This window comes from Equus caballus, chromosome 10 (assembly GCF_041296265.1).
Source record: "Equus caballus isolate H_3958 breed thoroughbred chromosome 10, TB-T2T, whole genome shotgun sequence".
Classification (NCBI taxonomy): Eukaryota; Metazoa; Chordata; class Mammalia; order Perissodactyla; family Equidae; genus Equus; species Equus caballus.
The window spans coordinates 14777843-14849931 of NC_091693.1; the positions used below are offsets into that span (position 1 = coordinate 14777843).

Consider the following 72089-nt stretch of genomic DNA (forward strand, 5'->3'; position numbering starts at 1 on the left):
TTCTCTTCCAGGGATTGAATGTTCTTGATACTCCTCAGAGAGTCCTAGACATCTCCCCATGATATAACCTATACAATTATTAGCCACCTGTGTCAACTTAACGAATTTTCACAATACTACTTTTCCATTGAACTAAGAGAATGAGGGTACACCTCCTCCTCTGATTACCACAAAGCTGACATCCTACAGCCCCTGCATATTCACTCTGCTCTTGAGTGCCATACCCAGGTGGCCCTGAGGGGTGTCCGATGTCCTCCTCCCCCAGGCTATGAATAGATGAGACTTCTATACTGATGTCAATCTCATCTGTGCAGGTGTTATGTCTTTGGTCATCTTATCACATTTAAGGCGGGGTATCCCTCCCTAACCAATGGAGTGAATAGGAGGTGATCAGAAGAAAACAGCCATTTCCCTCATGATCCTGCCAGTACCATCAAAGTGTAAGGAGTGGAATCAATGTTTCACTTCTCTGGTAATTTGCAGACCTACATCCTCCTCCTAGTATGGGGAATCTCCCATGACTTTCACTGTTTCTGTTCTCATACCCCACACTGAAAAAGAAAAAAGAGAGACTGATCTGGTGGTGCAGTGGTTAAGTTTGCATGTTTCACTTCGCTGGCCCAGGGTTCTCTGGGTGCTGATGTCCACACTGCTTGGCAAGCCATGTTGTGGCAGCTTCCCACATATAAAGTAGAGGAAGATGGGCACGAATGTTAGTTCAGGGCCAGTCTTCCTCAGAAAACAGGAGGATTGGCAGCAGATGTTAGCTCAGGGCTAATCTTCCTCAAAGAAAAAAAAGGAAAAAGAAAAAAACTGCTTTCTCTCTCTTTCCTCTCTGTCCTCCCCCGCAACTCCATCTCTCTGTCTCTATTCACCAATTTCTCTCTCTCAGACCTAACTCAAATTTCTCAGTGAGTTCGTGATTCCACAAAATACAGGAGATTATTTGTGACACTCAAAGATGCGAGGAAAAGATTCACCAGGAATCTTGGCTTAACGGATTTTCTACCTATTCGATTTTTTTAGGAGGGAAATATAGTAGGAAATTTTTAGTGGGACATAAAAATATACGGGTTGCATGGGAGTTTCAAAACTGAATTATCAAAGTTCACTCCATTTATTGTGGACTGTCCACGATAGTCACTCTTATTATAGGTGGAATAAACTACTCCTAGAGAAAGAGTGATAAAGATAGAAGAGGAAAGAAGACTGCTCTTCCCATTTCCCATTTGCCATTCTCCCTTGTGGCCCTGACACATTCCTGTCTTCAAGGAGAAGCGATGTTTATTACTTATCACCCCGCCCTAACACAAGAAATGAGCTATCCTTATTCCTCACCATGCCTTGACCAATTATGTCACTGATACTTTCAATGGATATGATATCTGTTTCAGCCGATCATGGTCTCTGCTTGCACCACCTTTACTCCATTCTACTCAATGTCAACCACACTTACTTCTCCCAGGAACACACCTCTTGGCTATTTTCCCTAGTCTAGGAAACTAGTGGCTTCATAAAATAAAAGAGATGACCTAGAGGTTAGTGCTGGGGAATGAGAGAAGAGGAGGTGATGAGGAGGATGTTTGGAAGGATGGAGAGGAGAGGATAGGGAAAGGAAAGAGGAGGTGAGAGCAAGGAAGGTTGGGAGATGGAGAACAGTGGGGAGAGGAGGAGAGGGAGGCTAAGGGAAGAGTGGGGGAACAGGGGACAGAAACAGAAAAGCTGTAATATGAACTATGTGCCCAACACTGTGGTAAGAACTGTATCTCATATAGTCAGTCTCACCTCAGTCTTCGAGGAAGGACTGAAAATGTCACCATTTAACATTTAAGATAGAAGAACTTCAGAAAAAGTTAAACAATTTGCCCAGGATGCAACAGCTTACAAAAGGTGGGGCTGAAAATCAGACCCAGGAGTATCAGACTCCAAATTCTAAATCCATATACACTGTGGAAACTTCACGATGGATTGAAGACATGTAGATGCTGAAAACTTAAGAATTAATGCTGTGTAGTCATAGGAATATTTGCTCCATACTCTATCTTGCCAATGAAATTATCTGTATGAGTTTCAGTTTTCCCTTCTATATATGGTAATGGATAACTTCTCTTACAAGATTTTGGTGGCAATTCTGTAAGTTCATGTTCCAGAAGATAGCACATAATATGATGCTCAATGAATAAACCTTTTCTTCTCCAATGGTGTAGATTTGGGTACACCTGAAGTCAAGCAGGCTTGGGATGAGTGGCAGAGAGCAAGTTATGGATCTGCAAGTCAGACAACAGGGGCCTGAAGTAAGGAAAAGAAGAGACATTTCCAAGACGATTTCCTCTGGTTCCGAGAATTCTAACCAGATCTAAGATAAAGTCATGCTTTTGAAATCAAGAAATATCAGCTAATAAAAGAACAAAGAGGCACAAAGGAGAATATACAGAGAAGGAAGCAATGAGCATTTCAAGATATCTAATTCTACTAAGTTAGTGAAAAGCCTTTGATGTAGAGAAAGACAATGAACCAACAAGGAAATGCATAGAAATACCCAGATTCAGATATGAGAACTGGACAAAGAACACTGCCTTTGTTTCCAGAACACAGAAAAGCCACCCACACAAATTCTCTCACTTTACTTTCTTTTTTGAAAAAAAAATAACACTATTGGATTTTCTGCAAAAAAGTATATCTCATCACCAAAAAGATAATGGCACAACATATTAAAAGATCGATATACCATAACCAAGTTGAATTTTTTGAGGTACAGCAATGCAGGCTCAGAATTAGAAAACCTAAAAATTATAGCAACAGATTAAATACAAATATCACACAAAAATCAATACCACAGGAGAACATGATTCAATTGCCCCTTCCACCAGCCTGGGGAACTTTAAATTTGGAATTGCTGACTCAAGGACTGGGAAGTGATGTGGATAGTAGCTAACACTTATGGAACACTTCCCATGAGGTAAGCCTATGCTAAGAGCTTTGGAGGCATTTTCCACTTAAAACTCACAACCTTTAATTGCCCTGCTGTCCTTGAGCGAGATAATGTTTATTAATTTTTTTACGCAGAAGGAAATGAAGTTTCAGTGAGTTCATGTAACTTGGCCAAGGTCACACAGTGAAGAAGTAGAAGAACTAGGAATGAAACCCAAGCTTTCATTTTTGTTTTGGTTTTTTAGCAGTAGAACCTTCATAAAAAACTAGAATCTATGTCAAAACCCTCTATATAAAATAAAGCAGCACTGTGTGTCATGGCGCTTAAGACAGTGAGAAAACACTGATAAATATAATTAAGAAAAATATCTTGACTTCCTTTACTAATTGTACGTCTATCAAACAGTTAAGCTGTACCCCAGGGCTCAGAACAACACTTGGCTCTAGAAAGCATCAATCAATATTGCTGACTGAAGAACTATATATATCATAAAGAATCCTATCAATGGTTTTTGAAATATATTTGATAAATTTTTTCTTCTATCACTGCTTTGTGATAAATTTTAAATAACTCTTCATTATTAAGAAAGACCCTTAAAGCAGAAACAAAATATTTTTTAACTTGCTATGCAACTTTTATCTTTCTTATGTTCTTTTCCAAATGAAAAGTCAACATCATAATTAATGGGGAAACAAAAGAGATATTATTGTTAAAGCAAAAATCAACAAAAGGGTAAGTTCCTAAAACAAGGGCACCACCTTTAGGAAATTCGCCAGATCACAAGAAAGAAGCATAACACATAAACATTCAAAAGGAAGGTAAAATATTCAGGATACATTTTGTTAGTTGAGTATTTAGCTTTTAACATTATGTTAACTTTGACATAATGTTCTTTTCAGAGGGGAGTGATTTTATCATCACTCTACCTCTTTTTCCTTCTAACTTCTATTTTTAATCTATTTTAAGGCTATCCTATCACACTTACCTATATTGTGTTTTCTAGTTGGCGATGAGCTCCTGGGGAGCAAAGAATGCTGGATTACTATCTGACTATTCAGGGTTCAGTAGCAGGTGTCTGAGCCCTGGTAAAACAGCCAGTTGTTTCACCAGGAGCAAGTTCATTTGGGAAAAGCCAAAAAATTGCAATTTGGGTTGTGCATGTTATGGCAGATCACAGGCAAATCTAACAATCAAAAGAGTGGAATCTTATTATATAGGGAAAGAGGGGGAAAGTTTGAGGGGTTGTTTTGAACAAGAGTCCATTGGAGAAAAGCAAGAGTTCCAGGGTCTGATGGTTTCTCCTTGGCTGAGTTGCCGAGAGAGTGGATTTCTGTTTGGGACGCAAGGTCCATTTCTTCCTGCAATTGTCATTCTTTCCTGCTGATGACTTCTTTTTGTTGGGGTCTGTAACTGACAATCCTCGTGTAATTGACCTCCAGTAGTCCTGCATGGGAGCTCCCCTTTCTGGCCTCCTGACTCAACTTTAAGTGATGTTACCTTTTATTAATTTTCACACCGGGAAATTTATGCCTAATAAACAAAAGGATGAGTGCTATATTTGGGGGTTCTGGGGAGGCAACAAACACCATTCTTAAAGGTAAGAGATATTTTGAAAAACTCTAAAATCACAAACCTTTAAATTCTCAAGGTTTTTTCTCAATAGCTAAACAATGTGTGAGGGATAGTTCTCACCTAAACCCCATCCCCGGGCTTGGGAGGCATCAGCCACCATTACATCCAATCATGGGGTGTGTGTTTCCCACATAAGCTCATCTCAGAAATGGTGATCACTCCCATCAAAACTCTGCTCAGAGGCCGACCCTTTGGCCTAGTGGTTAATTTCACGCACTCTGATTTGGTGGCCCAGCATTTCACAGGTTCGGATCCCACACATGGACCTGGCACTGCTCATCAGGCCATGTTGAGGAGGCATCCACATAGCACAATCAGAGGCACTCACAACTGGAAGATAAAACTATGGACTTGGGGTCTTCAGGGAGAAGAAGAAGAAGAAGAAGAAAAAGAAGATTGGCAACAGATGGTAGCTCAGGTGCCGATCTTTAAAAAACAAACTCTGCTTGCTCTCTGAGAATTCATCAAGTCTTCATGGGTTCTAAGTCATTTGCTATTTTCCCCCTAAATTTTTTAAGAGACCTTCTTTTTGAGAGAAGTGTCAGGGTCACAACAAAATTAAGGGGAGAAAAATTTCCCATCTATCCCCTACCCCCAAACACATAACCTCCCCCATTAACAACTTCCTGCACCAGAGTGGAACACATATTACTACTGATGAACCTACATTCACATATCATTATCACCCGGAGTCCACAGTTTACATTAGGGTTCACTCCTGGTGTTGTATATTTTATGAGTTTGGACAAATGCATAATGACATATATCCATCCACTTAAATTTTAGTGGCCTGTCTCCTTTATATTCCTCTCTTCCAAAATTTGTATTATAAAATTTTCAAGCACACAGAAAAGTTTTGTTACTGTGCAAAGAGCTTGATCTACTCATTGCCTCAAGTCCAAGCCAATTAGTTGAGAGGCAAGATGGTGGTAGAGAAAGGACTTTATTAGATGATGAGCTAGCTGATGGAAAGATGGTGGACTAGTGTCCCCAAAAAAACCATCTTAAGAAGGTACAGAATCTTGAAGCAGTTTTATAAGGCCAGCGGGCTATAAAGGAGGAGGTCATGAATGTTAGCCAACTGGCAACGCAGTCTGGGAGTCACGACACCAGACCTTCCACCTATCATTGATGATGGATACCAGTATAGAATATTTGTCCAAAGGTTGTTACATTCCTAAGGAACTCAGAAGGACAAAGTTATCTCCTTTCTGCACCTGGGAGGCATATAGGTAAACTGGGGTCATAAAAACTACAGAGCACGTGTGTTTTCCAGACAGTGGCCATTAATCAGCTGGACTATGTGCAGCCTTAAATGTGCTCTAGGGTGGATGGGTTGTGAAACCAAGTTTACAGAGAGTTACAAGATGGCTGCCCTCAGGCCGAGTCTGGATTTGCCTATAACAATTCCCCACTGTCAGTTGTCTATTCCATAGTCTTGGGGAATTGGGGCAACATATCACATCTGGCTACTCACTGCTGTATCGGCAGTGAAGAGGCATCATCATGTGGAATAACTTGATGTGTTAGTGAAAAAAGTCTTTTCCTTCCCTTTTATTTAAGTGAGGTTGGCACATCAGCAATTGTGGTTTTTTTGTAGTTTGGGTTATGTGAGAGCAACCTTTGTTGATACAGCAAAGTATTAACTTTAGGAGAAGATACGTCCCTGGAAGAGTAGAAGCCTGGTTAACCCCAGCCTGAATAGACTGCCTAAGAAGGACCAGATGCCTGAAGGTATCCAGAAAAAGAGACCAGAAAACTAATCTGTGTCAAGGCTGAAAAGGGAGCTATCATGTTCTACAGTTCATTGGAGTCACAGAGCCTGTTCCCTGATTTTGTTAATGCTAGTTTCTACTTGTGAGGAGGTATTGATGTAAGAACAACAGGAGGTGTTGGCCACTACACAGACCCTTCCCTGTTCTATTAGTATATAATCTAGGGCAATTCTATTGTCTATAACTACTTTAGCTAAAGAGTTAAGGGACTTCTGTAAATTTGTGAGGGATTTGGCAGTCTCATTGGTATAGTCATAAGAGTATGGGATAAATTTCACAGCACATGCTCATGGGCCACTACTCCCCACCATAGAAGCAGGGCATAACCAAAGAAATCAGTAGCTCCATCAGATATCAGTTCTCGGTTTACCCAGGAAAATAATTTAAGGGAATTTGGCCATTGTTTGTCTTCGTTTGAGTCATGTACAGAGAAAGGAGTGATTAAATATCCTAATAGACGGGCACCTTCTATGTGCCAGCTATCAAGGCAATTATAGGTCCAGGGTTAGTGATTAGATCCACAGACAAAGACATACCTTAAGAGGACACATAGAATATCAGTCATGTTGCTAAAATGTAGGCCTTCATTTTTAGGAATTTTATCTAGGATCCAGTCAAGCAAGGAGTCAGGGTAAGGCAGTGTCCAGGAGGAAAAATTTAATCTGCAAATTAGCAGAGAGCTGGGTGATCTTTGAAGGTACACTTGGTACTTTTCATTAAAATCTTGACATAATTTGGTGGACCTGTAGTTTGAAGACATTTTCATTCACCTTTCCCTGACCAGAGAGTAAGAGACAGGAGGTGAGAAGTAAATGCCATTGAGCAAACAGGTAAGTTTAGTTGTCCATCAGCAAATGTCTGGTTCTTATGGTCATATGACCATTTATCTTTACATTTTTCCCTGAAAACCATTATAGGTTCCTTTGTGGGGGGGGTGTATAAAGAAACAGGGGACAGGAGATCCCCTGACAATTAATCTGACCCTATAGGTTATATCTGAAGGTTTTATATCATAGGTCACAGTAAAATTAGGTATACTTGAGAAAGTGGCTACTGGCATTACTATGGGGTCACCAGGATCATACACTGAGTAAGGCCTTGGATGATAGAACCAGCAGTCTCTTACCTTGGTAGAAGAAGCTATATCTTGGGAAATGCATACCAAAGAGTTATCTCCCCATCCCATAGTGCCAGGTACAAAGACCAGTATGTATAGATTAAGTAGACTTATGAAATACATGTCTTAGATCCTTTATGGGCTCACATGCCCACGTTGGGGTTTGGGGCAGATCTGGCACTTCTATCAGTGGGTCTTGATTTTTTGGGGTATAATGTATCCACAGCTTAAACCCCGTGAGTTTGCAGATGAGTGGGTGGTCAGTAGCACATCAAAAGGATCCATCCACTTGGTTGCCAGTTGATTTTCAGGTCCTTGTTCTCTCCAGGTCTTTAGTAGGACTCTCACTGGGATGGAAAGGGTTCAGGGACACATCAGACAGATAAGTTGACCTGCAGGAAGCAAACTCATGAATATAGGTTAGCATAGACCTCAAAGATTTATCATAAGTTGTGATCATAACGTCTTTTAGGGTCTCAAGGGATCCTCCTGCAAAAGAAGTCTGAAATGGCCTGCTGTATAGAATTTCAAAGGGGCTTAACTTAAGCCTACTTCAGGTAGCCACTTTAATCCACAGCAGGGCAATGAATAGTGCCTTATCCCACATTAATTGTACTTCCTTACATGTCTTTGCAGTGCTTCCCTTTAAAGCATGGTTCAGAGCCAGCCCCAGTGGCCCAGTGGTTAAGTTCAGTGCACTCCACTTTTGCAGCCCGGGTTCAGTTCCCAGGTGCAGAACTATACTACTTGTCTATTAGTGGCCATGCTGTGACAGTGACTCACATACAAAAAGAGGAAGATTGGGGGCCAGCTCAGTGGCGTAGTGGTTAAGTTCACACACTCTGCTTCAGCAGTCTGGGGTTTGTGGGCTCAGATCCCAGGCATGGACCTACACACTGCTCATCAAGCCATGCTGTGGTGGTGTCCCATATACAAAATAAAGGGAGATTGGCACAGATGTTAGCTCAGCGACAATCTTCCTCACCAAAAAAACAAGAAGAGGAACATTGGCAGCAACAAATGTTAGTTCAGGGTGAATCTTCCTCAGCAAAAACAAAAAAAAATAAAAAGTAAAGTGTGGTTCATCTTTTCCATTTTCCAGCTGACTGAGGTCTCCTCATTGAATGTAACATCCATTTGATGTTCAGTGCCTTAGATACTGTCATGGGACTTGAGAAATAAAGGCAGGTCCATTGTCACTCTATACAGTGTTAGGCATGCCAAATCTAGGAACAATTTATTTTAATAAAACACAAACTACTTCTGATGCTTTTTCAGTTCGCATGGCGATGGCGTCTACCCACCCAGAGAAAGTGTCCACAAACACCAGCAAGTAATGGAAGTTTCCAATTATTCACGGCATTTGAGCAAAGTCCATTTGCCACTCTTCAGTAGGTCAGTCCCGTTTATGGTGGATTCCCATGCAAGGGGGTCCCGGAGCTGCCGTAGGCTTGTTTCTTGCACAAGTGGTGCAATTTTTAGTTACTTGCTGTATGGTCTTCTGTAAATTAAGTCCCATGATGTGCTTCTGGACCCATTGTAAGGTAGCATCTCTTCCACAATGGGTGCTTTCATGTATGCATTTTAAAATTGGGTACAGAAGAGCCTCAGGAATTAAAACTGTTGCCCGAGCATTACTTTTCCAGACTGTCAAATGCTTCGAGACGAAACCCCATTCTTTTGCCCAATTTAGGTCTTTTTCTGAGTATGCTGGCTGGTATCCAGGTAAATATACCTGGGGAAGCAAAGAGCCCATCATAGCAAGGGTCTTTGTTTTTGCTGCCCTTTTTGCTGCTTCATGAGCCAATCAATTTCCCTTAGTTATAGGCATTTCACCCTTTTGGTGGCCAGGGCAATGCATTACGGCCACCTGAGAGGGCTCATAGATTGCCTTCAATAATTGTAATATATCTGGAGCATGTTTAATTTCTTTATTGTTGATGGCTAGAAGCCCTCTTTCCCTCCAGGCAGCTCTGTGGGTATGGACCACTGAAAATGCATACCAGAAATCTGTATCAATATTCACCCTCTTCCCTCTTGATAAGAGGAAAACTCTGGTCAGGGCAATGATCTCAGCCTTCTGGGATGAAGTCCCTAGGGATAATCCGTTGGCTTCTGTGGGTTAGTTTTTTTGTAAGGTTACAACTGCTTCCCCAGCTTGCCTCTTACCTTGGTCCATGAAGCTACTACCAACTGTGAAAAGCTCCAGTTCAGGTTCTTCTAATGACTGGTCCTTTAGAGCCGGCCAGTTAGAATAAACCATTCCTACCATCTGTAAGCAATCATGTTCTAAAGCTTGTGAGGTCTCACTGAGGAGCAAGGTGGCCAGGCTTACAGTTGAGATGACTTGTAAGCTGACATTTGGATTGTCCAAAACGATGGCTTGATATTTGCCCATCCTTCCTGAGGTGAGCCAGTATCCCCCTTTCTGTTCCAGTAATGTGAGGACATGGTGGGGCACGTATACCATGGTAGTCTGACCTAGATTAAATTTTTCAGCCTTTTGAAGAATGTCAGGTGTGGCTGCTACTGCCTGGAGGCAAGGGGGCCATCCTTTCACCATTTGATCCAATTGTTAAAGAAATAGGCCACAGGCCTAAAGGTTGTTCCCAATTATTGAGTTAATACTCCTAGATTTATTCCATGTCTCATGCACATAGAGACTGAAGGGTTTGTCCAGGTTTGCCAATCCTAAGCCTGGAGCTGCGGTCAGCCTGGCCTTAATAGTATCAAATACTGGCTGGCATTCTTTAATCCAGTCCAAAGGTTCTGACTCTAGACCCTTCAGAACCTCATACAGGGGCTATGAGCCCATAAATAGGAATCAAGATTTGACAGAAAATTGCCATTCCTAAGAAATCTCGCAGCTGTTGTTGAGTTTGGGGAGGACTTAAGCAGGCTATTGCCTTCTTTCGATCAGGCGATAATTCTCTTTGTCCCTTGGATATGCAACCCCCAACCATGTGACCTTTTCTTTACAAATCTGAGCCTTCTTTTGAGAGACCCTGTATCCGCATTCTGCCAAATAATTAAAAGTCTCACTTGTGTTGGTCAGACATTGTTTATCAGTGGGGCTTGCTATTAGCAAGCCATCCAAGCATAGTAATAACAGTTCTTCCTGTAGTTTTAGATGACTTAAATCTCTAACCAATGCTTACCCAAATAAAGTGAGACAGTTCCTAAGCCCCTAGAGGACAGTCCAACAACACTGTTGTGTCATCTGAGTGTCTGGGTCACACCATTCAAAGGCAAACAACTGTTGGGCCTCCTCAGCCAATAGTATGCAGAAAAATGCATCCTTTAGGTTCAATACTGAGAATCAACCATATTCTCCCGGTATATTTGTTAATATGGTGTAGGGGTTGGGCACCCACAGGGTGCAGTTCTTGAACCAACTCATTTATAAAGGCACACAGATCTTGAACAAAGTGATATTCATTAGAATTTGGCTTCTTTACCAGGAGAATAGGGGTGTTGTATGGAGACTGACAAGGTCTAATTAATCCTGCCTCTAAGAATTTTTTGAAAATAAGCTGTATTTCTCTCTGAGCTTCTTTTTTTTCCAGCAGACATTGTTTTAGATTGGGCTTTATTTTTTTCCTCTTTTAAGAGTGTTTGTGCTAGTTGGGCATTCTTTGCCTTCCCTGGGGTCCCATTTGCCCATACATTGGGCCTTACCTCCTCATAGATTTCAGGTGGTAACAGTTCCAGTTCTGACTCTAGGATCCCCAGCAAGGCCATCTGCAAACTTAGGGACTGTTCTGGAGGAATGCATATTTTGGGTTGTCCTGGTGCAAAAGTGACTTGTATATTTAATTTACAGAGAAGTTTTCCACCCAGAAGTGGGATGGGGCATTCTGGCATGTATAGGAAACTGTGTTTCAGGGTCAGGTCCCCCACCTGACACTCTAAGGGCTGTAGAAATGAATAATCTTGGATTTCACCAAGGACTCCCATAACTGGGGTCGATTTTGACCCTTTTTTGTTAACTTAGCGTTTAGGACCAAATAGGTGGCACTGGTATCAACTAAAAATTCAGTTTGTTCCCCACTGTCAGTTGTACCCAGAGCTCCTGTGGGGAAATCTGGATGGGATGATGTCTTAAGTTCAAAGGAACCTCTGGGCCCTTTCAGTCCTCATCAGAACATTCCCCTCTCTCCACCATCGGGGCAGTTTCCTTCCTCTTTCCATCTACAATTTCTTTTTCTTTGTTAGGGCATTCCTTTTTCCAATGTCCTCTTTCCTTGCGATAAACACACTGGCTTTTTCCCAAAGGATGCCTACCTCCCATCAGTTGGCCTGGCTTTCCTCTCAGATGGCTCAGGTTCTGCCTGCCCAGAGTACCAGCCAGGAAAGCAGCATCCCTCTTGATGTCTTCCTACTTTGATCCACACTCCCTGTTGTTTTACACCTTAAAGGCAATATCGACAAGCTGAGAGAGATTCATTCTTTTTGAGTGTGTGTGTGAGAGAGGAAGATTGGCCCTGAGCTAACATCTGTTGCCAATCTTCCTCTTTTTGCTTGAGGAAGACTGTCACTGAGCTAACGTCTGCACCAGTCTTCCTCTATTTTGTGTGGGATGCCTCCACAGCATGGTTTAATGAGTGGTGCTAGGTCTGCGCCCAGGATCCGAACCTGCAAACCCTGGGCCGCCAAAATGGAGCATGCAAACTCAACTACTATACCACCAGGCTAGCTCCTGAGAGGGATTCATTCTTAATGCCCCATCTAGTTTTTGTAATTTCTTCCTAATATCTGGAGCACTTTGTCCTATAAAAGTCATGTTAACCATTCTAAGGTTTTCAGGGACCTCTGGATCCGTATCCATATAGCGTGCATAGGCTTGGTAAATCCTTTCTAGGAATTCATAGGGGTCTTCATCTGATTTTTGTTGAATCTCCTGGACCTTGTTTAGGCTCTTTTTCTTAGGGAGCCTGGTTCTCAGGCCTGTTAAGATACATCTCTTGTGATGTTCCAGTCTGATTCTCCCTGTGGCATCATTAGGGTCCCAGGCTTCCAGTTATTGGGACTGCTGTGTTAGCCTCAAGTGTACTAGCAGGGTCTGCTAGATGGAGCTGGTGAGATTCCTCTCTGGTTTTGTTTATTATCAATCTTTTTTCATCTCCCATTAGGAGCATATTCATTAAAATATGCATATCTGTCCACGATAAATGATAGGTGGCAAAGATAGAAGAGAACAATTCTGTCGTCCACAGGGGATCCTCCCAGTAGGGCGGATTATTATTTTTCCAGTTAAATAGATCAGAGATGGAGGAAGGGTTATGCATCCAGAAGAATCCAGCAGGCTGTCCTTGCGCATTGAACCCTATGGGGTATTGCCATAATGAGAACTGCCCTGTTCCAGGGGAGCACCCTGACCAAATTGGGTTCCCTGTCTAGCAGGGGAGGGTGAAATTCAGTCCACTGTTCATGGGTCCATTTCAGCCTTCCTCTCATAAGAGAGCAGAGCACCCACCTTAGTTACCAAGGACACCTTTGGAGGTGGTGACACTGAGTGGGCAGCTTCAAAGGCTGGTGCCTATGCAACTGGGGGAGAATTAAGTGTCTGTGATACCATTGCATCATCATCCTCTTTAACATCCTGTATAACAGATCCATTCTCTTCCTTCTCTTCTCTCTGTACCATGAGAAAATACTTCCCTTCTTTTTTCTCATCTTGGTACAGCAACATAGAAGCTTCTACATATGGGACTTCATCATTCTTTCCAGCTCTTTTACCAAACAATTCTAACTGTAAGATAGTATGATAATTCAGAGAGCCATTGAATGACCAGTGCTCGGTGGATCCCAAAGAATATTGTGGTCATGCAGTATTACAGTAGAAAACCATCACTGTCTTAAGCACAGGCTCATAACTATAATCAGACCATCTATTCTGAATCAGCTCCTATAGGCTCCGCTTTGGGACAGATGGCTTGTTCCCCATTCTGACACACAGAGATAGACAAACACACACACAGACACAGAAAGACCGGACACCAGTGAACCAGTTCCCGGATTCTGGGTAAAAGTCCTACAACTATTGCCTCTCTGGCAGGGCACCCTATCAACCAGATGGTCCTGCCTCTCAAAGAAGGAAGACCCCAAATGGAGGGGAAGGGACTTCTCAGTTATGCACACAGAGGTGACTTACCCTACTCCAGATCTGAGTCTGTCGACTCACCGGAAGCAGTCATTTCTCTTTCCATCATAGAGAGCATTGGAGGCAGCCAACAGCAGAGGGAAACTGACAGGGACCATCCCTGAGGAAAAGAGACCTCAGCACTACTAGGAACAATTCCCCCAAGGTCAGGTAGCCATGGGCAGACTCATGGGTCCCTACGTGGTTGCCAATTTTGTTACCACACAAAGGGCTCCACCTACTCACCACGAGATGAAGCTGATTTGTCAGGAAGTAAGATGGTGGTAGAGAAAGGACTTTATTAGATGATGAGCTAGCTGATGGGAAGATGGCAGACTAGCATCCTAAGAAAACCATCTTAAGTGGATACAGAATCTTGAAGCAGTTATATGGGGCCAGTGGGTTATAGAGGAGGGGATCAGCAATGTTGACCATCTGGCAAGGCAGACTGGGAGTGGCAACAGCATGCCTTTCACCTATCCTTGATGCTGCAGAACAGTATAGAATATTTGTCCAAAGCATTCACAAGGAATGCAGAAGAACAAAGTTATCTCCTTTCTGCAGCTGGGAGGCATATAGGTAAGCAAGGGTCATAAAACCTACAGAACAGCATATCTCCCAGAGAGTGGTCATTAATCAGCTGGACTACCGTGCAGCCTTAAATGTCCTCTGGGGGTGGCATGTGAAACAAAGTTTACAGAGTTACAAAATGTCTTCCCTCAGGCCAAATCTGGTTTGGCTTGTAACAGTTTAATAAATAGAACAACATATACTCTCCACTCAGATACAACAATTGTTCATTTTTTGCCATTATTTTCTTCCTCTCTCCTTTTCCCCACCACTTGTGCTGTTGTTGAACCTTTTGAAAGTGAGTTTCAGACATCGTGACTTTTTGCATCTAAACATTTCAACATGCATCTTCCAAAAATAAGTACAATCTTCTAGGCAGCCACAGTACAATTATCACATATAAGAAAATTGAAAGTTTCTTGAAATTCAAGTGTCTATATACGTTTCATTAAAACAAGTGTCTAACTTTTGTTACTTTAGAAACAGTGTGGTTGTTACTTGCAATTAGTTTTCTACCCTTGATAAGAGGAATTATTTTCAATAAACATTGTAAAAATAAAATGACAAGAGAGTGCAAAATTATAGGAATCATAAAATTAAAATAAAAAGTTAACAATATCTCCTAAAATCACTGAATATCTATTCTTATTCAAACATCCCCAATTATTGAAGATTGTCATTTGCAGCTTTTTTGTTTTATAACTAAAAGGTAATCTAGGTCCATGCAATGCATTTGGTTATTATCTCTCTTTAGCTTCTTTTGTTTAGAATAACAATCACAACTTTCTAGGGCAAGACTTAGACAAGAGGCCACATTTTAGAGTGTCCACACATCACATACACTCACACACACAATTATTAGAAAGCACACTGGTGCCTATATCACTCATGATTTGGCACTCAGTAATGGCATTGTGCAACCATAACCCTAAACATCCACTCTTGAGTCTAACACCAGTCACGCTTCAGGCAAACGCTTCTCAACAGCCCTGCCCTATGTCTTTGAAACAAGAATCATAAAGTCCTGAAAGTCACACCATTACCAAAGTCAGACATGAACACTCTGTCAAGCTTTGGAGAATGGGGAGGTTTTGAGTGGGGGTTTCTCACTTAGGTAAGAGAAATTTTCCTCTCAGACAAAAGACCACCAAAGGTTATTGCATAATGGAATATTATTTCCCAGCTGTGAAAGCCATTCTCTCTTTTTTAATAGTCCAAACTGTGGTTCTTGAGAGATCAATGAATGAGTCCAATATTTGCAACAGTTGCTCAAGGTAGCTTCAGATAAGGTCATATTGGATTACGGTGGGCCTTAAATCCAATGACTACTGTCTTTATAAGGAGAGGACACACAGAGACACACTCACAGAAGAAAGCCATGTGAAGATGGAGGCAGAGATTGGAGTGATGAAGCTACAAGCCAAGGAATGCCAGGAGTGTCCTTTAATTTCTTTCCACAATGTTCTGTAGTTTTCACGTACAAATCTTTCACCTCCTTGGTTAAATTAATTCCTAAGTGTTTTATTCTTTTTGAAGCCGTTGTAAAGAGAACTGTTTTCGTAACTTCCTTTTCAGACTTTTAGTTGTTCATATATAGAAATGCAACTGATTTTTGTGTGTTGACTTTGTATCCTGCTATTTCGATAAATTCATTTATTAGTTCTAACAGAGTTTTTGTGGAATCTTAAGGGTTTTCTGCATATAAGATCATATTATCTGCAAACAGAGATGATTTTCATTCTTCCTTTCCAATTTGGATGACTTTTATTTCTTTTCATTGCCTAATTTCTCTGACTACAGCTTCCCTAGTGCTGTATTGAATAGACGCAGTGAGACCCAATAGCCTCGCCTTGTCCCTGATCTTAGAGAAAAAGTTTTTGGTCTCTCACCATTGAGTATGATGTTTACCATGGATTTTTCATGTATGGCTTGTGTTATGTTTAAGTAGTTTCCTTCTATTTCTAGTTTGTTGAGTGTTTTTTATCATGAAAGGAGTTGAATTTTGTCAAATGATTTTCCTGTATCTATTGAGATGATCATATGGGTTATTTTCTTTCATTCTGTTGATGTGGTTTATTACATTGATGAGTTTCCCTATGTTGAACCATCTTCACATTCCAGGAATAAATCCCACTTGGTCATAGGGTATAATCCTTTTAATACGCTGATGAATTCTGTTTGGTAACATTTTGTTGAAGGTTTTTGCATCAATGTTCATAAGGGATATAGATCTGTAGTTTTCTTTACTTGTAGTGTCTTTGTCCAACTGGTATTGGGGTAATGGAACCTCATAGCATGTGTTAAAAAGTATATCCACTCTTCAATTTTTGGAAAAGTTTGAGAAAGGTTGGTATTAGTTCTTCTTTAAACACATGTTAGAATTCACCAGTGAAGCCATCAGGTCCAGGGTTTTCTTTATCAGGAGATTTAACAGCTTCAATCTCCTTACTAGCTGTAGGTCTATTCAGATTTGCTATTTCTTCATGATTTAGTCTAGGTGGGTTTTATGTTTCTAGGAATTTGTCCATTTCATCTAGGTTATCCAAGTTGTTGGCATCCAATTGCCCATAGTACTCTCTCATAATTCTTTTTATTTCTGTAGAATCAATAGTAATGCCCGCACTTTCATTCCTGATTTTAGTAATTTGAGTCTTGTCTGTTTTTTTTCTTAGTCCGCCTAGCTAGAGGTTTCTCAATTTTGTTGATCTCTTCAAAGAAACACCTTCTGGTTTCATTGATTTTCTCTATTGTTTTTCTATTCTCTATTTCATTTATCTCTGGCCTAATCTTTATTATTTCTTTCCTTCTGTTATCTTTTGGTTTACTCTGTTATTCTTTCTCTGGTTCCTTGAATTTCAAAGTTAGATTGCTGATTGGAGATCTTCTTTGTTTTTGATGTCAGTGTTTACACCCATAAATTTCCCCATTACCACTCCTGGTGCTGTGTTCCATAAATTTTGGTATGTTGTGTTTTTGCTTTCATTCATCTCTAAGTATTTTCTAACTTTCCTTGCAATTTCTTCTTTGATCTATTGCTTGTTTAAAAGTCTGTTATTTACTTTCCATAATTTTGTGAAGTTTCCAATTTTCCTTTTGTTATTGGTTTCTAACTTCGTCCTGTTGTTGTCAGACAAGATACTTTGTTTGATATCTACCTTTTTAAATGTATTAAGACTTCATTTGTGACCCAATATATGGTGTGTCCTGGAAAATGTCCCATGTGCACTTGAAAAGAATGTGTATTCTTTTCTTGTTGTTGAATAGAGCATTCTAGATCTGTTATAAATTTGTTAGACATGTCTGGTGTTAAGTACTCTGTTTTGTTACTTATCTTCTGGTTTGTTCTATCCATTATCATGAATGGGGTTTTGAAGTCTCCAGCTATTACTGTCTCTCTCTCCCTTCAATTCTGTCAGATTTTGTTTCATACATTTTGATGATCTGCCATTAGGTCCACAAATGTTTATAATTGTTATATCTCGTGGCTGTATTGAAATTTTATTAATAAATAATGTCCTTTTTGTCTCTTGCAAATGTTTTTTATTTAAAGTCTATTTTATCTTATATCAGCCACCCCTGCTCCCTTTTCAGTACTATTTGAATATCTTTTCCCATCCTTTCTTTTCAACCTGTTTATCTTTGGATCTCAGGTGGGTCTCTTGTAGACAGCATATAGTTGAAGCCTGTGTTTTTATCTATGCTACCTTGCTCTGTCTTTCAGTTGGACAGTTTAAGCCATTTACATCTAAAGTAATTACTGATAAGGAGGGACTTACTTCTGTTATTATGGTATTTGTTTTCTATATGCCTTATATTATTTTGTCCCTCATTTCCTGCATTACTATCCTCTCTTGTGTTTAGTTGATTTTTTGTAGTGAAATGTTTTGATTCCTTTTTCATTTCCTTTTGTATATATTCTATGGCTATTTGCCTTGTGGTTACCATAGGGGTTACATTTAACATCCTAAAGGTATAAGACTGTAATTTGAATTTATACCAGGTTAATTTCAATAACATACCAAAATTCTGTCCTTTACAGCTCCATCCTCATGCCTTTAGATTGTTGATGTCACAAAATTACATCTTTATACATTGTGTGCCCAAAAAACTAATAATTATTTTAAGTGGACTAGTATCTTAAATTTGGTAGGAAACAGGATTTGGGTTACAACCCAAAGTTACAGGAATACTAGCTTTTATGCTAAAACATTGTTTCACTTTTCTTTAAATGTATTAAACTTTTAAATCATGTAGGAAAGAAAGAGTGCAGTTACGAATCCTTGTTACAATAATACTACCTTTTATAATTGCCTGTATATTTACCTATATGGAAATCTTTATTTCTCCATATGGCTTTGAGTTACTGTCTAGTGTCTCTTTGTTTCACATTGAAGGACTCCTGAGCATTTCTAGTATAGGGGTTTACCTTCATTGTTTTGGATGTGGACAGCCAAGTGCTCCCAACACCATTTGTTGGCAAGTCTATGCTTTTGCCCATTGAATAGCCTTGGCCCACTTGTCAAAAGTCATTTGGCCATAAATATGAAGGTTTACTTATAGTATTTCAGTTCTGTTCCATGGACTTATGTCTCCCAAAGGTCAGAATCACATTGTCTTCATTACTCTGGCTTTGAATAAAACTTTGAAGTTGGGAAGTGTGAGTCCTCCAATTTAGTTCTTTCATTTCAAGACTGTTTAGGCTACTCTGGGTCCCTTGAATTTCCATACAAATTTTAGGATCAGCTCGTCAATTTCCACATGGAAGACAGCTGGAGTTTTGATAAGTATTGAATTGCATCTGGTGATCAATTTAGGAATACGGCCATCTTGACAATGTTAAGTCTTCCAATCAAGGAACATGGAATCTGTCCATTATTTAGGCCTTCCTTAATTTCTTTCAATAATATTTTGTCATTTTCATGAGTAAAACTTTTATGCTTCTTCGGTTAAATTTTTCCTAAGTATTTTAGATATTATTGTAAATGGAATAGTTTTCTTCATATTGTTTTTGGATTCTTCACTGCCAATGTATAGAAATACAGTTGATTTTTAAATTGATTTTCTACCTTGCAACTTTGTATATGAATCACACTTTCTTATATCATTATATGCCACAATTCTTTTCATTGAAACCTGGACTTTTATATAATACATTGTACCAACCCTAGACACTAATTACTACCTGCCCAGGGCTTACTGTAGTTGTTGTTTCTTTGTTTGTTTAGTGAATCGGCTGGACTATGTCAGTGATGTCTATTTTCTCTGCAGGGCACCTCTGTGGGCATACATAGTCACATTAGAAAACAATTGTTCTAGCAGCACTGTCTGAGTGTCTTTTTCCCTGATCTCTCTGTTAAGCTGTCTGCCTCTATTGTTATCACATCCAGCTGTTAGGTTCCACTGATTTTCTGGCTGATTATCCTATTGTTGTGAACAGTGCCCTGGGATGTAAATTGCTTCACAATCAGATCCTATTAAATTCAGGCAAGGGATGCTTCTGAGGCCAGGCTTTGAGGTTTCTTCTGACCCCAGGAGGACTCCTCTTAGTTGCCTCTTTCCCTAGTTCTCTCTAGTTAAATCACTAGCCTAGGGTTTAGCTTGTTGGTGGCATGGACCTACTAATCTCCTTTTCATTGCTTGCCCCCCAAATCTCCATCACTTATAAGAGTGCCCTTAGTCATGAACTTCCCCTCCCCATTCTGTGCCAAATGAAGTCACATTCTGTGGGAAGAACTTTGAAGCTCTCTGTGCTTACCAGTATCTCTGAGCCACAGCTTGGGAGCTGGAGCCAAGGACAGAGGAGGGCTTCTCTCAGAATCTCACTCCTGCCTTACAAACAGGGTATTGGACAGGGGTGGTAGCCTCTGGCCTTTCTGTCTGCTTCTCCCAACATGGGAAATCTTCATGGCAAGCAAGCTGGAGCAGGGGTGATGGTGATCCCAGTATTCTCAGCCTGCTCTCACTGGGCAGATCCTGGTTTTTATGACTCTGCATCACATGGAACTAAAATTACCCTCTGCAACATGGAGCTGAGGGGCATGAGTTAGGCTGACAGCCTGCCCCAGTGGTGGTGATGCTATAATCCTTGAGGGGAGATGAAGGAAGAGGGAATCTGTCTTTTTGGCTGCACCTACTCAAAATGTTACTGCACAAAGATGGTGTTCTCCTACCTGGTACGCATAAGAAAGCCAATATCACAGCATCAGCTTTTGGGGAAAAAAAAAAACAGCTTTATTGCAACATCAATCTGCAAGGAGACAGGAGGCATATGCTCTCAGATCTGTCTCCCCAATCCTGGACTTGGGGGAAAATTTATGGGATGATGGGCAGGGCAGTCTGAAGTGTACAGATAGATGATTGGAGGTGAGGAGAAGTGAGATAATTGATGATCTGTGCCAGCATAGTCAAGTTTCATGGCTCTTCATAGGATGCATGTTCACAAAATAGTGGTGTTAGTGTGATCTGTGGGTGGAGTTTTCAGCCCTTTGACATAAAGAGGGTCATATTTTGGTCATTTGCACAGGCCCAATTGATGGGTTAGTAGTCTCTACTGGCCTGAACTGGACAAGGGAGGACTCTCAGATCCTGAAAACAACTCTTAATTACTCTAATGATAATACGGGGTCAGTCAAACTCGTCCTAGAGGATCTTTGGTTACAAAATGCTGCTTCTGTCACACAGAGCTGGGGGTGGGTGGTGGGCTGGGTAGGGATCATAGGGTAGTTCAGATCCCTCAGACTCTTGTTCTGACTGATACTTAGTATATTTTCTTGAATAAATGTGTCTCGATAATCCGTATTCAGAGTGACAAAAGATAGAAATTTTTCTTGCTTCTCTGGGACCATAACAGAAGATTTTCTAGGCCCCTTAAGGGATAGCCGTTATATTGACTTAGTTTTAAGTTCTAGTCTCAATTACTAACTCCAACATCACAGAGGCCATGAATGGTGACCTCCCTGAATGGTGACTAAAAGATCATCCCCGTGTCCCACAGACACTATTCTATATCTCTCTGGGCTGCTCATGTACCCGAAGAAAGCTTAGACTCTGGCTTTGAGGCTCTTGTTTATTTCTGGCACCTGTGAATTTTACTCTATCTCATTCAAGCCCAGCTATTGACTGAAATATTAATTTTCTAGAATACCTTTTTTTAAAAAAAAAAAAAAGGCAGTAGGCCTTTTGAAAATTGTCTGGGGGTTAAGGAGCTGCCAGGTTCTACACTTATTTGTTGATGCCAGGGCAAACAACACACTCCATCTGGCCCTCACAAAGATTCAAGTCCCCCAGGGAAGACAGATAGTTTAATTCCAAGTAGAGAGTGAATGAACTGGAAGAACATGATCAGGACTCCTAATATTGGGGAGTCTGAGACTATCTCTGGGAAGAAATAACATTTCACCTAAGGCAGGAAAGACAAATTGTTTATGGCGGGGACCAGCCCTCCATACCTTCTGGGACCCTCCTCCAACCTTCACCTCAATGGCCTCACCACCACACGTTCACCATTCAATCAAGTCCACAGGAAAGACAGTTCTGATGTGTGTCGATGTTCCATCAGAGTCTGGAGGAGGAGAGGGCCAGGACATGAAGATCCTGTGTGATCAACTTGGGCACGTTGAGACTCTCCCATTGGAAAGATAGTTCCTTTCATGAAAGGAAAACAAGATCACACCTGCAGAAAGAATGGTTTATTGATTCAATCCATGCACAGTGGGAACTTGGTGTACTGGCAGGCAAAGGATTTCACCTCCACTGTGCAGAGGATCACCTTCAGGCTTGAGATTTCTTGATTTCCTTCACTTAGGTTTCAAAGGCTTGATTGCAGCCATGGCCATGAGTAGATGAACTGTACAGTAATTTAACATGGTGTTGATGATAAATCTCAATGAGTTCTGTTTATTTTTCCATATAATGACATGAGTGAAAAGATCTGTTTCTCTTCTCTCTCTCCTCTCTCTCCCTCTGCTCTTCCTCATTTATCCTGCTCTCACACTTGCTCAAAACACTATATTGTACTCTCTCTTCCCCTCTCTCCCCTTCTCTCCCCCTACCTTCTCTTGCCATTAATCCTCCTCAGATCCTCCTCCTTGCATTTCTTTACCCTGCAGACTCTCTTTCTTCTTCTTTTCCTAACTCTTCTCTCACTATCTTTTGCATTTTGCCTTTTGTCTCTTACTCTCTTTCTGACTTCTCTCCCCTTTTTCCTCTCTCTCCTCTCCAAACCTCTGATCCTCACTCCTCATGCTCCTCCTGCATTCTTGCTACTTTGTCCCTTCCCTCCACCTGCCTCCTATTCCCATTTCACTCCTTTCTGTCACCTTGCTCCATCTCTTTATGCAGCTTCATCCTTTCACTTACCACACTCATCTTTTCTCATCCTCCCCTAGACACTTACCATTTTCTTACTAGCAATATCTCCAAGCTCCATCACGGTCATAGTCAGCAGTGACTGAACACCAATAATTCCAAAGCAGACTCCCAGCAGTTGTGCATTTGTAAAATTTTTGGCCATTATAGATAAAGGGAAAGACACATTTGGCAAAGTCTGAAAAGTACAAGAAATGGGTGAGAAAGTGCTTCATATAAAAATTTTTTTCACGTTATCAAGAGAAAGGGACATGAATGGACCATGTTCAGCAAGATGAGGTAATGCCTGAGGCTTCCATCTAGTGAGCAGTTATGCAAGTTTCCCCTTCAACTGGCAAGCCATGTGCTCCTCACATGAAGAAAAGCTGCATACTCACCTGTGTCAGTACAATATCTCCATCTCCCTGAATAAGATGTAGTCAGAGAGCACCAACTGTAAAGGGAACCATCCTTAGTGCAATCAAAATACCGTTTGCCTGAGTAGTCGAATGGGAAAACACACTGATTATCTGCAAAAATCAAAGACATTGTCTTCATCAGCTTTTCAGGGTATCATTATCTCTGCAGTAACTCTGGCAAAGTTTCTGTTCCAGCTAGCTCATCATCACCAAGGGCCTGCCATGTAGAAAGCCCTTTACTAAGCATCAGCGATGTCAAGGTTAGCATGATGTGGTCTCCATTCTCAGGGACTAGGAAAGGCTCTTTAACTACCAGGGACATTTACCCAGAGGTATCTACTATGGATATTGGAGCACCAGGCAACGGACGAGGTTTCCAGACAACACAGCAGCCTGATTTTGCATCATAATTTTTATCACCTGTTATTCTGTTGTGTCGAAAGCTGTACTTTCTGCTTTCCCACCTTCAACACCAAAAGTCTAAAGAGATTTTATCTCTGTGAACACAGGCAATTTCTTGTTCCTGTCATTAATATTCTGCCTCACACTAAGCCTGATTTTTATCTGTGCCGCATTCATGGCACATCTAAGATTGTTTCAGTGTGCACTGACTTAGCCATTTTAATGCATTGAATATGAAAATCCCAGGAAGCCGGAGGGCTTTGTGGTTATGTGGACCTTGCCAAGCCATCTTTGGCCTGCTGAATTCCCTCAGCCTCATCAGCAGATTTACTGGCCACAAATATCAACTTTCCAAAACTCATATGCATATTTCTGTTTGAATATTATCTCCCCACCCAGTCCTGCCTTATGCCTCTTGGACACGCTCCCTTATTAGAAAGCCATCCCTTGCAATGAGGCCCTATTTACCTTGGCATATGGCACTAGCCCTGAAGCCCTGACCTGGGTTCAGATTCCAGTCCCACTATCCACAGGCTGCTTGGCCTTGATGAGTAAACACCTCTATGAAGGACCCCTTGTTCCTCACATACAGCCTGGAGATTTGAGCCCCTGCCTCCTCCTATTGCTGAGAGGGTGAAATTAGTTCTTGCATGTAAAATATCGCAGAAGAATCTCAACTACAGCTACCATCCCACACGTTAGTTTTATTTGATTGTCGTTTTGTTTCGTTATTTTCCAAATTGATTACCTGTTTTCATTTCAGCAAAATGGCAGGTCTCAATCAGGTGCCGAACTGGAAGCAATTCAGGAGTAGAGGAGATGGATAGAGATGGAGAGAGTAAACAATTGAGGCAATCAGAATACATGCTATAGTAGGACCCACTCTGCATTTCTTTCTTTTTTTCCACACTAAAATTTTATAATTTTTTTATGGTGGTAAGAACACTGAACACGAGATCTTCCACTTAACATATTTTTAGGTGTAAGTCATAGTAATTTACTATACAATATACTGATGAAATTTAGCAGTACTGTGGAGTTTTTTCACATTCTAACATCCATGTTTGTTATAAACAGATACACTTTGGATCTGTGTACTAGGGAGCTAAACATAACAGATGAGAAAGAATCTTACACTTTCTCATTGCTATCATACTGACACACCACACTAGTCATAAGATGCTACCTGAGACTATGTCTTTCCTGTTAATCCAAACATTAAATCCTATTTACATCAAAAACTCTTCCTTTGAACAATATAACCCAACTCCACACACCCCCTCACCTCCATCCACATGGTCCAGTTGTAGAAAGACAAAGGCACCAGCCCAAATCAGAAAGATTCCCAAATGCAGAGCCATGACAGCTTGCCTTGCTAAGACTAACAGCATCAACATCTGCTGCCTTTTTAAGTACCCTCTTATACCTTACCCCATGCCCCCTCACCTGATAAGAATCAACCTCACCAGGAGACAGCTTGTGCATTCCTAATCCTGAGAGCATGAAGTTCAAGTTTATCTCTCAGGTAGCATGCATAGGACATTGGCTAGTCGTATAATGTCCCTGAGCCTCAATAGTTTAAACTGCAGCAAAAATGTTTGTAATATCCTTTTCAGTTCCAGTGCCCCATGACCAGGCAAAGGATTGAGGGGCAGATGAAAAAGACCATTTTCTCTCATGGGTGTTCGACAGCATCCATCTCATTTCCTGACCACAGATTCAGCATCAGGCACAAGGCTCAACCAGATTCCTGTTGGAGACTCAAAGCAACCTGATGAGGCAGCCGTGCAAGTCTCTACTTGACGGAAGAGGAAACTGAGGCTCAGAGAACTCCTCAAGGGAACATGGTGAGTTGGGGCAGAACCGCTGTTGGACCCACCTCGCCTAGTGGACATTTTCAGTGTGGATGTTTTCCTGCCACGTGCCACACTTGACCATATTGATGGCCCCCAAACAGCTTCCCCATCCTGGCTCAAAGCTCAAGAAACACTGGAAACATAGCCCATTTTCCAGACAAGAGCAGAAGGGCCTGGAGCTCTCCTTTACTTGTTATGAAATGCTTCCCTGGCTCAGAACCTCAATTTTCTCACTTGCAAAATGCACGTAACAATCCATTCCTTACAGTTAGTTCTGTATACTGAGAACTTTAAGCTGGTGTGGGGACTACATATACAGTAGGTGCTCTTTGAACACCAGCTCACCACTGGTGGGGATCCATGGGTCCTTCACTCTGTCCTCCATGCCTCCTTCTAACCCTCCGATTTAACCACACACTGGGTAGTGAAAAGTAGAGTATCTCCACTCTCACCTTGAAAAGTGTCACCTTTTAGAAGGTAACTGCCCAGACCTAACCTTCAGCACCTCTCCTAGATGACTCCATTTGCCAACTCATCTTCCTTGACGCTTCAGTCATCACAAAAACACATACCCATGGACACTGTCACAAACAAGAAGAACTTCCAGAGGCAAACTTTAAGAGGCGTCTGTATTCCACATGGTTGGGAGGCTCTTTGGGCAAAAAACAGAGCAGCAGACTAGCCACATTTTGAAGGGAGATCTAGGGAACAAGATGGCCCAAATAGGACTTGATAAGCAGCCACAAATCCTTGGGGATCTAGAAGTCTCTGCTCACGTGCAGGGCTAAAAGAGAGAAAAGATCGCCCTAGCTATCAACTTCTTCCTGGATAAATGTAAGGATTTGTGTCCACAAAAGTAAAACCTGGTGCGTAATTGTCCACTGCCTAAACTTTAAATGTGTGTCCCATTCATACAAAGATCCAGCACATGGTGGAAGCCGAACTGACTCAAGATGTTTCAACACTATGTCTGACCCATCACTGGCTCACCACTAAGCTATGCTGAAACAGAGATGTCTCCTCAGAAGCCAGGTTTGAGAGGAAAACAAGAATTTACAAGAGAACAATGGAGCAGGGATATCAGCAGTCACAGCAGAGAAAGCAGATTTCACAGAATTAGTCCAGGCAAGGGACTAACCCAACAAATAAAGAGCAACATAAATAACGCTAGGTTAGAGAGTGAATCACAATCCAGAGTGGTGACAATCTGTTTTCTAAATGCCCTGTTTTTGACAAAAAGTTATGAGATATGCAAAGAAACAGAAACAACGTCCTCTACACAGGAAAAAAAGCAATCAGTAGGAGCAATCTCTGACCACTGCAGATGGTGAACTTACCAGACAAAGACTCCAAAGCACATATGTGTATGATCAAAGAATGAAGAGAAGCCATGTTATGGAATAAAATAATGTAGGATGATATTGACCCATTGAATAGAGAATGCTCCACAGCACATTTGAGCTAGGAAAAGAATCAGTGAACTCAATGATGGATGAATAGAGATTATCCAATCAGAAGAAAAGAGTGAAGAAGAGAGCCTCAGAGCCTTCTGGGACACCATCAGGTCTAGCAACATATGCATAATGGGGGCACCAGAAAGAGAAGAGTGGAAAGGGCAGAGACAATACTAAGATCCATTTGTGGAGTACTGCCATCTTAATAATGTTAAGTCTCCTCAACTATGAACATGGGATGTCTTTCCATTGATTTAGGTCTTCTTGAATTTCTCTCTACAAAGTTTTATACACTTCAAACACATGGAATTTACGACATGCAAATTTTACTTCAACGAAGCTCTTTTCTTTTTTTTTTTTTCGGATGTACACCATAATATATTTCGAATTCTGTGTAGATCACATCATGTTCACCACCCAAAAACTAATTATAGTCCATCCCCTCACATGTGAGCCTAATCACCCCTTTTGCCCTCCCCCATCCCCCCTTCCCCTATGGTAACCACCAATCCAATCCCCAATGCTATGTGTTTTTCTGTTGTTGTTTTTATCTTCTATTTATAAGTGAGATCATACAGTATTTGACTTTGTCCCTCTGACTTATTTCACTCAGCAAAATACTTGCACCCCTACGTTCATTGCAGCATTATACACAATAGCCAAGACTTGGAAGCAATCTAGCTGCCCATCAAGGGAAGAATGGATAAAGAAGATGTGGTATTTATACACGATGGACTAGTACTCAGCCATAAGAAATGATGAAATCTGGCCATTTGTGACAACATGGATAGACCTTGAGGGTATTTTGCTGAGTGAAATGAAGCTCTTTTCAAAAACAGGAGTAAAGGGAAGTTTCTTGGATGCTTACACTGGGTCCCACAGCCTGGATCATTATTCAGTCAGCAGGAGAGATGGACACTGAGTTCTCTTGTCCAGTGATTGAATGTTCTGTATACTCATCAGAAAGTCCTAGACATCTCCCCAGGATATAACCTATACACTTATTAACCACCTGCGTCATCTTCATAAATTTTCACGATATGATTTTTCCATTGAACTAGAGAACAAGGGTACACCTCCTCCTCTGATTACCACAAAGCTTGCAACCTACAGACTCTGCTTACACACTCTGCTCTTGAGTGACACACCCAGGTGGCCCTGAGGGGTGTCCGATGTCCTCCTCCCCCAGGCTGTGAACATATGAGACTTCTATACTGATGTCAATCTCATCTATGCAGGTGTTGTGTGTTTGAACATCTCCGCGCATTTAAGGTGGGGTATCCCTCCCTCACCAGTGGAGTAAACAGGAGGTAATCAGAACAACATGGCTATTTCCCTCATGATCCTACCAGTACCACCAAAGTGTAAGGAGTGGAATCAATGTTTCATTTCTGTGTTAACTTACAGACGTCTATCTTCCTCCTAGTATGGGGAATCTGCTATGACTCTCACTGTTTCTGTTCTCATACCCCACACTGAAAAAAGAAAAAAGAAAAGAACTTCCTTCTCTCTCCTTCCTCTATGTCCTCCCCTCGTCTCCATCTCTGTCTTTATTTATCAATTTCTGTCTCTCAGACACGACACAAATTTCTCAGTGAGTGCACGATTCCACAAAACACAGGAGGTTATTTGTAACACTCAAAGACGCTAGGAAAGATTCACCGGACGTCTTGGTTTAATCGAGTTTCTACCTAGTTGGGTTTTTTTAGGAGGGGCATATGGTGGAATTTTTTAGTGGGACATAAAAATATCATGGGTTGTATCTGAGATTCAAAACTGAATTATCAAAGTTCACTGTTTTTTATTGTGGGCTGTCCACGCTAGTTACTCTTATTATAAGTGTGAAAAGCTACTCCTAGAGAGAGAGTGATAAAGATAGAAGATGAAAGAAGACTGCTTCTCCCATTTCCTTTTCACCATTTTCCCTTGTGGCTCTAACACGTTCCTGTCTTCAAAGAAGAGCCATGTTTGTTTGTTAATTCCATGCTAACACAAGAAATGAGCTACCCTTGTTGCTCACTTTGCCTTGAGTCAGTTATGTCACTGATATCTTCGGTGGACGTGGTATCTGTTTCAGCTGATCATGGTCTCTGCTTGCACCACCATTATTCCTTTCTACTCAATGTCAACCGCACTTAATTATCCCAAGAACACACCTCTTAGCTATTTCTCCTAGTCAAGGAACCTAGTGGCTTCATAAAGTCAAAGAGGTGACAAAGAGGTTAGTGATTAGGAATTGGAGAAGAGGAGGTGATGAGGAGGGTGTCGGAAAGGAGGGAGAGGAGAAGATAGGGAAGGGAAAGAGGAGGTGAGAGCAAGGTAGGCAGGTAGATAGAGAACAGGGGAAGGGGAGGAGGAGAGGGAGGCTAAGGGAAGAGGAAGGGATCAGGGGAGAGAAACAGAAGAGATGTAATATGAACGATGTGCCCGACACTGTGGTAAGAGCTGTACCTCATAGAATCTCACCTCAGTCCTAGAGGAAGGACTAAAAATATCACCCTTCTATACATAAGATTTAAAAAAAAAACAGAAAATGTTAAATAATTTGCTCAGAATGCAACAGTTTATAAAAGGTGGGGCTGAAAAGAAGACCCAGGAGTATCAGACTGTAAATCCTAAATCCATATATACTGTGGAGACTTCAGGATGGATTGAAGAAACATAGGTGATAAAACTGAAGAGATAATGTGATGTAGTCATAAGAATATTTGTTCCAAACTCCATCTTGCCAATCAAATTGTCCTTTATGAGTCTCAGTTTCCCCTTCTAGGTAAAGTAACAGTCAACTTCCCTTGCAAGATTTTGGTGGGGATTCTATGAGTTCATACTCAGAAGGTAGGACATTGTCAGATGCTCAGTAAAGAAACCCTGTCTTCTCCAGTGGTGTTGACTTGGGTACACCTGAGGACAAGCAGGCTTGGGATGGGTGGCAGAGAGTGAGTTGTCAAACTTCAAGTCATAGGCCAGTGACCTGAAGTAAGGAAAAGGAAAGAGATATTTCCAAGGAGATTTCTTCTGATTCAGAGAATTCTAACCAGATCAAAAGTAAAGACTCACTTTTCAAATAAAGACATATCAGCTCATGGAAGAACAATGAGGCACAAAGGAGAATATGCAGAGAAGGAAGCAATGAGCATTTCAAGATATCTAATTCTGTTAAGTTAGTGAAAAGCCTTTGATGTAGAGAAAGACAATGAACCAAGAAGTAAAATGCAGAGAAATATCCAGATTCAGATATGAGAGCTGGACAAAGAACACTGCCTTTGTTTCCAGAATGGAGAAAAGTCACTCTCAAATTCTCTCATTTTACTTTCTTTTTTTTTTTAAAGTAACCTATTGGATTTTCTGTATTAGTATTAACTCATCATAAATAGAGAATGCCACAATACATTAAAAGATTAATGTACTGTATCCAAGTGGAATTTTTCTAAGCAAAGCAACACAGGCTTAGAATTAGGAGATCTAACAATTACAGCAATAGCTTAAATACAAACATCAAAGAAAATCAGTACCACAGGAGAACATGATTTAATTGCCACCTCCACCAGCCTGGGGAAATTTTAATTTGGAATTGCTCACTCATGGACTGGGAAGCGATGTGGATAACAGCTAACATTTATGGAACGCTTCTCTTGAGGTGAGCATAGGCTAAGAGCTTTGGAGGCATTCTCCACTTAATACTCACAACCTTTAATTCCTCTGCTAACCTTTGAGCGAGATATTGTTTATTAACTTTTTTACACAGAATGAAATGAGGGCTGAGAGAGTTCATGTAACTTGCCCAAGGTCACACAGTCAAGAAGTAGGTGAACTCAGAAGGAAATGTAAGCGTTCCTTTTTGTTTTGGTTTTTTTTAGCAGTAGAGCCCTTAAAAAAAAAACTAGAATCTATGTGAAAATGCTCTATATAAAATAAAGCAGCACTGTGTGTGATGACTCTTAAGACAGTGAAAAACCACGGATAATTATGATTAAGAAGCATACCTTGAACTCCCCAATAAAAGTACCGCTGTCCAACAGTTATGCCAGGCCCCAGTGCTCAGAACAACACTTGACACCTAGAAAGCATTTAATAAATATTGCTGAGTGAAAAAAATATATATCACAAATAATCATCTCAATGGTTGTTAAAATGTTTGATGTTTTTTCTTGTATCAATGCTATTTGATAAATTTTAAATAATTCCCTATTAATGAAGACCCTTAAAGCAGAAACAAACTATTTCTCTAACTTACTAAGAAAGTTGTATCTTTCTTAATATCTTTTCCAAACCAACAGCCAACATCAAAATTAATGGTGAAACACAAGAGATTTTATTATTAAAGTAAAAATCAACAAAAGATTGAGCTCCTAAAACAAGGGTAACCACTTTTAGGAAATTTGGCATAGGTCACTAGGACAGAATGAAGACGCATAATACTTTTACATTCAAAAGGAAGGAAAATATTAAAAATAATTTTGTTAGTTGAGTTTTTAGCTTTTAACATTATGTTAATGTTAACATAATGTTCTGCTCAGAGGGAAGAGATTTCATCATCACTGTATCTCTTTTTCCTTCTATCTTTGATCTATCTTAAGTATATCTTTAATATACTTACCCATCTTGTTTTTACCAGTTGGCTATAAGCTCCTAGGGAGCAAAGAATGCTGTATTGCTCTCTGAATATTCATGGCTTGGTTGCAATTGTCATCCTTAAAAAAAAAACCAGCCAGAAAAATAACCAAAACAAAAAGTAACAAATGTTGGAGCGGTTGTGGAGAAAAACGAACTCTCATACACTGCTGGTGGGAATGGAAACTGGTGCAGCCACTATGGAAAGCAGTATGGAGATTCCTCAAAAAATTAAAAATAGAAATACCATATGACCTAGCTATCCCACTACTGGGTATCTATCCAAAGAACTTGAATCAGCAATTCCAAAAGTCCCATGCACCCCTATGTTCATTGCAGCATTATTTACGACAGCCAAGATGTGGAAGCAACCTGAGTGCCCATCAAATGATGACTGGATAAAGAAGATTTGGTGTATATATATACAATGGAATACTACTCAGCCATAAAAAAGACAAAATCATCCCATTCACAACAACATGGATGGACCTTGAGGGTATTATGTTAAGCGAAATAAGCCAGATAGAGAAAGACAGTCTCTGTATGACTCCGCTCACATGTGGTAGATAAACATGTAGACAAACAGAACAGATTAGTGATTACCAGGGGAAGGGGGGGTGGGCACAAAGGGTGAAGTGGTGCACCTACAACATGACTGACAAACAAGAATGTACAACTGAAATTTCACAAGGTTGTAAACTATCATAATCTCAATAAAAAGTTTTTTTTTAAAAAAACAGCCAGTTATTTTACCAGCAAAACAAGTTTACTTGGGGATAACCAAAGAATTGCAATTCCAGATGCGCATACTATGGTAGACCATAGGCAAATCCAACAATCAAAGGAGAGGAATGCTATTTTATAGTGAAAAAGGAGAAAATTGAGAGCGTTGTTTTGAAGAAAAGTCCATGGGAGAAAAGCAAGAGTTCAGGTGGTGATGGTTTCCCTTTGGCTGAGTTGCTGGATAGTGATTCCTGTTTGAGATGCAATGTATGCTTCTTCCTGTAATTGATGTTCTTTCCTGTTGAGGACTTCTTTCTGTTGGGGTCTGTAATTGACTATTTTCCTGTAATTGACCTCCAGCAGTATTGCATGGGAGCTCCCCTTTCTGGCCTCCTGACCTCATTTTAAGTGAGGCTACCTCTTATTAATTTTCACACAGGGAAATTTATGCCTAAAAACAAACAGATGACTTCTAAAGTTTTGGGTCCTGGGGAGGCATCGAATACTATTCTCGTAAGTATGAGACATTTTGACAAATTCTAAAAGCACAAACCTTTAAATTCTCAAGGTTTTTCTTTTCTGTAACTTCACAATGTGTGAGGGATGGTTGTCATCCCAAACCCCATCCACAGGCCTGGAGGGCATCAGTCACCGTGACATACAATCAGGGGGCGTATGTTTCTCACATGTGCTCATCTCAGAAACAGTGACTGTTCCCTCTAATCAAAACTCTGCTCTCTCTCTGAGAATCCATCAAGTCTGAAAGACTTCTAAACCATTTGCTATCTTTCCCCCTAAATTTTTTTAATAGGCTTTATTTTTTTAGAGAAGTGTTGGGTTCACAGCAAAACGAGGGGGAGGTACAGATTACCCTGGCCCTCCACAAGCATAGCCTCCCCCATTAACAACAGCCTGCACCACAGTGTAACATTTGTTCAACCGATGAACCTATATTGACACGGCATTATCACCCTGAGTTCGTAGTTTACGTAAGAGTTCACTCCTGGTGTTGTATATTCTATGGATTTGGTCAAATGTATAATGACATGTATCCATCCCCTTAAATTTTAGTGACCCTTCTCCTTTATATTCCCCTTTCTCCAAAATTTGTATTAGAAAATTTTTATACACATAGAAAAGTTTAAGGAATAGAACAAGACATATCCACACACTCTCCACCCAGATCCAACAATTGTTGACTCGGTCGTATTTGCTGCCTCTCTCTTCTTCCTCGCCACTTGTGTTTTTGTTGAACCTTTGAAAGTAAGTTTCAGACATCGTGACTTTTCACATCTAAACATTTCAACATGCATCTTCCAAAAATAAGTGCAATCTTCTATGTAACCCCAAACAATTATCAGATATAAGAAAATTAAAATCTCTGGAAATTCAAATATCTGTATACATGTTTCACTAAAACGAGTGTCTCACTTTCATCACTTTGGAAACAACATGGTTGTTACTTGCAATTAGTTTTCTGCCCCTGGTAACAGAAACCATTTCCAATAAACACTGTAAAAGTAAAACAGTAAGAGAGAGCAAAATTATCATAATCATCAAACTGAAATAAAAGTTAACAATATTTCCAAAATATCATTGAATATCTATTCTTAAACATCCACAGTTGTTCTAAGAATATTTTTTGAAGCTTTTCTGTTTTTTAACCAATAAGTAATCTAGGTCCATGCACTGTATTTGGTTGTTATCTTTCTTTGGCTTCTTTCACTTAAAATAACACTCACAATTTTCCTCAGCAAGACTTACACAAGAAGGCACATTTGAGAGTGTCCCTACACACACACACACACACACACACACAGAGAGAGAGAGATTTAAGAGCACACTGGTGCCTCTACCACTCATGATCTGGCACTCAGCAATGGCACCGTGCAATCCATAATCCTAAACACCCACTCTTCTCTCTAACACCAGTCTGGCCTCAGAGAAATGCTTCTCCACAACCCTTGCCCTATATCCTTGAAACAAGCACTATAAAGCCCTGTGAGTCGCACCATTACCAAAGTCAGACATGAACACTCTGTCAAGCTTTGCAGAATGGGAAGGATTTGAGTGGCAGAAGCAGTTAGTTAAGAGAAAAGAAAAATTGCCTCTCAGAAAAAAGACCACCAAAGGTTATTGCATAATGAAATATCACTTCCCAGCAGTGAAAAGTATTCTCTCTTTTTTTTTTAATAGTCCGAATTGTGGTTCTAGGGGGATTCACAAATGAGTCCAATATTCGCAATGGTTGCTCAAGGCAGCTGTAGTGGGTTGAATAGTCTCCCCCTAAAATTCACGTCCACCCAGAACTTCAAAATGTGACGTTATTTGGAAAGAAGGTCTTTGCAGATATAATCACTTCAGATAAGGTCATACTGGATTATGGTGGGCCCTGAATCCAACAACTACCGTCTTTATAAGGAGAGGACACACGGAGACACACACACAGGAGAAAGCCATGTGAAAATGGAGGCAGAGATTGGAGTGATGAAGCTACAAGCCAAGGAATGCCAGGAGCGTTCTTTAATTTCTTTCAACAAAGTTGTGTGGCTTTCATCATACAAACCTTTCACCTCTTTGGTTAATTTAATTCCTAGGTATTTTATTATTTTCGATGCTATTATAAATTGAACTGTTTTTTTTTATTTCCTTTTCAGATTGTCCATTGTTCATGTATAAAAAGGCAACCAATTTTTATGTGTTGACTTTGTATCCTGCTACTTTGATGAATTCATTTATTAGTTCTATCAGATTTTTTTGTGGAATCTTGAGAATTTTCCACATATAAGATCATGTCATCTGCAAACAGAGATAATTTTAACTTTTTCTTTCCAATTTGGATGCCTTTTGTTTCTTTTTCTTGCCTGTCTGCTCTGGCTAGAACTTACCTAGTACTGTACTGAACAGGAGCGGTGAAAGTGGACATCCTTGCCTTGTTCCTGAGCTTGAAGGAAACTCAGTCTTTCACCAGTGACTGTGATGTTCACTGCGGGTTTTTCAGATATGGCTTTTATTATGCTGCAGTAGTATCCCTCTATTCCTAGTTTGTTGGGTTTTATCACAAAATTTTTAACAAAATCGTGAAATGTTAAATTTTGTCAAATGCTTTTTCTGCATCAGCTGAGACGATCACACAGCTTTTTTCTTTCATTCTGTCAATGTGGTATATTACATGGATCATTTTTCTTTTTGTTAAACCATCCTTAAATTCCAGAAATTAATCCCAGTTGGTCATGGATCAATAATCCTTTTAGTATGCTGATGAGTTCTGTTTGCTAGCATTTTGTTGAAGATGTTTTTAATCAAAGTTCATAAGGGATATTAATCTGTAGTTTTCTTTTCTCGTAGTGTCTTTGTCTGGCTTTGGTATCAGGGGAATGTGGGCCACATAAAATAAGTTAAAATGTACTTCCACTCTTCAAGTTTCTGAAACGTTTGCGAAGGATTGATACTGGTTCTTCTTTAAATATGTGGTAGAATTCACCAGTGAAGCCATCAGGTCCAGGGCTTTTCTTTATCAGGAGATTTTTTATTACTGATTCAAGCTCCTTACTAGTTATAGGTCTATTCAGATTTTCTATTTCTTCATGACTTAGTCTAGGTAGGTTTTGTGTTTCTAGGAACTTGTCCATTTCATCTACATTATCCAATTTATTGGTGTCCAATTGCTCATAGTACTCCCTTATAATCCTTTTTATTTCTGATGAATCGGTAGTCATGTCCCCACTTTCATTTCTGATTTTAGTAATTTGAGACTTCTCTCTTTTTTTCTTAGTCCTCCTAGCTAAAGTCTTGTCAACTTTGCTGATCTTTTCAAAGAAACAACTTTTGTTTCACTGATTTTCTCTATTGTTTTCTATTCTCTATTTCATTTGTCTCTGCTCTAATCTTTATTCTTTCCTTCCTTCCATTACCTTTGAGTTTACTCTGTTATTCTTTCTCTAGTTCCTTAACTTTCAAAGTTAGATTGTTAATTGGAGATGTTTCTTGTTTTTTTTTTTTTTCTTGTGATGAAGATTGGCCCTGAGCTAACATCTGTGCCAGTCTTCCCCTGTTTTGTATACAGGATGCTTTGACAGCATAGCTTGGTGAGCAGTGTGTAGGTCTGTGCCCAGGATTCAAACCCACGAACTCCAGGCCCCTGAAGGAGAGTATGCAAACTTAACCACTATGCCACGAGGCCAGCCTCTCTTTCTTTTTTTTAATGTAAGCATTTATAACTATAAATTTCCCCTTAGCACTTCTTCCTCTGTGTTCCATAAATTTTGGTATGTTGTGTTTTTGTATTCATTCATCTCTAAGTATTTTCTAATTTCCCTTGCAATTTCTTCTTTAATCCATTGCTTGTTTAAAAGTGTGGTGTTTAATTTCCATAATTTGGGGATTTTTCAATTGTCCTTTTGTTACCGATTTCCAACTTTATCCTCTTGTGGTCAGAGAAGATACTCTGCGTGATATCTATCTTTTTTTTATTTTTTATTGAGACTTCATTTGTGACCTGGTATATGGCCTGTCCTGGAGAATGTCCCATGTGCACTTGATAAGAATGTGTATTCTGTTGATGTTGGGTAGAGTGTTCTGGATCTGTTATAAATCTACTAGATATAGGTGGTTTATCGTGTTGTATAAGCCCTCTGTTTCCTTACTTATTCTCCATCTTCTTGTTCTATCCATTATCATGAGTCAGATATTGAAGTCTCCAACTATTACTGTCTCTCTCTCCCTCCAATTCTGTCAAGTTTTGCTTCACACATTTTGATGGTCAGCCATTGGGTCCACAAATGTTTATAATTACTATATCTTGTTGCTGTATTGAAACTTTTATTAATAAATAATATCTTTTGTTGTCTCATAAATTTTTTTATTTAAAGTCTATTTTGTCTGGTATCAGCCATCCCTGCTTTCTTTTGGGTACTATTTGCATGAATATCTTTTCCCATCCTTTTTTTTCAACCTGTTTGTCTTTGGATCTCAAGTAAGTCTCTTGTAGACTGCATAAATTGAATCCTGTGTTTTTAACCATTCTACCTTGCTTTGTCTTTTTTTTTTTTTTTTTTGAGGAAGACTAGCCCTGAGCTAACATCTGCTGCCAATCCTCCTGTTATTGCTGAGGAAGACTGGCCCTGAGCTAACATCCATGCCCATCTTCCTCTACTTTATATGTGGGATGCCTGCCATAGCATGGCTTGCCAAGCAGTGCCACGTCCGCACCGGGGACCCAAACCAGCGAACCATGGGCTGCCAAAATGGAACATGAGCACTTTAACTGCTGTGCCATCGGGCCGGCCCCTGCTCTGTCTTTTGATTGGAGGGTTTAAACTATTTACATCTAAAGTAATTACTAATAAGGAAGGACTTACTTCTGACATTGTGGTATTTGTTTTCTATATGCCCTATAGTTTTTTTTTGGCCCTCATTTCCTGCATTACTATCCTCTCTCGTGTTTAGGTGATTTTTTGTAGTGAAATGTTTCAACTCCTTTTTCATTTCCTTTTGTACATATTCTATAGCTATTTGCTTTGCAGTTATCATAGGGATTACATTTAGCGTCGCAAAAGTATAAGACTGTAATTTGAATTTATACCCTCTTAACTTCAATAACACACACAGTTCCATCCCCACACCTTTAGATTGTTGATGTCACAAAATTACATCTTTATACACTGTGTGCCAAAAAAAATGAATAATTATTTTAAATAGATTAATCTCTAAAATTAGGTAGAAAACAAAATTGGGAGTCACAACCCAAAATTGCAGGAATACTAGCTTTTACACTAATAATTGTTTTCCTTTTCTTTAAATGTATTAGTCTCTTAAATCATATAGAAAACAAAGAGCGCAGTTATGAGTGATTGTTGCAATAATACTACCTTTTATCATTGCCTGTGTATTTACCTATATTGAGATCTTTATTTCTCCATATGGCTTCGAGTTACTGTCTGGTGTCTTTTTGTCTCGTCTCGCAGGCCTCCCTTGAGGAAATCTAATACAGGACTTCAAGTTCATTATTTTACATATGGATGACCAGTTGTCCCAGTACTACTTGTTGAAAAGTCTATTCTTCCTCCCATTGAATGGTCTTGGCGCCCTTGTCAAATATCATTTGACCATAAATATGAAGGTTTATTTCTAGTCTCTCAGTTCTATTCCATGGTCTTTCTGAAGGTCAGAACCACACTGTCTTGATTACTCTGGCTTTGCACTAAGCTTTAAATTGGAAAGTGTGAGTCTTCCAATTTTGTTCTTTCACTTCAAGACTGTTTAGGCCATTCTGAGTCCCTTGAACTTCCATACAAATTTTAGAATCAGCCTATCAATTTCTGCACAGAAGCCAGCTGGAGGTTTCATAAGGATTGAATGGCATCTGGCAATCAATTTAGGAGTATTGCCATCTTCACAATATTAAGTCTTTCAATTCATGAACAGGGGATCTTTCCATTAAGGCTTTCCTTAATTTCTTTCAATAATACTTTGTAATTATTGTGAGTATAACGATTATATTTCTTTGGTTAAATTATTCCTAAGTATTTTATTATTTTAGATATTATTGTAAACGGAATAATTTTCATCATTTTGTTTTTGGATTATTCATTGCCAATGAATAAAAATATAAATTATTTTTCAATTTATTATGTACCCTGCAACTTTAGGAGTCACACTTTCTTATATCCTCATATGCCTCATTTTTTTAAAGCTTTTTTTTTTTTTTTTTGCTGAGAAAGATTTAACCTGAGCCAACATCTGTTGCCAATCTTCCTCTCTTTTTTTTCCTCCCAAAGCCCCACTACATAGCTGTATATTCTAGTTGTAGGTCCTTCTAGGTCTTCTGCGTGAGCCACTGACACAGCATGGCTATGGACAGGTGACTGGTATGGTTCCACATCCAGGAACGAAACCTGGGCCACTGAAGCAGAGTGAACCAAACTTTAACCACTAGGCCATCAGGGCAGACTCTGCCTCATTTTTGTTTGAAACCTGGAAATTTTAGATAATATATTCTCCCAACTCTGGACACTAAAGCTTAGGCTTTACCTTCAAGGTCCTTTTTAATTTCTGGCACATATGAATTTAAATTTGACTCATTCAAGCCCAGCTATTGACTGAAATATTGTTTTTCTAGAATATCTGTTTTTTTAAAAAACAGGGTAGTAGGTATTTTGAAAATTGTCTGAGGGCCAAGGAGGTGCCAGGTTCTGCACTTAGTACTTGATGCCAGGGCAAAGGACACAGTTCATCTTGTCATCCCAAAGATTCCAGTCCCCCAGGGAAAATAGGCAGATTAATTGCAAGTAGAGAGTGGATGAACTGGAAGAGCATGATCAGGACTCCTAATACTGGGGAGTCAGAGACTATCTCCAGGAAGAAATAACATTTCACCTAAGGTGAGAAAGGCAAATTGTTCATGGCAGGGACAAGCCCTCCATACCTTCTGAGACTCACCTCCCACCTTCACCCCAGTGGCCTCACCACTACACTGCCATTCAATCAAACTCACAGAAAAGACAGTTCTGATGTGTGTCGATATTCCATCAGGGTCTGGAGGAGGAGAGGGCCAGGACATGAAGATCCTGTGTGATCAACCTGGGCACACTGAGACCCTCCCATTGGAAAGATAGTTCCTTTCATGAAAGGAAAACAAGATCACACCTGCAGAAAGAATGGTTTATTGATTGAATCCATGCACAGTGGGAACTTGGTGTAGTGGCGGGCAAGGGATTTCATCTCCGCAGTGCAGAGGATCACCTTCAGGTTTGAGATTTCTTGATTTCCTTCACTTAGGTTTCAAAGGTTTGATTGCATCCATGGCCATGAGTAGACGAACTGTACAGTAATTTAACATGGCATTGATGATAAATCTCAATGAGTTCTGTTTATTTTACCATATAATGACATGAGTGCAAAGGTCTGTTTCTCTTCTCCTCTTTCTCCTCTCTCTCTCTGCTCTTCCCCATTTCTCCTGCTCTCTCACACCTGCTCAAAAGGCTATATTGTACTCTCTCTTTCCCTCTCTCACTTCTCTCCCCCTACCTTCTCTTGCCACTAATCCTCCTCAGATCCTCCTCCTTGCATTTTTTTACCCTGCAAACTATCTTTCTTCTTCCTTTCCTAACTATCCTCTCACTATCTTTTGCATTTTGCCTTTTGTCTCTTACTCTCTTTCTGACTTTCTCCCCTTTCTCCTCTCCAAACCCCTGCTCCTCACTCTCCTCCTGCATCCTTTCTATCTCTTCCCATCCCTCCATCTGTCTCCTCTTTCCTTCTCACTCCTCTCTGTCACCTTGCTCCATCTCTTTATCCAGCTCTGTCTCTTCCCTACTCACTCCCATATTTTCTCATCCTCCCCCAGACACTTACCCTTTTGTTACTAGCAATATTTCCAACCTTTATCATCATCATAGTTAGGAGTGACTGAGCACCAACGTGTCCCAAGCAGACTCCCAGAAGTTGTGCAATCGTCAAATGTTTGACCACAATAGATAAAGGGAAACGTACATTGGGAAATGTCTGAAAAATACAAGGAATGGGTGAGAAAATGCTGAATAGAAAAAGTTTTTTCACATTATCAAGAGAAAGGGACATAAATGCAACATGTTGGGCAAGACAAGGTAAGACTGAGGCTTCCATCTAGGGAGCAATTATGGAAGTTTCCCCTTCAACTGGGAAGCCACGTGCTCTTCACCTGAGGAAAAGCAGCACAATATTTAAATCTCTCCAAATAATGTTTGGTTAGAGAACACCCAGGGCTTGTTGTTGCTGTTGTTTGTTCATTTGTTTAGTGATTTGGCTGGACTATTTCAGTGATATCTATTTTCTCTGCAGGGCACCTCCTTGGGCACACACACTTACCCTAGAAAGACAGTGGGTTTAGCAGGGCTGTCTGTCTGTCTTCCCCCATCTCTCTGGTAAGCTGTCTGCCTCTATAGTTATCTCACCCAGCTGTTAGGTTCCACTAATTTGCTGGCTGATTATTCTATTGTTTTTGACAGTGCCCTGGAACATAAATTGCTTCACAATCAGATCCTATTAAATTCAGACAGGGGTTGCTGTTTTTTTTTTTTTTTAAGATTGGCCCTGAACTAACATTTGTTGCCAATCTTCCTTTTTTTCTTCCTCTTCTCCTCAGTACGTAGTTGCATATTCTAGTTGTAGGTCCCTCTAGTTCTGTTATGTGGGACGCCACCTCAGCATGGCTTGATGAGTGGTGCTAGGTCCATGCTCAGGATCTGAACCAGTGAAACCCTGGGCTGCTGGAGCATGAACTTAACCACTCAGCCACGGGTCCAGCCCCTGACAGGGGTTGCTTCTGAGGTCCAACTTTGAGGTTTCTTCTGACCCCAGGAGGACTCCTCTTAGTTGCCTCTTTCCCTAGTTCTCTCTAATTAAATCACTAGCCTAGGGTTTATCTTGTTGATGGCATGGACCTACTAATCTCCTTTTCATTGCTTACCCCGAAAATCTCTATTTTTTACAAGAGTGCCCTTAGTCGTGAACGTCCCCCTCCCCATTCTGTGCCAAATAAAGTCATGGCACATCTGAGATCGTCTCAGTGTGCACTGACTTAGCCATTTTAATGGATTGAAGATGAAAATCCCAGGAAGCCAGCGGGCTTTGTGGTTATGTGGACCTGGCCAAGGCATCTTTGGCCTGCTGAATTCTCTCAGCCTCATCAGCAGATTTACTGGCCACAAATATCAACTTTCCAAAACTCACATGCATATTTCTGTTTGAATATTATCTCCACACCCAGTCCTGCCTTATGCCTCTTGGACAGGCTACCTTATTAGAACGTCATCCCTTGCAATGAGGCCCTATCTGCCTTGGCAAATGGCACCAGCCCTGAAACCCTGACCTGGGTTCAGATTCCAGTCCCGCTTTCTACAGTCTGCTTGGCCTTGATAAGTAAACACTTCTATGGAGGGCCCCTTGTTCCTCACATACAGCCTGGGGATGTGTGCCCCTGCCTCCTCCTGTTGCTGAAAGGGCAAAACTAGCTCTTGCATGTAAAATATGTCAGAAGAATCTCAATCAATCACAGTTACCACCCCACACATGTTAAGTTATTTCACTTGATAGTTGTTTTGTTTCCTTATTTTCCAAATTGATTACCTGGCTTCACTTCAAGAACAGTGCAATTCCCAGACGTCTTCGTAGCTGGAAGAAATTCGGAAGTAGATGAGATGGATGGAGGAGGAGCAAGAACAAAATTAAGGCAATCTGAATACATTCTATATTAGGACCTGCATCTCTAACTTTCTTTGCTTTTGGGGTGGGTTTTTTTTTTTTTTTTTTTTTTTTGCTGTGGAAGATTGGCCCTGAGCTCACACCTGTTGCCAATCTTCCTCTTTTTGCTTGAGGAAGAGTGGCCCTGAACTAACATCTGTGCCCATCTTCTTCTACTTTTTATGTAGGATGCCTCCACAGCATGTCTTGATGAGTAGTGTTGATCTGTGCCCGGGATCCAAACCCATGAACCCAGGCCACCAAAGCAGAGTGCACTGAACTTAACCACTACACCCCTGGGCAGGCCCCTAACTCTCTTTGTTTTCACATTAAAATGTTATAATTTTTTTATTGTGGTAAGAACACTTAACACGATCTTCCCATTTAATACATTTTCAAGTGCAAGTTCTAGAGATCTACTATCCAATGCAGTGATGAGAATTAGCAATACTGTATATTCTTTCACATTTTGACATCCATGTTTGTTCTAAACAGATACACTCTGGATGTGTACTAGAGGGCTGAACAGCACAGATGAGTAAGAATCTTACACTTTCTCATTGCTATCATACTGGCACACGTGAATTCAAGGACAAAGCTGAGACTCTACACCACAATAATTGTAAGACATTCCCTGAGATTCCACCTCTCCTGCTATTCCAAACAGCAAATCCCATTTTCATAAAAAACTCTTCCTTTGATCAATATAGCTAACCCTGTGTATAGGCTGCCCAGATCTGGGACATTGGAATGGTTATTTAGGAATGCGACAGCTGTCATGAGGGTTGATAGCCAATAACACTGTGGGCTTTTGAGTCAGACTGACTAGCTTTACATTTCAAAGACTCGTTTGAAAATTAAATATAATGTAAAGCCCTTAATAGTGTCTGGTCCTTGGGACCTATGCAAGAATCGACAGATATATTTCTTGCCGCTATTATTATTATTCTATTACACATCAACCCATTTCTGCTGCAGATTCTTCTGCATCAATTCCAGCCAGTCTCCCCCCACCCCTCACCTCCATCCACATGGTCCAGTTGTAGAAAGACAAAGGCACCAGCCCAAATCAGAAAGATTCCCAAATGCAGCGCCATGACGGCTTCCTTGCTGGGACTGACAAATGTCAACAGCCACTGCCTTTTTATCTACCCCTTACACCTTACCCCACACCCCCTTGACCTGATAAGAATCAACCTCACCAGGAAAGTACTTGTGCGTTCCTAAGCCTGAGAGCATGACGTTCAAGTTTATCTCTCAGGTAGCATGCACAGGACATCGGCTAGCCATATAATATCCCTGAGCCTCAATAGTTTAAACTGCAGCAAAAATGTTTGTAAAATATTTTTCAGTTCCAGTGCCCCATGACCAGGAAAAGGAATGAGGGGCAGATGAAAAAGACCATTTTCTCTCACGGGTGTTCGACAGCGTCCATCCCATTTCCTGACCACAGTCTCAGCATCAGGCACAAGCCTCAACCAGATTCCTGTAGGAGCCTCAAGGTAACCTGACGAGGCAGCCGTGAAAGTCTCCACTTGAAGGAAGAAACTGAGGCTCAGAGAAATCCTCAAGGGAACAGGGTGTGTTGGGGCAGTGCCGCTGTTGGGCCTGCCTCACCTAGCGGACATTTTCAGTGTGGAAGTTTTCCTGCCATGTGCCACACTTGACCATATTGATGGTCCCCAAACAGCTTCCGTATCCTGGCTCAAAGCTCAAGAAACACTGTAAACACAGCCCATTTTCCAGACAAGACCAGAAAGGCCTGGAACTCTCCTTTACTCATTATGAAATACTAACCCCCTGATCTGAACTTCAATTTTCTCACTTGCAAAATGCACATAACAATCCCTTCCTTACAACACAATGTGAGTTCTATATATTAGGACCTTTAAGCTGGTGTGGGGACTCCACACACAATAGGTGCTCTGTGAACACCAGCTCACCATGGGTGGGAATCCATAGGTCATCAGCCCTCCAATTTAACCACACACTGCCTAGTGAGGAGTAGAGTATCTTAACTCTCACCTTGAAGAGTGTCACCTTTTTGAAGGTAACTCCCCAGGCCTAACTGCCAGCACACCTCTCCTAGATGACCTCCATTCCCAACTCATCTTCCTCACTGCTTCAGCAATCACAAAAACACACACCCATAGACATTGTCGAAAATAACAGCAACCTCCAGGGGCAAACTTTAAGAGGGATCCGTATCACAGCAAGGTTGTAGAGCTGGTTGGGCAAAACACAGAGCAGCAGACTAGCCATGTTCTACAGGGGATCTAGGGAACACGACGGCCCAAATAAGACTTGATAAGCAGCCACACATCCTTGGGGATCTAGAAGTCTGTGCTCATGTGCAGGGCTGTGTGAGAGCAAAGAGCGCCCTAGTTGTCTACTTGTTCCTGGCTGAGTGTAAGTCCTTGTGTCCACAAAAAGTAAAACCTAGGCATAATTTTCCATTGCTCAAACTTTAAATGTGTTGCCCAAATCATACAAAGATCCACCAAAACATGGTGGAACTGAACTAACTCAAGATATTTCAACACTATGTCTGACCCATCACTGGCTCACCACTAAGCTATGCTGAAACAGAGATGTCTCCTCAGAAGCCAGGTGTAAAAAGAAAAACAAGAACTTAGAAAGAACAGCTGCAACTCAAAACGGATTAAAGACTTGAATGTAAGACCTAAAACCATGAAACTTCTGGAAGAAAACATAGGCAGCGCACTCTTTGACATCGGTCTTAGCAGCATATTTTCAAGTACTGTGTCTGACGGGGCAAGAAAAACAAAAGAAAAAATAAACAAATGGGATTACATCAAACTAAAAAGCTTATGCACAGAAAAGGAAACCACTAACAAAATGAAAAGACAACCTGACAATTGGGAGAAGATATTTGCAAACCATATATCTGATAAGGAGTTATTATCCAAAATATACAAAGAACTAATACAGCTCAACAACAAAAACACCAACAACCCAATTTAAAAATGGGCAAAAGATATGAACAGACATTTCTCCAAGGATGATATATGGATGGGCAACAGGCACATGAAAACATGTTCAACATCATTAACTATCAGGGAAATGCAAATCAAAACTATAATGAGATATCACCTCCCTCCCGTCAGAATGGCTAGAATTAACAAGACAGGAAACAGCAAATGTTGCAGAGGATGTGGAGAGAAGGGAACCCTCATACACTGCTGGTGGGAGTGCAAACTGGTGCAGCCACTATGGAAAACAGTATGGAGTTTCCTCAGAAAATTAAGAATCGATCTACCATATGATACAGCTATTCCACTGCTGGGTATTTATCCAAAGAACTTGAAAACGCAAAGGCAGAAAGATTCATGCACCCCTATGTTCATCGCAGCATTATTCACAATAGCCAAGACTTGAAAGCAGCCTAGGTGCCCATCGAGGGATGAACGGATAAAGAAGATGTGGTATATATACACAGTGGAATACTACTCAGCCATAAGAAACAATGAAATCCGGCCATTTGTGACAACATGGATGGATCTTGAGGGTATTATGCTAAGTGCAATAAGTCAGAGGGAGAAAGTCAAATACCATATGATCTCACTCATAAGTAGAAGATAAAAACAACGACAAACAAACACATAGCAACAGAGATTGGATTGGTGGTTACCAGAGGGGAAGGGGGGAGGGTGAAAGGAGGGAATCAGGCACATGTCTGTGGTGATGCATTATAATTAGTCTTTAGGTGGTGAACATGATATAATCTACAGAGAATTCGAAATATATTACAATGTACATCTGAAAGTTATATAATGTTATAATCCAATGTTACTGCAATAAAAAATTTTACAAAAAAAAGAAAGAACAGCTGAATGGAAACATCAGCAGTTATGGCTGGGTATGCAGACTCCATAGAATTAGTCCAGGAAAGTGACTAAAGAAACAAGTGAACAGCTAGATAAATAACCCTGGGTTTGGGAGTGAATCAAAATCCAGAGTGGTGACAATCTATTTTCAGAAATGTCCTATTTTTGACAAAAAGTTATGAGATATACAAAGAAAGAAAAATGGTCTCTAAACAGGAAAAAAGCAATTGGTAAGAGCTATCTCTGAGCGGTGCAGATGGTGGACTTACCAGACAAAGACCCCAAAGCATATATTACAAATATGTTGAAAGAACAAAAAGAAGCCATGTTACAGAATTAAAAGAAAGTACCATGTGGATTTCTGGGACGATAGCAGCATAGGAGGACTCTGAACTCACTTCCTCCCACAGACACAACAAATCTACAACTACATGTGGAACAATTTCCTCTGAGAGAGAAGTGGAAACTGGATAAAAAGAACCCCACAACAGGGGACAACCCTGGCAGGGGCAGAAGAAGTAGAAATACCTTTCTGCTGAGGGAAAAAAAATACATTCTAGCCACAGCACCTCACAGCCTAGAGCAATCTTAAGGTACAAAGCTTTTCCTGGAAGAGCAGGGGATCTGAACAGGACAGCTATGCCACCATAAGCAGCCTTAGAATTCAGCACAACCAAGATCAGTGTCATAATACCTGGCTTTACTGGATATTAAAACCCAGGGGGAATACGACCAGAAAAACTATCAAACATAAGAGATTGAAAAGCCTGGTCTTAAAGGGCCCGTGACAGATTCACCCATTGTGGAAAAGAACGTATGATGACATTGACCCATGAAATAGAGAATACCAATAAATAATTAGAAATTATTTTTTCAAAAGGACCAAGTGGAAATTCTTCAGTTTGAAAGTATAATAACAGAAAACAAAAACCTCACTAGAGCAGATCCACAGTAGGTTTTATCTAGCAAAAGAATCAGCAAATTTGATGATAGATCAATAGAAATTATCCAGTCTGAAAGAAAAAGAATGAAGAAAGTGAACACAGCCGCATAGCCTTATGGGACACCATCAGGTATAGCAACATATGCATGATGGGATCACCAGAAGGAGAAGAGAGGAAAGGGCAGAGACAATAATAAGATCCATTTGGGGAGTAACGCCATCTTAACCACGTTAAGTCTCGTCATCCAAGAACATGGGATGTCTTTCACTTGATTTAAGTGTTCTTAAGTTTCTCTCTACAATGCTTCGTACAGGTCAAAAAGGTGGATTTTAAGATATGCAAATTTTACTTCAGTGAAGCTCTTTTTAAAAACAAGAGTAAAAGGAAGTTTCTTGGATGCTTACACTGGGTCCCACAACCTGGATCATTATTCAGTCGGCAGGAGAGATGGACACTGAGTTTTTCTCTTCCAGGGACTGAATGTTCTTGATACTCATCAGAAAGCCCTAGACACCTCCCCAGGGATTAACCTACACACATATTAACCGCCTGCATCAACTTCATGTATTTTCATGGTTGGATTTTTCCATTGAACTAAGAGAACCAGGGGACACCTCCTCCTCTTATTAGCACAAAACCTGCCTCCTACAGACCCTGCTTATTCACTCTGCTCCTGAGTGCAACTGCTGGGGGACCCTGTGGGGTGTGCCAAGTCCTCCTCCCCCAGGCTGTGAAGATATGTGACTTCTATACTGCTGTCAATCTCATCTGTGCAGGTGTTGCGTGTTTGGTCATCTCCTTCCATTTAAGGTGGGTATCTCTCCCTCACCAATGGAGTGACTAGGAGGTGATCAGAACAACATGGCTATTTCCCTCGTGATCCTACCAGTACTACCGAGAGTAAGCGGTGACATCAATGGTCCGCTTCTCTGGTAACCTGCAGATCTCCACCCTCTTCCTAGTATGGGGAATCTGCTATGACTCTCACTGTTTCTGACCTCATACCCCACACTGGAAAAAGGGAGGGAAAGCCTGCTTTCTCTCTTCTTTCTCTCTCTGCTCCCTGCATCTCCACCTCTGTCTCTCTGTGTATCTACTTCTGTCTGTCTGACCTGACACAAATTTCTCAGTGAGTCCAGGCAACCGCATAATACAGGAGGTTATTTGTAACACTCAAAGATTCTAGGAAAACATTCACTTGGAATCCTGGCTTAATGGAGTTTCTACCTATTCAATTTTTTAAGGAGGGGAATATAGTAGGAATTTTCTGGTGGGATGCAAAATTTTATGGGTTGTATGTGAGTTTCAGAACTGAATTATTGAAGTTCACTGTGTTTACTGTGGGCTTCCCACATTAGTTACTCTTATTCTAGGAGGAAAAGCTATTCCTACAGAAGAAAGTGATAAAGATGGAAGATACAGCGCTACAAAGCTATCCAGACTTTTACCCCCATTTCCTTTCTGCCATTTTCCCTTGTGGCCCTAACAAGGATCCTCTCAAGGAAGAGCCATGTTTGCTTATTAATTATCACCAAACCTAACACAAGAAAGGAGCTATCCTTGTTTCTTGCCTTGCCTTGAGTCAATCATGTCATTGATACTTTCAGTAGATGTGATATCTCTTTCAGCTGATCATAGTCTCTCTCATTGTACCACCATTACACCACTCTACTCAAGGTCAACCACACTTAGCCCTCAGGAATGCACCTGGTAGCTACTTCTCCTAGTCAAGGAAGCTGGTGGCTTCATAAAATAAATGAAGTGACAAGGGTGTTAGTGATGAAGAATGAGAAAAGAAAAGGAGGTGATGAGGAGCGTGTTGGTGAAGAGAGGGAAGGGAAAGAGGAGGTGAAAGCAAGGAAGGCAGGGAGATAGAGAACAGTTGGAAGAGGAAGAAGGGAGGGAAGCTGGAGGAACAGAAAAGGAAGAGTGGAGAGAAAGAAGAGCTGTAATATGAACTATGTGCCCGACACTGTGGTAAGAACTGTGCCTCATAGAGTCTCACCTGAGTCCTAGAGGAAGGACTAAAAATATCACCATTTTATATATAAGATAGCAAATGCTCAGAAAAAGTTAAATAATTGGCCCAGGATGAAAAGCTTATGAAAGGTACGGCTGAAAATCAGACCCAGGAGTATCAGACTCCAAATCCTAAATATGTATATACTGTGCAGCCTTTATGATGGATTGAAGACACGTAGATGCCAGACATTGAAGAGATAATGTGATGTCGTCAGAAGAATATCTGTTCCACTCTATCTTGCCAATGAAATTATCCTTTATGAGTCTCAGTTTCCCCTTCTATACATGATAATGGTCAACTTCTCTTCCAAGATTTTGGTAGGGTATCTATGAGTTCATGTCCCAGAGGTAGTACATAGTCAAGTGCTCAGTAAAGAATCCTGTCTTCTCCAGTGGCGTTGATTTGGGTACAGCTGAGGTCAAGCAGGCTTGGGATGGGTGGCAGAGAGCAAGTTGTGGATCTCCAACTCAGACAACAGGGGCCTGAAGTAAGGAAAAGAAAAGAGACATTTCCAAGGAGATTTCTTCTGGTTCAGAGAACTCTAATCAGATCAAAAATAAAGACATGCTTTTGAAATAAGAAATAGCAGCTAATGAAAAAGCAAAGAGGCACAGAGGAGAATATGCAGAGAAGGAAGCAATGAGCATTTCAAGATATCTAATTCTGTTAAGTTAGTGAGAAGCCTTTGACGTAAAGAAAGACAGTGAACCAAGAAGGAAAATGCAGAGGAATATCTAGATTCAGATATGAAGCTGGACAAAGAACACTTCCTTTGGTTCTAGAACAGAGAAAATTGACCCTCACAAATTCTGTTGTTTTACTTTCTTTTTTTAAAAAAAAACCACCCTGTTGGATTTTCTGCATAAATATATATCTCATCACAAAAAAGAGAATGCCACAATATATTAAAAGATCAATATTCCCCATTCAAGTTATATTTTTCTAGGCAAAGCAATGGAGGCTCAGAGTTAGAAAACCTAACAATTATAGCAACAGATTAAATACAAATATCACACAAAATCAGTAGCACAGAAGAACATGATTCAATTGCCCCTTCCACCAGCCTGGGGAACTTTTAATTTGGAATTGCTGGCTCATGGATCGAGAGGTGATGTGGTTAACAGCTAACATTAATGAAACACTTACCGTGAGGTAAGCATAAGCCAAGAGCTTTGGAGTCATTCTCCACTTAATACTCATAACATTTAATTCCCGTGCTAGTCTTTGAGCCAGATACTGTTTATTAATTTTTCACATAGAAGGAAGTGAAGCCTCAGAGAGTTCACGTAACTTGCCCAAGGTCACACAGCAAAGAAGTAGATGAACTAGGAATGAAACCCAAGTTTTTATTTTTGTTTGGTTTTTTAGCGACGGAACCTTCATAAAAAACACAATCTATGCCACAACCCTTTACAACAAAGAAGCTCTGTGTGTGATGGCCCTTAAGACAGTGAGAAAACACTGATAATTATAATTAAGAAACATATCTTGAATCCTCTACTAAAAGTACCCCTACCAAATAAGTATGCTGTCCCCAGGGCTCAGAACACTTGGCTCTAGAAAGCATTCAATAAATACTGCTGAGTTAAGAAATATGTATATCACACACAATCATCTCAATAGTTTAAAAAATATATTTGATAAATATTTTTCTCATATCAATGCTATTTGATACATTTTAACAACTCTTCATTGTTAATAAAGACCCTTATTTTTTAACAATACAGACCCTTAAAGAAACAAAATTTTTCTTTAAACTTGCTAAAAAACTTTTGTCTTTCTTAATATCTTTTCCAAATCAACAGCCAACATCATAATCAACAGTAAAACACAAGAGAGATTATTGTTAAAGCAAAAATCAACAAAAGATTAAGCTCCTAAAATAAGGGCACCACTTTTAGGAAATTTGCTATAATTCATTAGGGCAGAATAAAGAAACATAATACATAAACATTCAAAAGGAAGGTAAAATATTAAGGATACTTTTCGTCAGTTGAGTTTTTAGCTTTTGATATTATGTTAACTTTAGCATAATGTTCTGCTCAGAGGAGAGTGATTTCATCACCGCTATACCTCTTTTTCCTTCTAACTTCTATTTTTAATCTAAAATATGTCTTTTTTTATTGATGTAACATTGGTTTACAACATTATATAAATTTCAGGTGTACACCATTATATTTTGATCTCTGCATAGATCACATCATGTCCACCACCCAAAGACCAATTACAATCCATCACCACACACATGGGCCCGATCACCCACCTCATCCTTCTCCTCCTCCCTTCCCCTCTGGTAACCATCAATCCAATCTCTGTCTCTGTGTGTTTGTTTGCTGTTGTTTTTTATCTTCTATTTATGAGTGATATCATATATATTTGACTTTCTCCCTCTGACTTATTTCACTCAGCATAATACCCTCAAGGTCCATCCATGCTGTCACAAATGACCAGATTTCATTGTTTCTTATGGCTGAGTAGTATTCCAGTGTGTTTACTTACCACATATTCTTTATCCATTCGTCCCTTGATGGTCACCTAGGTTGCTTCCAAGTCTTGGCTACTGTGAATAATACTGCAATGAACATAGGGGTGCATGTATCTTTATGCATTCGTGTTTTCATGTTATTTGGATAAATACCCAGGAGTGGAATAGTTAGATCTTATGGTAGATCTATTCTTAATTTTTTGAGGAATCTCTATCCTGTTTTCCATAGTGGCTGCACCAGTTTACACTCCCACCAGCAGTGTGTGAGGGTTCCCTTTTCTCCACATCCTCTCCAACACTGGTTGTTTCCTGTCTTGCTAATTATAGCCATTCTGACAGGAGTGAGATGATATCTCATTGTAGTTTTGGTTTGCATTTCCCTGGTAGTTAATGATGTTGAACATTTTTTCCTGTGCCTGTTGGCCATCTGTATCTCTTCTTTGGATGAATGTCTGTTCATATCTTTTGCCCATTTTTTAATTGGGTTGTTGGTATTTTTGTTGTTGAGATGTATGAATTCTTTATATATTTCAGATATTAACCCCTTATCAGATATATGGTTTGCAAATATCTCCTCGCAATTGGTAGATTGTCTTTTCATTTTGTTGATGGTTTCCTTTGCTGTGCAGAAGCTTTTTAGTTTGATGTAGTCTCATTTGTTTATTTTTTCTATTGTTTCCCTTGCCAGGTCAGTCATGGTAATTGAAAAGGTGCTGCTAAGACCTATATTGAGGAGCATACTGCCTAAGTTTTCTTCTATAGTTTCATGGTTTCAGGTCTTACCATCAAATCTTTAATCCATTTTAAGTTAATTTTTGTGTATGGTGTAAGATAATGGTCTACTGTCATTCTTTTGCATGTGGCTGTCCAGTTTCCCCAACATCATTTATTGAAGAGACTTTCTTTCTCCATTGTATGTTCTTAGCTCCCTTGTTGAAAATTAGCTGCCCATAGATGTGTGGGTTTATTTCCGGACTCTTGACCTGTTCCATTGTTCTGTGTGTCTGTTTTTGTGCCGGTACCATGCTGTTCTGGTAACTATAGCTTTGTAGCATACTTTGAAATCAGGGAGTATGATATCTCCAGCTTCGTTCTTTCTTCTCGGGATTCCTTTGGCTATTCACAGTCTTTTGTTGTTCCATATAAATTTTAGTATTCTTTGTTCTATTTCTGTGAAAACTGTCATTGGAACTTTGATAGAGATTGCACTGAATGTGTAAATTGCTTTAGGAAGTGTGGACATTTTAACTATGTTAATTCTTCCAATCCAAGAGCACAGAATATCTTTCCATTTCTTTCTGTCTTCAATTTCTTTCAACAATGTTTTATACTTTTCAGTGTATAGATCTTTCACCTCTTTGGTTAAGTTTATTCCTAGGTACTTCATTCTTTTTGTTGCAATTGTAAATGGGATTGTATTCCTTTTTCTTTTTTTTTAAGAAACTATATTCCTTTGTTTAATTTTTTTTTTGGTGAGGAAGATTGGCCCTGGGCTAACATCTGTTGCCAATCTTGCTCTTTTTTTTCTCCCCAAAGCCCCAGTACATAGTTGTATACCCTAGTTGTAGGTCATTCTATTTCTTCTATCTGGGACATCATCACAGCATGGCTTGATGAGTGGTGTGTAGGTCCATGCCCAGGATCCGAAACCACAAACCTCAGGCCGCTGAAGCAGAGTGCATGAACTTAGCCACTCAGCCATAGGGCCAGCTCTGGGATTGTATTCTTAATTTCTCTTTCTGCTACTTCGTTGTTAGTGTATAGAAATGCAACTGATTTTTGTATGTTGATTTTGTATCCTGCAAGTTTACCATGTTCATTTAGTATTGCTAAAAGTTTTTCAGTGGATTCTTTAGGGTTTTCTATGTATAAAATCATGTAATCTGCAAATAGTGACAGTTTCACTTCTTCCTTTCCTATTTGGATCCCTTTTATTTCTTTTTCTTGCCTGATTGCTCTGGCTAAGACTTCCAATACTGTGTTAACTAAGAGTGGTGACAGTGGGCATCCTTGTCTGGTTCTTGTTCTTAGAGGGATAGCTTTAAGTTTTTCTCCATTGAGAATGATTTTAGCTGTGGGTTTGTCATATATGGACTTCAGCTGAGGTATTTTCCTTCTATACCCATTTTATTCAGAGTTTTTATCATAAATGGAGGCTATATCTTCTCAAATACTTTCTTTGCATCTGTTGACATGATCATGTGATTTTTATTCTTCATTTTGTTAATGTGGTGCATCATGTTGATTGATTTGCAGATGTTGAACCATCCCTGCATCCCTGGAATAAATCCCGCTTGATCATAGTGTATGATCTTTTTAATGTATTTTTGTATTTGATTTGCTAGTATTTTGTTGAGGATATTTGCATTGATGTTCACCAGTGATATTTGCCTGTAATTTTCTTTTTCTTGTGTTGTCCTTCTCCAGCTTTGGTATCATGGTAATGTTAGCTTCATAGAATGAGTTAGGAAGTTTCCCTTGCTCTTCAATTTTTTGGAATAGCTTGAGAAGGAGTGCTATTAGGTCTTCTATGAATGTTTGGTAGAATTCACCAGGGAAGCTATCTAGTCCTAAACTTTTGTTTTGGGGGAGGTTTTTGATTAGTTTCGTTCTCCTTACAGGTGATTGGTCTATTCAAATTCTCTATTTCTTCTTGATTCAGTCTTGGAAGGTTGTATTAGTCTAAGAATTTATCCATTTCTTCTGGATTATCCGATTTGCGGGCATAAGCTTTTTGTAGTATTCTCTTATAATCTTTTGTATTTCTGAGGCATCTGTTGTAATTTCTCCTCTTTCATTTCTGGTTTTGTTTATTTGAACCTTCTCTCTTTTTTTCTTGGTGAGTCTAGCTAAAGATTTGTCAATTTTGTTTGTCTTTTCAAAGAACCAACTCTTGGTTTCATTGATTTTTTTCTATTCTTTTTTTTCTTAGTCTCTATTTCATTTATTTCTGCTCTGATTTTTATTATTTCCTTCCTTCTACTGATTTTGGGCTTGTTTTTTCTTCTTTTTCTAGTTCCTTTAGGTGCACTGTTAGATTGTTTATTTGAGGTTTTTCTTATTTGTTGAGGTAGGCCTGAATTGCTATAAACTTCCCTCTTAGAATCACTTTTGCTCTATCCTATAAATTTTGGCATGTTGTATTTTCATTTTCATTTGTCTCCAGGTATTTTTTTTATCTCTCCTTTGATTTCTTGTTGACTTTCTCTTGTGGCTTTTAGGATTCTCTCTTTATCTTTAATCCTTGACATTTTAATTATAATGTGTCTTGGTGTGGCCCTCTTTGGATTTATCTTGTTTGGTGCTCTCTGTGCTTCCTGTACTTGAATGTCTGTTTCCTTCTTTAGGTTAGGAAAGTTTTCAGCTATTACTTCTTCAAATAGATTCTATGCCCCTTTGTCTCTCTCTTCTCCTTCTGGGACATCTATAATACAAAAATTAGTGCACTCGATGTTGTCCCAGAAGTCCCTTAGACTGTTCTCATTCTTTTTAATTCTTTTTTCTTTTATCTGTTCAGCTTGGGTGATGTCCTCTAGACTTTCATCTTGTTCACTGATCCAGTCTTCTGAATCATCTACTCAGCTGTTGAGTCCCTCTAGTGAATTTTTCATTTCCACTATTCTTCATTTCTGATTTTTTTATATTTCCCAATTCTTTGTTGAAGTCTTCACTTAGTTCATCCATTCTTCTCCCAAGATCAGTGATCGTCCTTATGACTTTTTGTTTGAACTCTTTGTTAGGTTGATTGTTTATCTCTGTTTCACTTAGTTCTTTTTCTGGGGTTTTGTCCTGTTCCCTTACTTGGAACATATTCTTTTGCATCCTCATTTTGCCTCTTTCTCTGTGCTTATATCTAACTATTAGGTAGGTCAGCTATGGCTCCTGATCTTGGAGAGATAGCCTCATTTAAGAGATGCTTTATGAGGCCCAACAGGGTGCTTCTCTCTCATCACCAGTTCCAAATGTTCCAGGGTGTTCCCTGTGTGGGCTGCATGTGTCTTTCTGTTGTGGCAGGGTTGCTCTTGCTGCAGGTACCCAGGGAGGTGAGGCTGTGCCCCTGGACAGCTGGTTGTAATGCTCAGCTGTATGTGGCTGCTATGGACCCTTCAGTCACTTTGTTGGGCTTGGGGAGCCCCAGCACAGGTGGCCTCAAGGTCTATTACCACATTCCTGTTGCAGTTTTTCTGTTAAGTGAGTAGGCCCCCAGCGTGGCTGGTTGCTAGGCTCAGGGGCTTACAATGGCTGTAGGCCTCCAGCCTGCAAGGCTGTTGTCAGCTCTCTCAGGATTTCAGCTGGGTAGGGCTGGCCCCAGGCATGGGAGCTCCCAATTGTTTCAGGCTTTGGAAGGCTAGGCCAATCCTTATATGGCTATTTGAGTAGCACAAGTTTTCTGCAGCTAGCAAGCCCCACCACCCACAGGGCCACACACACCATCAACACAGTCCTACCCCATGCCCATGCCCCAACCCCTGAAGCAGACCCAGTCACTGCAGTGCAGAGGTCCCACACACTCCACCAACTCTTTGCGCATGCCCTGCCCCTCAGAAGCTGACCCACTCATGGGGCTGCAGAGGATCCAGGCACCCAGCCTAGGCAGGCCCACAAGCTGCCCGAGGGCTTGCTGTTGGGTGTGGCCAGTACCTATGGGGGGCTGCCTGCTCTGGCTGATCTCTATTAAATAGGTGGTCTAGTGGGTGGGGCAGACCCTGGGCTAACAGGCCAGGGGAAGAACTCCAATGGCGTCTGCCAGCATCTGTGTCAGCATGCCTGCATGAGGTCACAATAATGGCTGCTGCCAATGGCTCAGTCCCTAGAGAGGTCTCACCTCTGACAAAGAGGCACCCAGAGCCTATCAGGTGAATCTCTTTTCACCAAAGGATTGTGCACCTTCTTCCTGGTGATTTTAGGTTGTTTTCTGAATTGAGTGAATTTGTGCAGGGCCTCCTTAAAAGCTGGCTTTTTTGCCCTTATGTCCAATCGCTTTTCTAGGGGTATTCCCTGTTGTTCTTAGTAGCCAGCAGAGCCAGATATTATGACACTTGTCTCAGTTGTTCTGAGTCCAAAAGATGTTTATAATGGTAAGGCTCCCCGACTCAGGTCCCCCACTCATCCAGGGAAGGCTGTTTACCTTAGGATTGGTCCCAGTGAGCCATGAAGTGCCACAGATTGTGAAGGTGGCTTTTTTTTCTCTCTAGAAAGGAATTACTGCCTCTTCCATTCAGTCAGGACTGTCCCTTGTGACAGGGGTTCTTTATATGAAGATTTCAGTTTCCTCTCAGGGGTAATTGTTCCAAGGGTAGTTGTAAATTTGTTGGGTCTGTGGGAGGAAGTGAGTTCAGAGTCTGCCTATGCTGCCATCTTGACACCAACTAAAGAATATCTTTAATAAACATACCTATCTTGTTTTTTGCTAGTTGGCTATAAGCTCTAGGGAGCAAAGAATCCTGGATTGCTACCTGGGTATCCAGGGGTCAATAGCTGGTGTCAACCTTAAACATAAAATAGCCAGTTATTCTACCAGCAAAACAAGTTTATTTGGGAAAAGCCAAAGAATTATAATTCCAGATGTGCCTACTGTGGTAGACCATGGGCAAATCCAACAATCAAAGGAGAGGAATGTCACTTTATAGGGAAAAGGGAGAAAATTGGGAGGGTTGTTTTGAACAAAAGTTCATTGGAGAAAAGCAACAGTTCAGGGTGGAGGTGGTTTCTCAATGTCTGAGATGCTAGGTTAATGGATTTCTGTTTGGGATGCAAGGTCCATTTCTTCCTGTAATTGTCATTCTTTCCTGTTGAGGACTTCTTTCTGTTGGGGTCTGTGATTGACTACCTTCCTGTAATTGACCTCCAGTGGTACTGCGTGGGAGCTCCACTTACTGGCCTCCTGACTCCATCTTAAATGAGGTTACTTTTATTATTTAATTTTCACACAGGGAACTTTACACCTAACAGACAAATTATGAGTGCTATATTTTAAGGTACAGGGGAGGCAACACACACCATTCTCATAGTGATGAGACATCTTGACAAATTCTAAAAACATAAACATTTAAATTCTCAAGATTTTTCTTTTCTATAACTAAACCATGTATGAGGGATGGTTCTCACTCCAACCCCCATCCCCAGGCATGGGGGTGCATCTGTTACCAATACACACAATCAGGGAATGTATGGTTCCCACACATGCTCATCTCAGAAATGGTGACTATTCACTCCAGTCTAAACCCTGCTCACTCTGGGATCCATAAATACTCAAGAGTCCTAAACCATTGGCTATTTTTCCCTCTAAATTTTTTAATAGACTTTATTTCTTAGAGAAGTGTTAGGTTCACAGCAAAATTAAGAGAAGACAAATGAAAATGAAAATACACATATCAACTCTTAAGAGATGCAGCAAAAAAGTTATAAGAGGGAAATTCATAGCAATACAGGCCCACCTCAACAAACAAGAAAAATCTTAAAAAAGTAATCTTAAACTACATCTAACAGAACTATAAAAAGAACTAACAAAGCCCAAAGTCAGCAGAATGAGGTAAATAATAAAAATTACAGCAGAAAAAAAATGAAATGGAAACAAAAAAAAAATGGTAGAAAGGATCAATGAAACAAAGAGCTGGTTCTTTGAGAAGATAAGCAAAATTGGGGCCAGCCCTGTGGTGGAGTGGTTAGGTTCACATGCTCTGCTTCAGCGGCCCAGGGTTCCACTGGTTCAGATTCTAGGTGCAGTCATGGCACTGCTCACTAGGCCATGCTGAGGTGGTGTCCCACATGCCACAACTAGAAGGACCCACAACTAAAATATAAAACTATGTACTGGGGAGATTTGGGGAGAAAAAGCAGGGAAAAAAAGATAAACAAAGTTGACAAACCCTTCGCCAGACTCACGAAGAAAAAAAGAGAGAAGACTCAAATAAATAAAATTTAAAATTAAAGAGGAGAAATTACAATGGATACCCCATAAATAGAAAGGATTATAGAATACTATGAAAAATTATATGCAAGCTAGTTGGCAAATAGGATAACCTAGAAGAAATGAATAAATTCTTAGAATCATACAACCTCCCAAAACTGAATCAAGAAGAAATAGAAAATCTGAACAAACCAATCACAAGTTAAGAGGTCAAAACAGTAATCAAAAATCTCCCAAAAAACAAAAGTCCAGGACCAGATGGATTTTCTGGAGAATTCTACCAAACATTCAAAGATTTAATACCTATCCTTCTCAAATTATTCCAAAAAATTAAAGAAGATAGAATGCTCCCTAACTCACTCTATGAGGCCAATATTACCCTGATACCAAAATCAGGCAAAGACAGCATGAAGAAAGAAAATTGCAAGTCAATATCACTGATGAACACAGATACAAAATTCCTCAAGAAAATATTGGAAAAGCGAGTACAGCAATACATTAAAAGTCTCATACACCGTGATCAAGTAGGATTTATACCAGGGATGCAGAGATGGTTCAATATCTGCAAGTCAATCAGTGTGACACACTACATTAACAAAATGAGGAATTAAAAATCACATGATCATTTCAATAGATGCAGGAAAAACATTTGACAAGATCCAACATCCATTTATGATAAAAATGCTCAATAAAGTGGGTATAGAAAGAAAGTACCTAACATAATAAAGACCACATATGAAAAACCCACAGCCAACATCATACCCAATGGTGAAAAACTGAAAGTCATCCCTCTGAGAACAGGAACAAGACAAGGGTGCCCACTCTTGCCACTCCTATTCAACATAGTACTGGAGGTTTTGGCTAGAGCAATTAGGCAAGAAAAAGAAATAAAATTATCCAAATTGGAAAGTAAGAAGTGAAACCCTCACTGTTTGCAGATGACATGATCCTATACATAGACAACCCTAAAGAATCCACCAGAAAACTATTAGGAAAAATCAACAACTACAGCAAACTTGCAGCCTACAAAATCAACATACAAAAATCAGTTGCATTTTTATACACTAATAACGAACTAGGAGAAAGAGAATTCAAGAATACAATCCCATTTACAATCACAACACAAAGAATAAATTATCTAGTAATAAATTTAACCAAGGAGGTGAAAGACCTATACACTGAAAACTATAAGATATTATTGAAAGAAATTGAAGATAATGTAAAGAAATGGAAAGGTATTCCATGCTCATGGATTGAAAGAATAAACATAGTTAAAATGTCCATATTACCTAAAGCAATCTACAGATTCATTGCAATGCCAATCAGAACCCCAATGACATTCTTCACAGAAGTAGAATAAAGAATCAGAAAATTTATATGGAAGAACAAAAAGACCTCAAAAAGCTAAAGCAATCCTGAGAAAAAACAACAAAGTTAGAGGCATCACAATCGCTGACTTCAAAATATACTACAAAGCTGCAGTATTCAAAACAGCATGGTACTGGCACAAAAACTGACACACAGAACAAAGGAACAAGATCAAAAGCCGAGAAATAAAACCACACACCTATGGACAGCTAATTTTCAACAAGAGGACCAAAAACATACAACAGAGAAAGGGAAGTTTCTTCAATAAATGGTGTTGGGAAAACTGGACAGCCACATGCAAAAGAATGAAAGTAGACCATTATCTTACGCCATACACAAAATTAACTCAGAATGGATTAAAGACTTGAAGGTAAGACATGAAACCATAAAACTCCTAGAAGAAAATATAGGCAGTGCCCTCTTTGGCATCAGTCTTAGCAGCATATTTTCTAATACCATGTCTACTCGGGCATGGAAAACAAAAGAAATAATACACAAATGGGACTACATCAGACTAAACAGCTTCTGCAAGGCCAAGGAAACTAGGAACAAAACAAAAAGACAGGCCACAAACAGGGAGAAAATATTTGCAAACCACATATCTGACAAGGGGTTAATTTCCAAAATATATAAAGAACACAACCAACTCAATAACAACAACAACAAAAAACCCAATCAAAACGTGGGCAGAGGATACGAACAGACATTTTTCCAAAGAAGATATACAGATGGCCAACAGGCACATGAAAAGATGTTCCACATCACTAATTACTACGGAAATGCAAACCAAAACTACAATGAGATATCACCTTACACCTGTCAGAATGCCTATAATTAGCATGATAAAAAATAACAGATGCTGGAGAGGATGTGGAGAAAAGGGAACCCTCATGCACTGCTGATGGGAATGCAAACTGGTGCAGCCACTATGGAAAACAGTACTGAGAGTTCTCAAAAAGTTAAAAATAGAAATACCATATAATCCAGCTATCCCTTTATTGGGTATTTTATCCAAAGAATTTGAAATCAACAATTCAAAGAGATTTATGCACCCCTATGTTCATTGCAGCACTATTCACAACAGCCAAGACATGGAACCACCCAAGTGCCCATTGACTGATGAATGGATAAAGAAGATGTGACATATGTATATATACAGTGGAATATTACTCAGCCATAAAAAGACAAAATCATCCCATTTGCAACAACATGGATGGACCTTCAGGGTATTATGTTAAATGAAATAAGCCAGACAGAGAAAGACAAACACCACATAATTTCACTCATATGTGGAAGATAAACAAATACATGGATAAAAGAACAGATTAGTGGTTACCAGAGGGGCAGGAGGTTGAGGGGTGGACGAATGGGGGAAAGGGACACATATATATCGTGACGAATAAAAATTAAACTATTGGTGGTGAGCATGATGCAGTCTATATGAAAGCTGATAAATAATAATGTGAAGCTGATAAATAATAATGTTCACCTGAAATTACACAATGTTATAAACCACTAGGACTTCAATAAAATAATTTTTTAATTAGCCAGAAAAAATAAAAATAAAAACTCTCTAGAAGGTCCCCACAGCAGATTTGAACTAGCAAAAGAATCAGTGAACTTAATGGTGGATCAACAGAAATTATCTTATCTGAGGAAAAGAGCCAGAAAATTATCTAATGAGAAGAACAGAAAGAAAAAGAATGAAGAAAAGAAAGAAAAAGAATGAAGAAAAGTGAACAGAGCCCCAGAGCCTTAGGGGACGCCATCAGGTACAGCAACATATGCATAATGGGAGCACCAGAAGGAGAAGAGACGAAAGGGCAGAGACAATAATAAGATCCATTTGGCGAGTACCGCCATCTTGACCATGTTAAGTCTCCTCATCCATGAACATGGGATGTCTTTCCATTGATTTAGGTCTTCTTAAATTTCTCTCTACAATGTTTTGTACATTTTGAACACGTGGATTTTATGGCATGCAAATATTACTTCAGTGAAGCTCTTTTTAAAAACAAGAGTAAAGGGAAGTTTCTTGGATGCTTACACTGGGTCCCACAGCCAGGATCATTATTCAATCAGCAGGAGAGATGGACACTGAGTTTTTCTCTTCCAGGGACTGATTGATTTTGATACTCATCAGAAAGTCCTAGACATCTTCCTAGGGATTAATCTATACACATATTAATCCCCTGTATCAACCTCATGAATTTTCATAGTTGGAATTTTCCCATCAAACTAAGAGAACCAGGGGACACCACCTTCTCTAATTACCACAAAGCCTGCCTCCTGCAACCTTTGGGGGTTTTTTGTTTTTGTTCTTATTTTGAGGAAGATTGGCCCTGAGCTAACATCTGTGCCAATCTTCCTCTATTTTATGTGGGATGCTGCCACAGTGTGCCTTGAAAAGTGGTGCTAGGTCTGCACCTGGGATCCAAATCTTTGAACTTCTGGCTGCTGAAGTGGAGCACACAAATTTAACCACTACGCCACTGGGCTGGCCCCTCAACCCTTGGTTTATGCAGTCATCTCCTGCAATCCCCAGGTGGCCCTGGGGGGTGTCCAATGTCCTCCTCCCCCATGCTGTGAATATATGAGACTTCTATACTGATGTCAATCTCATCTGTGCAGGTGCTGTATGTTCAGTCATCTCATTCCATTTAAGGTGGGGTATCCCTCCCTCACCAATGGAGTGAATATGAGGTGATCAGAACAACATGGCTATTTGCCTCATGATCCTACCAGTACTATCAAAGTGTAAGGAGTGGAATCAGTACTCCGCTTCCCTGGTAATTTGCAGACTTCCACCCTTCTCTTAGTATGGGGAATCTGCTACAACCCTCCCTTTTTCTGTTCTCGTACCCACACTGAAAAAAGAATAAAGAAAAAAAGGCCTGCCTTCTCTTTCCTTTCTCTCTCTCGTACCCTCATCCCCATCTCTGTCTCTCTATGTGTCTATTTCTGTCTCTCAGACATGGCAGAAATTTCTCAGTGAGTCCCGGCTTTCTCAAAATACCAGAGGTTATTTGTAACACTCAAAGATTTTAGGAAAAGATTCACTGGATCTCTTGGCTTAATGGAGTTTCTACCTGTTTGATTTTTTAAGGAGGGGAATGTAGTAGGAATTTTTTAGTGGGATGTACAAATATTATGGGTTGTATGTGAGTTTCAAAACTGAATTATCAAAGTTCAATGTGATTATTGTGGGCTTTCTAGATTAGTTACTCTTATTGCAGGAGTAAAAAGCTACTCCTAGAGAAGAAAGCAATAAAGTTAGGAGATGAAAGCTGCAAAGCTAATTCCAGAGTGTTAACCCTGCTTCCCCTCTGCCATTTTCCCTTGTGGCCCTGACACATTCTTGTCTTCAATTTTGTTTGTATGTTAATTATCACCCATGCTAACACGAGAAAGGAGCTACCCCTGTTGTTCATCTTTCTTTGAGTCAATTATGTCACTGAGACTTTCAGTGGATGTGGTATCTGTTCAACTGATCCTGGTCTCTCCCTTGCACCACCATTACTCCACTCTACTCAAGGTCAACCAGACTTAGTCCTCTCAAGAATGCACCTGGTAGCTACTTCTCCCAGTCAAGGAAGCTAGTGGCTTCATAAAATAAAAGTGACAAGGGGGTTAGTGACAAGGAATGAAAGAAGAAGAGTGGGTGTTTGGAAGGAGTGAGAGGAAAGGAGAAAAAAGGAGGTGAGAGCAAGGAAGGTGGGGAGATGGAGAACAGGAGGAAGAGGAAGAGAAGAGGGAAGCTGGAGGAACAGGGAGGGAACAGTGGAGAGAAAGAGAAGAGCTGTGATATGAACTATGTGCCCGACACTGTGGTAAGAACTGTGCCTCATAGAGTCTCACCTCAGTCCTAGTGGAAGGACTAAAAAATCAGCATTTTATACATAATATAGGGGGAAAACTCTGAAAAAGTTAAATAATTTGCCTAGGATGCAATAACTAATAAAAGGTGGGGCTGAAAATCAGACCTAGGAGTATCAGACTCCAAACCCTAAATCCATTTACCCTGTGCAGCCTACAGAATGGAGTGAAGACGTGAAGATGCTGAACACTGAAGAGATAATGCAGTGTAGTCATAAGAACGTTTGTTCAAAATTCAATCTTGCCAATAAAATTATCCTTTATGAGTCTCAGTTTTCCCTTCTATATTTGGTAATGGTCAACTTCTCTTGCAAGATTTTGGTGGAGATTCTGTAAGTTCATGTTCCAGAAGGTAGTACATAATATCATGCTCAATAAATAAACCTTTTCTCCTCCAGTGGTGTTGATTTGGCTACACCTGAGGTCAAGCAGGCTTGGGGTGGGTGACAGAGAGTGAGTTGTGAACCTTCAAGTCATGGGACAGCAACCCTAAGTAAGGAAAAGGAAAGGGACATTTCCAAGAAGATTTCTTCTGGTTCAGAGAACTCTAACCAGATCAAAGGTAAAGACATGCTTTTCAAATCAAGAAATGTCAGCTAATAAAAGAACAAAGAGGCACAAAGGAGAATATGCAGAGAAGGAAGCAACGAGCATTTCAAGATATCTAATTCTGTTAAGTTAGAGAAAAGCCTTTGATGTAGAGAAAGACAATGAACCAACAAGGAAAATGCAGAGAAATATTCAGATTCAGATATGAGAGCTGGACAAAGAACACTGCCTTTGGTTTTGTTTCCAGAAGAGAGAAAAGCCACTCTCACAAATTCTCTCATTTACTTTCATTTTAAAAAAAATGTCTATTGGATTTTCTGCATAAATAATTATATCATCACAAAAAAGAGAATGCCACAACATATGAAAAGATCAACACACCATAGCCAAATTGAATTTTTGGAGGCAAAGCAATGGGAGCTCAGAATTAGAAAACCTAACAATTATAGCAACAGATTAAATACAAACATCACACAAAATCAGTAGCACAGGAGAACATGATTCAATTGCCCCTTCCACCAGCCTGGGGAACTTTTCATTTGGAATTGCTGATTCATGGACTGAGAAGTGATGTGGATAGCAGCTAACATTTATGGAACGCTTCCCATGATGTAAGCATACTCTAAGAGCTTTGGAGGCATTCTCCACTTAATACTCATAACCTTTAATTCCCCTGCTATTCCTTGAGTGAGATATTGTTTATTAATTTTTTTTTTACATAGGAGGAAGTGAAGCATCAGAGAGTTCATGTAACTTGCCCAAGGTCACACAGCGAAGAAGTAGGTGAGCTCGGAATGAAACCCAAACTTTCATTGTTGCTTGGCTTTTTAGCAGTAGAACCCTTTTAAAAACATAGAATGTATGTCAAAACTATCTATGAAAAATAAAGCAGCTCTGTGTGTGAGGTGCTTAAGACAGTGAGACAACACTCATAATTATAATTAAGAAAATATCTTGAATTCCTCTAATAAAAGTACATTATCAAACAGTTATGCCAGGCCCCAGTGCTCAGAATGACACCTGACACCTAGAAAAAATTCAATAAATATTACTAGGGAAAAGAATATATATCACAAATAATCATCTCTACGGTTGTTAAAATATATTTGATAATTTTTTTCTTGTATCAATGCTATTTGATAAATTTTAAATAAGTCCTTATTAATAAGGACCCTTAAAGAAGAAAGAAAATATTGGGGGCCAGCCCTGTGGCTGAGTGCTTAAATTCACGTGCTCTGCTTTGGTGGTTCACTGGTTCAGATCCTGGGCGCAGACCTACGTACCACTCACCAAGCCACGCTGTCATGTCATCCCACATAGAAGAACTAGAATAATTTACAACTAGGATATACACACCCATGTACTGGGGCTTTGGGGACAAAAAAAAGAGGAAGATTGGCAACAGATGTTGGCTCAGGGCCAATCTTCCTCACCAAAAATAAAAAAGAAAGAAAATATTTCTTTAACTTGTTAAGAAAAATATACCTTTCCAAATATAGCTTTTCCAAATCAACATCCAACATCACAATTAATGGTGAAACATAGCAGATATTATTATTAAAGGAAAAATCAACAAACGCTTAAGCTCCTAAAACAAGGGCACCACCTTTAGGAAGTTTGGCATAAATCACTAGGACAGAATGGACCATTTTTTACAATTGATGAACCAACATGGACACATCACTACCACCCACAGTCCATAGTCTGCATTAGGGTTCACCCCTGGTGTTGTATATTCTATGGGTTTGGAAAAATGTATAATGACATGTATCTATCCACTTAAATTTTAATAGTCTTTCTCCATTATATACTTCTTTCTCCGAAATTTGTATTAGACAATTTTCATACACAAAGAAAAGTTTAATGAAGAGAACAACACATACTCTCCAGCCAGGTCCAACAATTGTTAATTCTTTGCCATATTTACTTCCTCTCTCTTCCTCCCCACCACTTGTGTTGCTGTGTAACTTTTTGAAAGTACATTTCAGACATCATGGCTTTTCACATCTAAACATTTCAACATGCATCTTCCAAGAATAAGGGCAATCTTCTATGCAACCCCCAAACAATTATCACATATAAGAAAATTAAAAGTCTCTGGAAATTCAAGTATCTATATACATGTTTGATTCATCTATATTCGTGTTTCATGCGTTTCACTTTCATCACTTTAGAAACAATACGGTTGTTACTTGCAATTAGCTTTCTACCCTTGGTAACAGAAACCATTTCCAATAAACACTGTAAAATTAAAAAGGCAAAAGAGGGCAAAATTATCATAATCATCAAATTTAAATGACACAAAGTTAACAATATTTCCATAATATCATTCAATATCTGTTCTTGTTAAAATGTCCCCAGTTGCTCTCAGACTGTCTTTCGAAGTCTTTTGTTTTTTAACTGAAAAGTAATCTGGGTCCATGCACTGCATTTGGTTGTTATATCTCTTTGGCTTCATTCACTTAGAATAACAATCATAGTTTTCTTGGGCAAGACTTAGACAAGAGGCCACACTTTAGAGTGTTCTACACATCACAAACACACACACCCACAATGATTTAAGAACACGTTGGTGCCTCCATTACTCATGAGCTGGCACTCATCCATGGCACTGTGCAATCCACAGCCCTCAACACCCACTCTTGTGTCTAGCACCAGCCAGGCCTCAGAAAAACGCTTCTCCACAACCCTTGCCCTATGACCACAAAATATACAACATAAAGCCCTGTGAGTCGCACCATTACCAAAGTCAGACATGAACACTCTGTCAAGCTTTGGAGAACGGGAAGATTTGAGTAGCAGAGCACTCCTGTAAGAAAAAAGAAATGTTTTCCTCTCAGACAAAAGACCACCAAAGTAACTGCATAATGAAATAGTAATTCCCAGCAGTGAAAAGCATTCTCTCTCTTTCTTTTTAGTGGTTCAAATTGTGAGGGATTCATAAACGAGTCCAATATTTGCAAGAGTTGCTCAAGGTAGCTGTGGTGGGTTGAATAATGTCCCCCCAAAATTCACGTCCACCCAGAACTTCAAACTGTGACCTTACTTGAAATAGGATCTTTGTAGATCTAATCAGTTAAGTTAAGGTCATACTGGATTAGGGTGGGCCCTAAATCCAATGTTTAGTGTCTTTATAAGGAGAGGACACACAGAGACACACACACAGGAGAAAGCCATGTGAAGATGGAGGCAGAGATTGGAGTGATGAAGCTACAAGCCAAGGAATGCCAGGAGCGTTCTTTAATTTCTTTCAACGTTTTGTAGTTTTCAGTGTACAAATCTTTCATCTCCATGGTTAGGTTAACTGCTAAGTATTATACTCTTTTGGAAGCTATTGTAAATAGAATTGTTTTTGTCATTTCTTTTTCAGATTGTTCATGATATGTAACCTGAAACGAGTTCACTCACCCATTGCACAGCAAGCCAATCTCTGACACCAGGTGTAGTGGAAGTAGGATTTTATTATTGCACAGCGCTGAGCAAGGAGAAAGGGCAGCTAATGCTGAAATCCCAAACTCACTGAAAAGCTAAAAGGAAGGGTTTTTATTTGGGGTTTTAGGTAGGGGAGGGGGAGCATATGACCTTTCCCACCAGCCTGTCTTTGGCCTTGAGACTACTTGCAGAGAGGAGGGAGCTGGTGACCTTGCTGGTCAGCAGCTTTCCCACCAGCCTGTATCTCTTTGCAGGGAGGAGATAGTGAATCCAGGCACTTGTCCTTGGCTGTGTCTGTCTCCATGGATGATAGTGGATTATGGAGCCAGGAAGCCAGAGAGTAAGCAGGGAAAGAGTGTTTTGGTTTTAATTCCATATATGCTGGGTTTAACGTGGGGGAACCAATATCAGGGTTGGTATCATTCTTGTATACAAATATAATTGATTTTTGTGTGTTGACTTTGTATCCTGCTACTGTGATGAATTCATTTATTAGTTCTAAGAGCTTTTTTGTGTAATCTTGAGGGTTTTCTACAGATGAGATCATATCACCCGCAAACAGAGAGAATTTTACTTCTTCCTTTCTAATTTGGATGCCTTTTATTTCTTTTTCCTGCCTAATTGCTCTGGCTAGACCTTCCTTAGTACTATATTGAACAGAAGCAAAGAAAGCAGACATCCTGGCCTTGTTCCTGATCTGAGAGGAAAAGCTTTCAGTCTTTCACCATTGAGTATGATGATTACTGTGGGATTTTCAAATATGGCTTTTATTATCTTGAGGTAGTTTCTTTCTATTCCTAGTTTGTTGAGTGCTGTTTATCATGAAATTTTGAATGAAATCATGAAATGTTGAATTTTGTCCAATGCTTTTTCTGCATCATTTCAGATGATCATGTGTGTTTTTTTTTTCTTTCATTCTGTGATGTGATAGATTACATCGATCAATTTTCGTATGTTGAACCATTCTTGCATTCCAGGAATAAATCCCTCTTGGTTGTGGTGTATAATTCTTTTAATATACTGATGACTTCTGTTTGCTAGCATTGTGTTGAAGATTTTTGCATCAATGTTCACAAGGGGTATCAGCCTGTGGCCTTCTTTTCTTGTAGTGTCTTTGTCTGGTTTTGGTATCAAGGGAATGGTGGTTTCATAGAATGAGTTAGAAAGTATTTCCACCTCTTCAATATTTTGGAAAAGTCTGATAAGGTTTGGTATTAGGTCTTCTCTAAAAATGTGGTAGAATTCACCAGTGAAGCCATCAGGTTCAGGGCTTTTCTTCATTGGGAAGTTTTTGATTATTGATTCAATGTCCTTACTAGCTTTAGGTCTATCCAGATTTTTCTATTTCTTCATGATTTAATATTGGTAGGTCTTGTGTTTCTACATACTTGCCCATTTCACCTAGGTTGTCCAATTTGTTAGTGTCCAATTGTTCATCGTACTCTCTTATAATCCTTTTTATTTCTGGAGAATCAGTACTAATGTCCCCACTTTCACCTCTGATTTTAGTAATTTGTGTCTTCTCTCTTTTTTCTTAGCTCATTTAGCTAAAGGTTTGTCAATTTTGTTGATCTTTTCAAAGAAGCAACTTCTGATTCCATTGACTTTCTCTATTCTTTTTCTATTCTCTATTTCATTTATCCCCATCTAATCTTTATTCTTTCCTACTTTCTGTTAGCTTTGAGTTTACTCTGTTATCCTTTCTCTAGCTCCTTAAGTTTCAAAGTTAGATTGTTGATTGAAGATCTTTCTTGTTTTTAACGTAAGCATTTATAGCCATCAATTTATCCCTTAACACTGCTTCTGCTGTGTTCCATAAATTTTGGTGTGTTGTTTTTTGCTTTCATTCATCTCTAAGTATTTTCTACTTTCTCTTGCAATTTCTTCTTTGATCCATTGCTTGTTTACAAGTGTGTTGTTCAATTTCCATAATTCTGTGAATTTTCCAATTTCCCTTTTGTTCCTGATTTCTAACTTCATCCTGTTGTGGTTAGATAAGACACTTTGTATGATATCTATCTTTTTAAATGTATTGAGACTTCATTTGTGGCCTAACATATGGCCTGTCCTGGAAAATGTCCCATGTACACTTGAAAAGAATGTCCCACGTATATTCTGTTGTTGAGTAGAGAGTTCTGTATATACCTGTTAGATCTCATTGGTTTATTGAGGTTTTTTTTTTTTAAAGATTTTATTTTTTTCCTTTTTCTCCCCAAAGCCCCCCGGTACATAGTTGTATATTCTTCGTTGTGGGTCCTTCTAGTTGTGGCATATGGGATGCTGCCTCAGCGTGGTTTGATGAGCAGTGCCATGTCCGCGCCCAGGACCCGAACCAACGAAACACTGGGCCGCCTGCAGCAGAGTGCGCGAACTTAACCACTCAGCCACGGGGCCAGCCCCAGTTTATTGAGTTTTTTAAGTCCTCTGTTTACTTACTTATCTTCTGTTTTGTTGTTCTATCCATTATCATGAGTGGGGTATTGAAGTCTCCGAATATTGCTATCATCTCTCCCTTCAGTTCTGCCTGATTTTGCTTCATACATTTTGATCGTCTGTCATTAGGTCCACAAATGTTTATAACTGTTATATCTTATTGCTGTATTGAAACTTCTATTAATAAATAATGTCCTTTTTTGTCTCATAATCTTTTTCAATTTAAGGTCTATTTTGTCTGATGTTAAGCCATCCCTGCTCTCTTTTGGGTACTGTTTGCATGAATATCTTTTTCCATCCTTTCCCCTTCAACCTGTTTGTGTCTTTGGATTTCAAGTGTGTCTCTTGTAGACAGTATATGGTTGAATCATTTGTTTTTATCCATTCTACCAATCTCTGTCTTTTGATTGGAGAGTTTAATCCATTTACATTTAAAGTAATTACTGATAAGGAGGGACACACTTCTGTCATTGTGATATTTGTGTTCTATAAGCTTTAAAGCTTTTTTGGCCCTCATTTCCTGCATTGTGGTCTTCTCTTGTGTTTTGTTGATTTTCTTTTTGTAGTGAAATTTTTAAATTCCCCTCTCATTTCCTTTTGTATAAATCTATGTCTCTTTTCTTTGTGGTTACCCTGAGGATTACATTTAACATCCTAAAGTTACAAGGTTCTAATTTGAATATATACCAGCTTAACTTCTATAACATATAAACATTCTCCTCCTTTACAGCTCCATCCCCACTTCTTTATATTGTTGATGTCATAAATTACATTTTTATACATTGCATCCCAAAAAACCTAACAATTATTTTAAATGAATTAGCCTCTTAAATTAGGTGGAAAACAAGATTTGGAGTTACAAACCAAAGTTACAGGAATACTAGCTTTTACACTAATAGTTGTTCTTCTCTTTAAATGTGTTGATCCCTTAAATCATGTAGAAAACAAGGAGTGCAGTTACAAGTCATGGCTACAATGATACTACCTTTTATAACTGCCCATATGTTTACCTATATTGAGACCTTCGTTTCTCCAGACGGCTTCCAGTTAGCGTCTAGTGTCCCTTCATTTCACTGTGCAGGACTCCCTTGAGAATTTCTTACAGGGCAGGCCTAGAAGTCATGAATTCCCTCAGTTTTTGTTTATCTGGGAATGTCGTAATTTTCTCTCACTTTTGAAAGCCAGTTTAGTTGGCTATAGGGTTGACAGTTTTTTTCTTTTAGCACTTTGAATATATTAGCAGGCACACTGTCTTCTGGACTCCAAGTTTCTGATGAGAAATCTGTTGAAGATATTATTGCAGACCCCTTGGATGTGACAATTGGCTTCTCTCTTGCTGCTGTGGAGATTCTCTGTCTCTGGCTTTTGAAAGTTTGATTGTATGTCTTGGTGTGGGTCTCAGAGTTCATCATACTCAGAGTTTATTGAGCATCTTGGATGTTTGCATTCATGTCTTTCATCAAATTTTGGAAGTTTTCAGTCATTATTTCTTCAAATATTATCACTGCTCCTTTCCCTCTTGTCTTTCTGGGACTCCCTTGGTGCACGTGTTGGTTTGCTTGATGGTGTCCCACCAAACCCTTAGGCTCTGTTCATTTTTCTTCAATATTTTTTTTCTGTCTCAGACTCAATAATTTCTACTGTCATATATTCAAGTTGGTTGATCTCTTCTTCTGCCTGCTCATATCTGCCTTTGAATCCCTCTAATGAAATTTTCATTTCAGCAATTGTACTTTTCAGCTCCAGAATTTCTTTTCAGTTTCCTTCTAGGTTTTCCACCTTTTTATTGATATTTCCACTTTATTTACACATCGTTTTCTTTCCTTTCTCCACATCTTACTTTAGTTCTCTGAGTATCTTTTAGACAGTTATTTTAAGGATTTTGTCCAGCACATCAGCCATTATGTCTTTTTCAGGGACACTTTCTGTTGATTTATTTATTTATTTTCAGTGGCCATACTTTCCTATTTCTTAGCATGCCTTGTGGTTTTTAGTGGAAAACTGGACATTTGAATCTAATA

The 72089-nt window shown here is 39.8% G+C and overlaps 2 long non-coding RNA genes across 2 annotated transcripts; both read right to left on the minus strand.

The window, feature by feature from the left end:
* Positions 1 to 21842: 21842 nt before the first annotated feature.
* Positions 21843 to 30737, minus strand: LOC138915715 (uncharacterized). Its single transcript, XR_011421867.1, has 5 exons — positions 30629 to 30737; positions 24084 to 24128; positions 22913 to 23044; positions 22564 to 22713; positions 21843 to 22014 (listed from the first exon to the last, which is right to left on the minus strand). It is a non-coding gene; the product is annotated as an uncharacterized lncRNA (long non-coding RNA).
* An 8892-nt stretch (positions 30738 to 39629) lies between these two features.
* Positions 39630 to 43347, minus strand: LOC106782025 (uncharacterized). The gene is made up of 4 exons (XR_001378860.3): positions 43222 to 43347; positions 42087 to 42131; positions 40335 to 40484; positions 39630 to 39800 (listed from the first exon to the last, which is right to left on the minus strand). It is a non-coding gene; the product is annotated as an uncharacterized lncRNA (long non-coding RNA).
* Between the last annotated feature and the right edge of the window lie 28742 nt (positions 43348 to 72089).